Source organism: Vitis vinifera, chromosome 13 (assembly GCF_030704535.1).
Source record: "Vitis vinifera cultivar Pinot Noir 40024 chromosome 13, ASM3070453v1".
In the NCBI taxonomy this organism is placed as follows: Eukaryota; Viridiplantae; Streptophyta; class Magnoliopsida; order Vitales; family Vitaceae; genus Vitis; species Vitis vinifera.
This window is the reverse complement of record NC_081817.1, coordinates 7,316,561-7,370,791: the sequence shown is the minus strand read 5'-3', so window position 1 is coordinate 7,370,791 and position 54,231 is coordinate 7,316,561. Positions and strand designations below refer to the sequence as shown.

At 33.6% G+C, this 54,231-nt stretch overlaps 3 protein-coding genes across 7 annotated transcripts in view; 1 reads left to right on the top strand and 2 right to left on the bottom strand.

Annotated features, from left to right (window-relative positions):
- Positions 1–9,616: 9,616 nt before the first annotated feature.
- Positions 9,617–30,717, bottom strand: LOC100249596 (uncharacterized). The gene is made up of 6 exons (XM_002270836.5): positions 30,214–30,717; positions 29,937–30,127; positions 29,519–29,564; positions 16,053–16,135; positions 15,836–15,952; positions 9,617–9,801 (listed from the first exon to the last, which is right to left on the bottom strand). The coding sequence occupies exons 1-6, from the start codon at positions 30,422–30,424 to the stop codon at positions 9,730–9,732; spliced, it is 720 nt and encodes a 239-aa protein (XP_002270872.1). The 5' UTR covers positions 30,425–30,717; the 3' UTR covers positions 9,617–9,729.
- Positions 30,718–30,759: 42 nt separating this feature from the next.
- Positions 30,760–31,666, bottom strand: LOC100263369 (histone H2B.3). Its single transcript, XM_002264106.5, has one exon. It carries the CDS (start codon positions 31,295–31,297, stop codon positions 30,860–30,862), a length of 438 nt encoding a protein of 145 aa, XP_002264142.1. The 5' UTR covers positions 31,298–31,666; the 3' UTR covers positions 30,760–30,859.
- A 12,450-nt stretch (positions 31,667–44,116) lies between these two features.
- LOC100258231 (protein BTR1) overlaps positions 44,117–54,231 on the top strand; it is a 20,813-nt gene continuing 10,698 nt past the window's right edge. For 3 of the 5 annotated variants that reach the window (XM_059741481.1, XM_002264295.5, XM_010660022.3), the window contains exons 1-4: positions 44,117–44,311; positions 44,515–44,605; positions 52,031–52,269; positions 52,855–52,961. In XM_059741481.1, the coding sequence (XP_059597464.1) occupies positions 44,524–44,605; positions 52,031–52,269; positions 52,855–52,961 (428 nt within the window). In that variant the 5' untranslated portion in view covers positions 44,117–44,311; positions 44,515–44,523. Of the gene's footprint in view, positions 44,606–52,030; positions 52,270–52,854; positions 52,962–54,231 lie in introns of all 5 variants that reach the window. The other 2 variants (XM_010660024.3, XM_010660023.3) reach the window with 1 other exon arrangement.

The window sequence follows — 54,231 nt, the reverse complement described above, 5'->3', positions numbered from 1 at the left end:
CTGTCGGCCAAAGAAGATAATGCAGTAAGATTGGGTGGATATAATCAAATTAAAATTATTGTAGTGATTGTGAAATATGCATGGAATTTATTTTATATACACTAATAATTATTTTTAAATTACCTTTTAATATTAAAATTCAGTGATTTAGGAACAGTTTTTTGGACACTTTTTCATCTTCGAAACAAAAAAATATAGAAAACACATATGATAATTTATGTTTTCTTTTCTTAAAAAAAAAAAATATGTGCTTTCAATTTCAATAAAAAAAATATGATACTTTCAAATAACATCTTTTAATTATTTTATTTTATTTTTTTATAACTATTTTAATAAATAATTATATAAATGTGAAAATGATTAAAAATAAAAAGATATAAAAATTATTTTTAAAATATATTTAAATATATTAAAAATAGATTAAAAATATTTTAAGTTTTGAAATAGACTTTTGTTCTACAAAATTCAAAGAACGGTTTTTCAAAAAAAATTCAGAATTATTTTTTAAAATATTTACCAAACATATCCTTATTTTTATATTATTGATTATTTTGGATTTTTCATGTTTTAATTTTTTTTTAAAAATATTTTTGATATAGTACACTATATTCTTAATTTTTGGTTTTTTTTTTTTTTTACGGTTAGGGGATTAATTTTTGGACCCAAAATTAGAAATGGAAAAATAAAATAATGGGGAAGTATATGATATCTAAATTATGGAAATTATAAAATTAGGTAGATGTGACACTATATGAACATTAATATAAGATATGTATTGGACACTTAACCTTAGTGAGTGGGTGACGAAGTATTGCTTTAAATATGTGACAGTGCCGTATGCGTCAAGGAAACCAATATTGACACAAATCTACAAACTGTTTATTTAATTCTCTTTTTTTTTTTAAATTACTACCTTCATATTAATTTAATTTTGATTATTAATTTTTTAAATGAAGTTTGATAATATTTTCAAAAACAATTTATTGTTTTCAAAAATAAATTTATTCTAAATAAGAGTTATATTTGATTAATGAAGAAAGATAATGTAAAGGATTTGGATTTAGTTTGAGTTATCTCAAATGAGATAGCATCTCCCAACGGAATATTATTTTAAATTTTGATAAATACATTTATTAATATAAAAATACTCTAAATATTACATAGAATTACATCTCATGTCATGTCATGGAAATACAAGAAATATTTCCACAAAACATTTTACTTAAGAAATAATGGGTGGTTGGTTTAGGAATTTTTTCAAAAATTGTTTGGAAAATATAGTTTTCAAAATCAATTTTATGATATTTTTTAAAATAAAAGTCTTTCAATTTCTTTGTTGGGTTTAGCGTGTTTTATTTTTAATCGTTATTTGTACTTGTCTTATTATTTTTTAGAATAATTTTTAAAAGATAAATGAAAATAACTAAATTTTATTTTGTAAAACTGTTTTCTATTTTATGATTATCAAACATATTCTCGTGTTTTTTTTTTCTAAAAAATAAAAACTATTTTTTGAAACCGTTGACCCAATATCTTTAGAAACAATATTAGTCTAAGATTGGATTAAAATAAGATTTCCCAAATACAAAATATTATTGACTTTTATATAAAATTAGATATCACTTCATTGAGAATGTGAGAGTAAAGTATGGAAAATCTTGTGACACGGAATAAGGAGGGAAATAAGGAGGTTGTCTTACTCTCACGCAATGTATGGGGAGGGAGGAGGGGGTTGGGGTGCCTTTTTCCATAGTGATGTTGAATATTTGAGAAACAAATCTCCATGTTGGAGGGTTGAGGAGAGTGGAGTGACCACCATTTTTGGTCCTTCCTTTTCACCTTCCACCTCTTTCTACTTTATGTTTTCTCTTCCCACCTTAGAGTTCATTTTCTAGTGTTTATAAAAAAGCAATTTGAGTTTAAAAAATGTTTTTAAAGAAATTTAAGAAATATTTTTAAAATTTTAAAAGCCATTTATAGTGTTAAAAAAACTATTTTTAACATTTTTCAAAAAAACATTTGATAGATGATTATTTTAAAAAACACTTTCACTCAAAATATTTCAAATAGAAACACTATCAAATGTATTTTCGATTTTCAATTTTCAGGCTTCACTTCAATGATATTGTCAAAAACTTACCAGATGGCATTAATGAAAATTTTTAATTCTTAATTTCTAATTAACTATATTATAAATTAATTCTAAGTTACTATATGACAACATATCATGCTATGTTAACCTTTCCTTTTCCACCAAGGAACATGAGTGAAGAGTGAAGATATGAATTGAGTAAAATGCTTTAATCTCCCTTTTGTTTTTCCTTGTTTGAAGTTGAGAAGAGAGGGAAACTCTGAAACAGTCACCCATGATTGAAACTCCCTTTGTGAATTGTTGTGTGAGGAGAACTAGATTCTTTAAACTTGCTTTTTCTCTCAAAGTCAAGAAAGTTTTAAACTTTAATAATTGAATGTTTTAAAATTTAAACCATCACTCATTGGTTTAACTCAATTGTCAGTAAAAGTTTCTCAACTTACCCTTCCCTCTTATGCCCAAAAGTTAAACAAATTCATCTTTTCTCTCTTTAAATATACCTTATTTGAAAGAGAAACCAGATACCTATTACATTTCTCCGTCTAAAATACTGAACTCAATCACTATTATAATTAGTGTTGAATCCAATTAGTGATAGTGTTAGAAATATTATAAATACTTCTTAAAATCGTTGTCAAACACACTTTTACTTTGTGATAAAATTTGTAAAAAAATCAGTTATTCAATATGACATCAAAGCAGATTTGATAGGAAGTTATATGTTTGAACGAATGTTCAACTTACGTTTAACCCCAGAAACAAAAAGATTGGAAATGAAAAAGGGTATTAAAAAGCATGATATGCGATATAGGTTCAAATTTTATAAGTTCAAGCTCTTAGGAAATACGATCATACAATAATGTACAATATACATACAACTTGATAAATAATCATATCTCAAATTTTGTAAGCAATGATAAAACTAGAAACCAATATTGAAATTAGTTTCCTAAGTAACTGAAATCATTTTCATTCTAACTCTCTTCGAACCAATAAACTTTCAATAATAATAATAATAATATATTTAATTTATGTGTTAACATCAAAGCGTGCTCAAAATCATATTCATTTAACTCTATTCAAACTAAGAAACTTTTTAACAAAAACAACCTTTGTGACCCATAATGGTATATAATTTAAGAATCATAAGCCTTTTAAGGCTAAAACCAACTACCTTTTGTTAACTTTTAGGAGATAAATATGAACATATAGTAAGATAATGGCATAAATAAATATAAGTATTGATATATAAGGAAGAAAAATTACTCAATTCATGTGATTTTGGTGGTCCATGAAAAAGGTCGTTAATAAAGACTAGCTTCCTTCTTTTATAAATGGTATGACCAAGCTTTACAATTTATTTAGTGGAAAAAAATACTAAATTAAAAAAAAATTCAACTTTCAAGTTTGGATGATACCAACCTTTTCTTTTTTGACTAACATGGAGAGAGCCCCCTACCAATTACATCTTTCTTTCCTTTTTTTAATCGTGGCCCAAAAAGTTGTATACCCTATGATAATAGCTACCATAATGTGTACACATGTAGACTTATAGAATGAATAATTACCCCAATTAAAATATGTTCACCTTCATTATTCACCATAATATGTCCTACTTGTATGAATTTTGTAATTGAAAATTTTGATTTTCCTTTGTTGTGGAAATATTTAAAAGGAAAAGGTAATATTAATATACTTTGATGCACATATCTTGCCCATGAAATTTGCAGTGTTAGGTAAGAATTAGTTTGAGTGAAATTTCCCATCACCCTCCAAATAAAAAAGTCAGACAAAGAAAAGCATGAAAACAATAGTGAAAATCAAAGGCAATTCCCCCCATAGAAAAATTTTCCCTTCTAGCAAGTGCTACTTGACTAAAATGAGAAAATAATAATAATAATTTAAATTTTTTTAAATAAATTTTAAATTCTTTTTAGAAAGAGCGAAAAAATTAAAGTAACTAAAAAATAAATTTAAAGTTAATAAATTATTTTATATGTTTTGTGAAATTATTTTGATTTTTTCATCTTTTATGTATAAATTAAATAATTTAAAAATATATAAATTTTTAATTATATTTAAAAATCTTTTTTGAATTGAATTGATGATGACTTAGCTTTCATATAAGGTAAAAAAGACTTCAAGAAGAAGTAATATTGTCCATACTTGTTAAACAAGCCTACATTAAATTTTTTTTTAGGAAAAAAAAAACAAACATATATTAGACTTTTATAAAATTTAATTTGTTATTGAATTTAAAAATGGGTATAAATTCCAAAAAAAATCAAATCAATAATCTTGAGCAAATAATTCTTAGCTTGAAGTCGAATATATATATACTATGCTTTTTATAAAAGAAATATTTATAAAAGTTAAAGGAAAATGAGAAAATTAAAGAAACACAAGTTGGCAAAGGGCGACAAATGGAAATTGTCGCATTCCAAAAAATGTGGCTGCATGCACACGTGTCGTCCATCGTAAACCAGAGGAATGTTCCTAGTGGAGACCACGTGTCACTGTACTAGCGTGGCGACACACGGCGATGCTTCCTCTATGGGTTTTATTTCATTCTTTTAATTTTTTTTATTTCTATCTTATTTTATTTTTGGAACTTGGGTGTATATTAATTATTATGGAACATGAACACCTACCACATTTAAACAATGTGCCCCTATCTTATATAAGATGGATAGAGATGGTTTTGTCACTTCATTTTCCATTCTTCACCTTTTCTCATCCTTTACTTATTACAAAAATATATTTAGCTTTTCTTTTAAATAAATAAATAATCTACAAATATATATATATATATATATATATATATATATATATATATATATATATATATATATATATATATATTTGTAGAATCCCTGTACTAGAGATGAATTCACGGTTCAAAGGTTAAATATATAATAATTTAAGGTGTAATGACTTTCACATAATCGTGTAAATATTGTTTAATGTGAAACATCACAAACGGTTCCTTATATAAACACAACTTCCTCATTGTATTTTATGGGATTGTGAAATCAAATAGACAAACATCTCTTATAAAACCAAACAAAGTCTCACATCAAGTCAGAGATCAATTCTGATATCATTTGTAACGATTTACATATAACCATATAGATATCATCTTCTATTAACCCAAAGAGGCTTTCATAGCTTTAAAATTTGTGTGCATGGTTAAAAGTAGTTCATACTTATATAGTGTGAAAAACTTTATCTCTTATTCGATATGAGATATCACATAAAGTACTTAAAATTTTTTTTTTATAATAATAAATATTTAGATAAATAAATAAAATAATAATATATAGACTAATAATTCTAATGATGCTAAATAAGAAGACAACACTTACAACATTGAATTCATAACAACATCGAGTTGATATCAATCGTAACTCAACATCTTTATGCATAATGTGTATAAAAAATCATATCGTCTTTTACAAAAAATTTATAGTTGTTTGTCAAATAGATTTTTCCATTTTTAAACCAATAATGAAATTACTAGCCACGACATAAATCCACTGTATATATAAGAGGGAAAAAAAAAAACAAACCCTGAAAAGAAGAAGAAGAAGAAGAAGAAGAAGAAGAAGAAGAAGGGGAAGGAGGATGGATGCATTAATAGAAGAGTGTCCACAAGCATATAGACAAATAGAATGGGAAATTGGGATAGAAAAAAGAGTGAAGTGAAGTTAGGTTAGGTGTCTCATCAAATCATTCTCAAGGGTTTCAGCAAAACTCCATCTCCAAGAAGCCATCAAATTATTTCTTCCATCTCCCACTGTGCCCTTGGACTCATATGCCTCTCTGGTCTGCAATGGGGGGCTGCCTCCGTATCTTTCGTATTGCATACTAGCTGTATTTTTTTCTTTTTTCTTTTTTTGGGTTTATTTCAAAAGATAGTGATTAATCCACATTATATGGGGAATCCTAAGTTGTTGATTTCGGTAGAAAGAAGAAACAAAAAAGGAAAAAAACACAAGGTGTATAGAGTCAGCTGGGCCCACATGAATGGATTGGTTTCAACTTTCATATAGTCGGTGTCGAGTTGTAGCGAATGGAATCATAAGTAATAATATTTGTGGGAATAATCTTCTTAATTAAATTACCTTTTCAAAATTTTTTCTCAGTCTTTCTTCTTTTATTTTAAGTGATTCTTTTATGGGTTATTTGACTAAAAAGTGTGTTTGTCCTGTAGAAAGTTTTTCTAATTTTTTTAATGCTTAAAAATTTTTCTATTAAAAATATTATAAACACATCTTATAATCACTATCAAATGTATTTTAAGAGCCCATTTAATAGTGATTTTAGGAAACATTTTTAAAACCCGTTTGGAAATGATTTTAATAAGTGTTTTTAATTTTTTTAACACTTAAAATTTTTTATCATTTAAATATTAAATAGACTAAAAACGTTTTTTAGAATCACCACCAAACGCAACTTTAGAATGTATTTGACAATAATTTTAAAAAGTGTTTCTAACATATTTAATATTTGAAAGATAAAAAATTTTTAGTGTTAAAAAGACTAAAAACACTTCCTAAAATCACTATCAAACTATAACTCTTTGAGTGTATCTGGTAGTAATTTTAGAAAGTGTTTTTAACATTTATAATAATTGAAAGATAAAAATTTTGAATGTTAGAAATACTAAAAATATTTCCTAGAATCACTATAAAATGGACTCTTAATATTTCTAATACTTAAATTTTTTTATCATTCAAGTGTTAGAAATGTTAGAAACGTTTTCTAGAATCACTCTCAAACTCACTTTAAAAAGTTATTAAAACCCAATTTTGAAAATCCAACTCTCTATTTTTTTCTAGCCTTATTTTGACAAAAATATCCTAATTTTTTTATTGTAAAAATAATATTTTCTTTTAAAATATATATGTAAATACTTAAAACGGTCAATGATATTTATGTCAAAAATGGATTACTCTTCAAACAAAAATATAAAAGATATTAATTTCATAAATGTGAGAATTATTTCATCCATTTTAACCAATTAATTATTCTTTTATTTATTGTGGGAGTTGTAAGCCAGGAGTAATATCATTTTTATTGTTAAATTATGAGTCTATCCAAAAAAGTTCCCAAAATATTATACTCTGTTTGCTTCGAAAGAAAATCAAGAGAAAAAACAACAAAAAGAAAATAAAGAAAAAAAATTAAAAAATAAAAGTAATGAAAAATAGAGAAATAGATTTAAAGTTTATACATATTTTGCCAAACTCATTTAACTTAATTTATGTTTTATATATAAATACTAAATAATTTTAAAATATATAAGTTGCTAAACCAAACATAGCACTAGAAAGTAGTACAACTTTTAGAGAGGATTTGATAAAATTTAATGTTTATTATTTAATCATTTAAGTTGATTTTAAGTTAAATTATACTTAAATTGTTAACATAAAACTTATTACTTAATTCTTACTTTTAAGTATTAAAGTTATTTAATAAAATTAACTTAAAATTTATTTTAAATCTATAAATTAATACATTTATTCTCATAAATTATAATTTTGACAAAAAAAGTCGAATAACACTGGAAAGTCGTAGAATAGCAAAGGACATCATGAAAGTAAATAGAACAAATAAGGTAAAATAAGAAAATAAAGATATGGATTTAAAAATAAGTTAATTATTTTTATTTATTACTTAAAGATGTTTTCGACTTTAAATCATACCACTAAGTTATTTTATCAAACATATTTAATTTACTTAATGACTTAAATTAAATTATTAAATTATTTTAAGTTATTAAGTTGATTTACCAAACATCCACTAAATTAAATTATATTTATTTTTTTTTATTTTTTCATAATACAATCAAACACAAGAAAATTATTTTTTTTTAATATTATTTTTTCTTTTCTTACCACTTAGTTGAAACCCAACGCATGATTACAATTGGCAGCTTTTAAATGTGAATATTAGACTTTCTAATGCAATTTGTCCATGTTTTGAAAAAAACTGAAAAAGGCATATCTTTCAAATCTTAAGTCTTACACTTTCCAAGAAAAGAAAAGAAAAGAAAAGAAAAGAAAAATCCTCGTGTTGCAAAAAGATATTTTTAATTCAAAACACAATAATAATACCTACTTCATTTACAAAAATGACAAAAAAAATTCTAAAAATATTAAATTAAAAAGGAGTAACCATGCAATGTGAATTTCGTTTCTAGAAAAGTGAATGATGGTTGGATTAGAATAAGTTAAGATTGGACAATAGATGATAATGGAATGAGAGGTTGAGTAGGAGAATAGCAGAATAGGGTCTAATGTCACATAATAAGGAACAATAATGTATAAAAAGAAAAAATATCAGACTCAGAAACCCACATGCAAAAGGGGCACTCTGCTCTTTGTTCTAATCCGGATGTCATCTTCTTCCCTTTCCCCATGGCTTTTATTATGTTCCATCCCCAAATTATCCTTATTTTCTACGTGGGGGTCGTCCTTATCACATTATTTTGGTTTTGACGAGCATCTTTCTTCATTTTTAATATTTGATATGTAAAGCCAAACTCCAAAAGTAGATCATGAAGCCTGATCAACATGTGTTCCTAAGGCTAAGGTAGCACCATCCTAAAATAATAATTCCACATCATGGTCTAGTGGATGGAGTGGGGTACCCTTGTTATTTACCCATTTGCTTGTTCTGTTTTTTTAGTAAGAGTTTTCAAAGGGTTGAATTGCAAAAATATTTGAAGTTAGAGGTTGGAATGCTTCAAGAAGGATTTTTCATTTTTGTATGAAATGGAAATGGGCAGTGTTTGGAGGTTTCAGTGGGCTTCTCCAATGGCAGGGCTATGGGGCCCGGGGGGGTGCTATAAACCAAACAGCTTTTCAAGGAAAAGAAAAGAGATTTGAAGAGGTTTGAGTGCGATTCTAATTATCTTCATTGGATTGGGTCATTTTGGAGGGGCTTAACTTGTCTTGCTCTATTATGTTTTGGCATTTACTCATTGAAAAAGGGGAACATCCATAAGATTTGCTTAGATATCCATGGCCTACATAATGGATGAGACCACTGCCTCACAGCCTCACACCATTTTCCACTTAAAATTTCACCCCTTTACCTAATCTGCTTTGTGTTTTGGTGGGGGGTTTGTGAACAACCTAGATTTGTTTCTTGACCCATATAATTATGTTATAATTTGATACCCCTTTAAGAAATTATTGGCATGTTGTACAGCCTAACTACATATGTCCTATAGCAGGACCAAACTGCACCCTGGCATCATCAATCCTTTGGCCAGGGCTGGACCGGACTTGGACCTAAATCATTTAATTACAGGCCCTCCCCTTCAACCCCTTTAGATCTGAACTCAGTTCCTGGGCAATTTTGGTTTGATTTCAGGGGATGATCCAAGAAAAACAAGAATTTCAAGGATAGAGCATAGGAATTCAATTTGGAGAAAGTTTGGATGACTCAACAAAAATTAAAGCAACAAAATGGAGATACAAGTTTTCTCACTGAATGAAGAAGCCAGGAAGCAAATGATAAATACATAATTGGATTGGCATTAAGGTACTGTTTTATGGTACATGATTAAGGTGAAGTTAACAAAAAGAAAAAGAGTACAGCAGTAACTAGTGGTTTTCCTTGCAACATTAAATCTCACCTGTTCCAAGAGGTTGCCTTGAGGCGTCCCCTGAAGCCCAAGATTGATAGTCCTTTACCAGCTGCACAACCATGAAAGTGAATATCAAGGAACTATTCATGTATTGTAAATAGAAATAAGGAATTTCGATCTTTGATAATTTTGTCATCATCTAATTGTTCTTGAATGGGTCCATTCAGTGATGTTTAATATCACAATATGATAAAAGAATCGATTGAAAGAGATCGCCCAATTCCAAAAAGCAACTAGGAGGCTGTGTATATGTGGATGTGATGTGAGAGGGAGAGGAGCTCACAAAATCACGAGAGAAAGCAACCCCGCTAAAGGAAAAACAATTATTAATAAGAAGGCCAAAGAGCAACGGAAACTTTCTGTTCTAGAAATTCTGGAAACTTGCATACCAATACCTTAATCAAATTCCTAATCGAAACAAACTTTTAAAGCCTTTCTTAATCTACTTATAGATACTGTAAACAAGTAAACATGAAACTACCAAATTCAAGACATATCGTGGGTTGATTAGAGAAGTGGGAACAGCATGGCCAGTATTAAAAATCTGCAACCTTAAAATTCATGTGGTGTGTTAGGAGGAAAAAAACTTGAGAACCACTAAGCAAAACCACTGCTGTTTGAGTTGAGGAAAACTTCAACCATCAAGTTCAAAGTTGCCACTTCCTTGAAATATTTATTGGGTACTCATCTCTTGGTTCCTCAAGGGCATGCTCCATCAAATGGTGGAAGCAAGCTTAACCATCAATAACTCAGTAGAGAGAGAAAAAGAAATGTCAATAGAATAAATTCCAAATGCCTTATGATCCTCAACCAATCAATATAACTACCAAGAATAAACACTAAAGCCTGGTGCCAATACCCAGCATCGTGATCGAGACAAATCCCCATAAATCTATCAGGTGCTTTCTTTCAAACTATTTACACTTAAAGCTTCAGTAGTCATTTCCTATGACTCTCCATGCACTGAAGTCTCATAAGCATTTGACAAGAGAATTTTATTTGTCAATCTCAAATTTGCAACAAAACTTGTGTTGCTTTAATGCTTGTAGCACTGGCATAACCATTTCCAATTTCAAAGAAAGCTCATCCCCAATTTCTGTTAACAAAATAGAAATCTGGGGTAGCAAAGCTTATCCCAATGTTGGTCAACAATATAGAAATCTGGGGTAGCAAATAAGGAAAGCAAGTCAGAAATTTAACTCTACTTGATGCTTGGCAGCTCAGTCAACTTCGGAAAGCTAATACTACCAACAAGTGAATTGCACTGAACCTGTCAAGTACCATATCCTACTTGGATCCAAAAACTTTAATATTCATATGCAGCATCTATAAGAACATCTATTATTCATATGCTAAAAATAGAAGTAGGTTAAGGTTTTAGTCCCACAATAACTAGATGCCTCTTGACTCACTATAGATGGGTATACATTTTTCTGTTTTAAGATGTAAGAACAGTTGAAAAATGAGTCCTGTGTCTGTCCCTTTGTTTCAGCATGTAATCTCATAAATGAGTTATATTAATATACCACATTACCAAACGCATGATGCATGGTCATTCCAGAATAGATTACTTCAAATTCAGGATTATATTAATCTGCAGAATACATATTGCTAGTATTTTACTTGAGCATTTTGTTAACACGCATCCCTCTCTGTTTGGTTGTTATGGGTCTTTCCTCACTCAATTAAGGGGCAGCTTTTGTTCAGTTGGCGTGGATGTTCTTTGAAGGGTTACAGAAAAAGGTTGCAAAGGATCGTGCCTCTTTACCTCATGTGGTCCATTTAGAAAGCATTTAACAGAAGATATTTTGAGTTGGAGGAGATGGTAAAGTCAAACTTTGTTTATGCTTATTGATTTTATTGGTTTTTTAGGTAGGGATTAAGAAGTGGTAGTAGCTTTGTTGCCTATGGCACTCTATATTTTTCGTGTCCATGGATGACACCCTGACTTTTGTTAGGCACTCTATAGTATAATTTTTCTTTACCTATCAAAAAGTATATAATATTTTGGATGAGTGTTTAAGCATATATGCCCCTCCCCTCTTTTAGGATTAATTCAAGGCATCTCAAGAAGGGTTGCAAATCCTCCCTTGACCCTACCCTCTTTCCCATAATAACTTCTGCTTCATTTATCAGAGAGTCAATATTTTTCTATTCGCGGATGGAAGAGACTAAAAGGGGCCTAAAAAGGTAGCAAACCTCATGTACACCGGAAATATACACACAGAACCAGAAAGTACAAGGAACCATAGAGGCTGAGCCCAAGCCCAGCCATGAAATTCAAGAACAATTAGCAAGCCCAAGGGAATTCTAGAAGCTCCTCCTTGTTGAGAACTCCACTCTGCTCTCTCCAAATGCACTAAAATAAGCATAGGGTTGCCATCAACCACACTTTCCTTTATCTCTAGCCAATCCCCCTCCTATTCCAACCCAACAGAAGATCCTTTATCAGAGTGTGGGAATAAAGACAAAACCCCAAACAAAGCCAACAAAAGAATCCATAGAAGAAAGTAAATATTAGTGTTGCCACATGCCTTCCCATTCTCAAATTAAACAAGTGAACTCTGCAGCCCAATGACCATCCATCCACTAGTGAGGAATAATGCCACACTCACAACAGAAAAAAGTAATAATATTCTAGGCTGTTTAGAATTTCAATTTGAACATGAACCATCCAATACCACACCAGCCACTGAGTAACTGTTCTCCTAACCATAATTCTGGCCATTTTTACTTCAGGCATGCCAGTCTTTTGAATATGGATTGTGTATCCTTCACTCTTGTTCTTAGTTGTTAGAACTTCCCATTGGCTGCACAACCAATCTGTTTCTTTTTCTTTTTTTTTAATATGCAAGAAAGAAATATATCAAAAAGCATCTAGCAAAAACGAGGATGCAACTGATGTATAAAGAGGTATACACAAGCAACAAGAGAAAACAAGAAAAGAATATATATATATATACACACATAATACCAAGGATTGAAATTTCGGATTTTATCGGCGATATTTCGTTGATATATCGGATATCAGATGGCCCCGATTTTGAGTACCAATTATTGAACGGGAGGAATTTCAAGAAAATAGCATCGAAATATCGACAATATATCGGTTTGGAACAGATAAATTGGTGATTAAATCGGCCGTAAAGTGACGCACGCAGCAGTGGGGAGAAATGGAAAAAATCGGCGATATATCAGCAATTTTTCGGGCTTTTTTTTTTAAATTTGAAAATTCATCCGACGGTCAAATTTGAATTTTTGACGATCCAATGGCCTAGATTTCACCCATGTTTTTATATTATCATTTTATTTTATATTATCCTTTTATTTCTAACACTTTTCATATTTATCTCATTAATCCTATTTTTAAAAATTATTATCACTTCACTCTTAAATTTTTTTTATATTTATCCTTTCAATTTTATTTAATTTTAAATGTTTTTATTTTAATATATCAAAAATATAATTTTACCCAAAAAAATTGCTATAATATAAAAAATTAAAGAAAGTTCTAATATTTTATAAATTAAAATTAATTTGATAAGATAAATTATTAATAATTTTAATTATTTCAATAAATTAATGTTAATAGAAAAAGTTGTTACCACATATTTTTAATAAAATTTTAGAAATTAAATCTCAAATAATAATTTAATTTTTCATTTAAAATGTAATAAATATTTTAAAATAAATATTGTCTTCAACAAGATGGGCTCCCTTCATCTAACAATATGATGGAACCACATTGATCTTCATTTTGGTACTAAGGACTATTGCAATGTCATATGTATTATATTTATGTATAAATTGTTTTTATTCAATAAAATCAAATATTTCTTAACTCAATTCTAACTTTATACACTTCCAAAATTCATATTTATTATTCTTAAAATCCAAGTATCGAATTTATAGATATATCTCTGTCTACCGATGTTTTTCTTCTTGATCATATCTATGTCAATTACACTTACAAAATAACTTTAAAATGTGTATTCCTACTTATTTTATCATTTTTTGGAGTTTTTCCAATCATTCCTATAAATTTTGAATAATTTTCGCTCCACCGATATTTCTCTGATATTTCTAATATATCCGTAAAATCAAAGTACCGATATATTCATGATTACCGATATTTTCATCCTTGCATAATACAGGGATGACAGACCCCAACCGAAGCTATCAGCAAAATCTACAAGAGAGCTACAGTCCAACCCTAAGAGGGCTCTAGCCCATTCCATAAGTGAATTCAAAAACATCTCCTTTGATCTCTAATAGTACAGCTCTTGATTAAAACCTTTGTCATTCCACTCTTTCCATAAGCAACAAAACAAGCAAAAAGTCATCAACCTCCACAACCTCCTCTGCCACTCATTGAAACTCTCATGCCAACTCACAAATACAATTTGGCTGCCCCAAGATGAATCTACTAAAGCCCAAAAACAAACACACACAAGCAATATATATATATATATATATATATATATAGATAGATAGATATACAAGCTCTGAAAGGAGCAATTGATCTCCAAGCCTCCTCTGTAAGGACCATTGACAGACAAAAACAAAAACCTAAGCTCTTAGAGAAGCAATTGATCCCCAAACCTCTTTCGCGAAGACAATTGACACACGCAAAAAAAAAAATAGAACAAAATAAACCAAGCTCTTATAGGAGCAATCAATCCCCAAATCTCCTTTGAAAGAAAGACAGTATACACACACACAAAAACACGAAAAACAATTAAAAAAAAGGCTCTTTGAGGTGCAGTTCATCCCCAAACCTCCTTTGCATGAGAGGCAATAGAGCTTGCCCTCTAGTCAAGGAACCTAGAAACAAACCCTCCTTTATGCCCCTCGAAACTAATATACCTGCCCCCTCTTCTCGGAGCTTCATGGATTGAACACACCTCATAAATTACCCAAACCATCTAATTCACAATCTTGAAAGAACCTCATAAAACAAGGATCCAAATGACCTTAGCCTTCCCCTCACTGCCCATAAATTTGCCCCTCTTGCATTTTAGGCGTCAACAAGGTTATAAAGAGAAGGAAAAGCCTCTTTCAAAGAACCCTCCCCACCCATCTATCCACCCAAAACTCGGTTCTAAGCCTATTCCTAACCAAAACCAAGGTTCTTCACCCAAAATCCTCCCTGCCCTCCCTTGCTTTCTTTGTGCTGCACCCTCATCCAACTCCCTGAACTTACCCCAAATGACCAACCTCCATAAGTTATCTGTCTCAGTTGCATCTCCAAAACCACTAGCCAAGCAAGGCTTTACTTAAAGCAGAAAGACTTTAACGAACAAGGTATTTGATCTTCTTCATTTAGTGTTCATCATACCCATCCAAAAAGTCTTCCATAATATGCTGCACTAGATGCAAACAGATTTACTAACAATATCCTAATGGACTCAAAACAAACTTTATCAGCACAATGATTCAGTACTGCAGATGAGCTAATTCTTGGTCTTAGTATAATGGGTTGCTTACTGAATAATCCAGATTAAAATGCACGATACAGCCTTATTCAAACTGTTAGTGGTCAGGTTGCATATCCTAGACCATATCATCTCTAAATCAAAGGCCTTTCATCTTTATTCTTGCATCATTGGCCCAAATACTTTTTGGATTTGCACTAGTCACTGAGTTCCTTCAACTTTAACCAGACTACTCCAACCGAACAGTATCAGATGAAAGCAAGGAACCTTAGGGGAAGAACAAGGCCAGAGGAGAAAGGGGAAAAACAGAAACAGAGAAGAATAGTCAATTCGATATGAATTGAAGCTCCTATAGTTTACCATTATTCTTATATTACTAGGCAAAATATCAAAAGTAAATATTTAAAATTTTGCAGATATCCCCATCTAAAAAGGAAGGTTCCCCTAAAAAAATCATTTATTCTTTAATACTCCAGAATAATTATCTTATCATAAGGCAATGTGGGACTCGCACATGAATCCAAATTTTTAAAAGATAATGACAGAACCCGGATAGAAAATAAGTATGCACAAGCTACAGAACAGAATTTTTAGCAGGTTTCCTACTAGATTTTGTTCAAATAAAGTTCAATAGAAAGCTTCACAAACCTGCGCCATAAAACGAGGAAGCATAATCCTTAGTATTTGTTCAAGGACTTGGGCCCCAGTTGATTCTATTGCTTCGACAGGAATCGCTCGAAATGGAAAAGGAATATCAATAATAACCTGACTTCCAGGTAACATTAGCAAAACAATCTGAAATATTTACAACCATTTACCAAATGATATGCCACAATTAAAATACAAATCAATTTGCCACCACTACCTCAATGACAGTGTCTGAAGTGAGTTGCTGCACCAACGAGTTGCTCTGATTGCTGTCGCATGATATTTTATTCACCATAGAAGCTGCATTCCCATACCAAATCAAAGTCAAAGCACTCCTGAAAAAAAGCATTGCATAACAAAATTAAGAGAAACAAAAACCTGATGAATGGTTTACTCATCCTGAAAAGTAACATATTTTTAATTTTTGCATGATTCAGAAACAATCCAATGCAACCGATAGCACATAATGGGTTCAACTGCTTTATGATCATCACAGTTATGAAGATGATGGCATATAAATTTTTTTTTTTTTTAACCTAGCCAACTATACACAGCACAGTAAGAACACTCGGTGAAACTCAAAGCCCACTATCCCTTCAAATAAAGAACAAGACGTCATGCGCAATTGAATTCTAGATCACTTCATAAGGGTTTCAATGAAGGCCTCCTTTAGATGTTGATCAAAAAGCTCGTCCTCGTTAGAAACATGGTCATTGCTCTCTCTCCAAATGCACTGAAACAAGCAAGGTGAAGCCACTTGCCCAGCCTTCCTTCTCTTACCCATACCCCAAATTTTCCAACCCAAAAGAAGCTTTCTGCCTGTCTCTGGGAAAGCCCCCAGCAGTCCAAAGAATAAAAGTCAGAGCTCCCATGCTTTATTGCTTTATAAAAATACCATCTATTTAGACTGTCTGCAATTGGCATCTCAAGCACAACTGGGATTCTTGGATCATCATATGGACCTGTGACCAGTATAGGAACTTCATTGTCCATACAGCAACAGTTGTTTGTGCTTCTGAGAAGGTCCTTGAAGAGAGCCGATAGTTTAAAGTTAAAACGATTAATGGCTTCAAATCGTCTTGCAACGGCTAAATTTGATTTAACAGTAGCAGTGGCTGAGAGAATGGTAAGGTCGGTGAAGGTTTTCGTGGAGAGAAAGACCTTCTCGGTTAGGTGGGAAGGCGAGCAAGGAGGAACTTGGTGTTCGATCACAGAGCACAGTAGAGGCTCTGCTTTCGTCTTAGGTTTTGAAAAGGAAGTAGTCGGGTGGATGATCGAACATTTGACGAAAGCCATAGAAATGAAGAGTCACCTAGGTTTCAACAGAAAGTTCAGGGGAAAACGTTGTGCCCACTTGATGGAAGTTGGCTTCAACGACCATGGAAGGTTCATAAGGATCTCGGAGTTTGCTACCAAAAGAAAATATTCTTATTTGATTATTCTAGAGGGCGAGGAGGGCAGAGGATGGGAGAATATTAAAAGAGAGTTGTCTTCAATGTTGGTGGTCCCCTCGTCGAATGCAGTTGAAAAAGGAAGACAATACAGAGGAGAAAGTTTCTCACAAAGTCACATGGGTCCCCTACATCGATCTTTCGCGAAAGTGGTCAGTGGTGGAGGACTAAGAGGAGGCGGCCTTATTTCTGTTGGGAGGTGGGTGCGAGCAGTGGTGTGTGAATGCATTGAGGATAGTGTTAATTGGGTTGAGGTTGGCCGAGTGGTGGCAAGAAAATTAGGGAAGAAAGGCGTAGTCACGATTGTACCCTTCTCAGGTGGAAAATGAGTTTTTTTCTTCGAAACGATAGAGGAAGCTCTCTTTCTCCAAGACTTGAGGAACTTACGGGTTGAGGGAAGGATTTCAGTACAGATGAGAAGATGGTCGCCGAAGGAAAATGCGGAAATAGAGGGGAAGTTCAGAGGAGGCTGGATCGAATTACGGGGGTTGCCATTTCATCTATGGTCTGAGGTACATCTGAAGAAAATAGTGGAGCAATGGGGGACGGTGACTGAAATTGATTGGCGAACGTTAAAATTGTTCGATCTTAGCAAAGCGAGGGTAAGAATCGCAATGAAAGACAGGTCAGTCCTCCCAGCTTTACTCGAGGTGACAGATGGGGATTGGGTGTTTACAGTTGCCGTCGTAGTGGTCGGAGAAGAAGACTTTCGGAGAGGTAGCGTAAAGGGTGAGTCGACTCGGGAGGCCTTTGCATCTAACACGAGGACAGGTGGAGGAAGGCGGGTGGAGAAAATCAAATCAATGGCTAGGGAAAGATGCCGTGTCGGGGAGGATAATAGAACGAGGAAGGGGGGAGAAAGGGGTATGGCTATGGTTTTTGCAAAGAGGACACGTAGCAAGGGAGAGCAGGTACAGTCGTTGCCCAATTCGAATTCAAATAAAACGAATGATGGGCCCGTTGAGAAGAAGGAAATAGGAGGAGAAAGAGCCGGAGAGGACGAGGCCTCCGCTGTTGAGGACTATCGGGCCTATGAGAGGAAGGCCCAGCCTCTATCTAAGATTGGCTCAACATTTGAAAAAGCGGACTGCAAATCTAAAGGCCCGTAGGGAATGAGCCTTAGCCCAAGAGGAAAAGACCCAATTGAGACGGAGGCGTCGTCAGGAACCGGAAATGATTCGCCCGCAACGGGAAAGGGGAAAATAGCTTCTGGATATTGCCTTGAGGCTCAGACCAGTAGTCCCGTGAAGAAGAAAACAACTATTGATTCAAAGAAGTTGTGGTCTATCATTCTCCCTCCAAGCTCTGAGCGCCGACAAGGTCTTCGGTGTCACAGCGAGACTCTTTTAAGCGAGAAGGACAAGGTAGACATCGATGAGAACCCAAAAGTTGAGGCTTTAGGGGCCGATTATTTGGCGGAAAGAGGATCTAGTGCGAGTCCTCTCTTCTCTCACCGTTATCCAAGGATCCGGAAGAATTGCTTTGGGGAAGGGGCTTCGACGTCAAAAAACGAAGTGGCCCTGCACAATTTCTACTCCGATGTATATAAGGAAGGATTTTTGGGCCGAGTAGGGTCCGATCCTTGTGGCTCAGCAATCATGGTGTTGCCTTCTACACCAAAAATCAGAGGTAAAGGGCCAAGATTTATGGGAAATTATGGATTGTTGGTCGTGGAAAATCTAGAGGTAACCCCATCTTCAACTTTTCAGTCTCTCTCGTCTTATTTTCCCCCTTCTTGTGGTTTCACTTCTTCCTTCTTAAGTCCTGCTGCCCCCATTCTTCCCAGTTCAGACATTCAGTCTTTGAATCCTTTGGAAAACCGTGAGAACTCCGAATTTTTTTTCAAAAAAGATGACGATAGTACTGTGGGTCAAATTAGTGTTGGCTTCCCTAACCTCATTTTGGAGATGAACCAGACTGCTTATCCTAACCAGTTGACCGAGAGTGTTAACCCATTGATGCCTAAAACAAATCCACCTTCCAACCAGGCTATAGTTAGTCAGGGTGTTTTTGCGGGTTCCCCATCGGGTGAGTTCCAAATAGAAGGAATATCCCCTAAGAAAATGGCAAAAGTGCGTGATGTCTTAAAGTCTCTGGATATAAAAGTATACTCCAGGAGGAAGAACAGATGTTCCAAAGGTTTGTGAGATGAGTTGGAACTGGTTTGGAGGATTAGGGTCCGTGTGTTTAATCCATGAAGATAATCAGTTGGAATACCAGGGGGTTGGGTTCAAGGAAAAAGAGAAGGGTGGTTAAAGACTTTCTGAGATTGGAAAAACCGGATGTAGTGATGATTCAGGAAACAAAAAAGGCAGAGTGTGACAGAAGGTTTGTGGGTAGTGTGTGGACAACCAAAAATAAGGAATGGGCAGCCCTTCCTGCGTGCGGGGCTTCGGGTGGGATTTTGGTCATTTGGGACCTAAAAAATTGCACAGTGAGGAGGTGGTATTAGGTTCCTTTTCGGTCTCAGTCAAGTTCGCAGTGGATGGAAGCAAACAGTTTTGGTTATCAGCCGTCTATGGCCCAAATAGCACAGCACTTAGGAAGGATTTTTGGGTGGAGCTTTCAGACATTTTTGGACTCTCTTCCCCATGTTGGTGTGTGGGCGGAGATTTCAATGTCATAAGGAGATGTTCAGAAAAATTGGGTGGTGCTAGTTTGACCCCAAGCATGAAGGACTTGGACGACTTTATAAGAGAAAACGAATTGATAGATCCTCCTTTAAGGAGAGCATCATTCACTTGGTCAAACATGCAAGAGCATCCCGTATGCAAGAGATTAGACCGTTTTCTCTACTCAAATGAGTGGGAACAATTATTCCCTCAAAGTCTTCAAGAAGTTCTTCCTAGATGGACATCGGATCATTGGCCGATAGTCTTGGAAACCAATCCGTTCAAGTGGGACCCAACACCGTTTAGGTTTGAGAATATGTGGTTGCAACATCCTAGTTTTAAGGAGAGCTTTAAAAGTTGGTGGAGGGAGTTTCAAGGAGATGGGTGGGAAGGTCACAAGTTCATGAGGAAATTACAATTCCTTAGGGCCAATTTGAAAGAGTGGAATAAGACTTCTTTTGGAGACGTAATTGAAAGGAAAAAAAGCATTTTGTTAGATTAGCTAACTTTGACTCCATGGAACAAGAAGGGGGTCTCTCCCCTGAACTTTTAATCCAAAGAGCCTTAAGGAAAGGGGAGTTAGAGGAGGTGATCTTGAGAGAAGAAATTCATTGGAGACAAAAAGCTAGGGTGAAATGGGTTAAGGAAGGGGATTGTAATTCAAAATTTTTCCATAAAGTGGCTAATGGCAAGAGAAATAGGAAATTTATCAAGGTGTTGGAGAATGAAAGAGGTCTGGTGTTGGATAATTCAGAGAGCATCAAAGAGGAGATCTTAAGGTATTTTGAAAAGCTCTACACTAGTCCTTCTGGAGAGTCTTGGAGAGTTGAAGGCTTAGATTGGTCCCCTATATCTAGAGAGAGTGCATCTAAGTTGGAATCCCTTTTTACTAAAGAAGAGATTTCTAAGGCCATTTTTTAGATGGATAGGAATAAAGCACCGGGGCTTGATGGCTTTACCATTGCAGTGTTTCAAGATTGTTGGGATGTGATTAAGGAGGATTTAGTGAGAGTGTTCGATGAGTTTCACAAGAGTGGGATCATTAATCAAAGCACTAATGCGTCCTTCATAGTTCTGTTACCCAAAAAAAGCATGGCAAAGAAGATATCAGACTATAGACCCATTAGCTTGATCACAAGTCTTTACAAGATTATAGCCAAAGTGTTAGCAGGGCGTCTAAGAGGGATACTTCATGAAACTATCCATTCCACTCAAGGAGCTTTTGTTCAAGGGAGACAAATTTTGGACGCAGTTCTCATAGCCAATGAGATAGTGGATGAGAAAAAACGATCAGGGGAGGAAGGAGTTGTCTTCAAAATTGACTTTGAAAAGGCTTATGACCATGTGAGTCGGGATTTTTTGGACCATGTGATGGAGAAAAAGAGGTTCAATCCTAGATGGAGGAAATGGATGAGAGGTTGTTTGTCCTCGGTGTCTTTTGCAGTCCTAGTGAATGGAAACACTAAAGGGTGGGTTAAGGCATCTAGAGGTTTAAGACAAAGAGACCCTTTATCCCCCTTTTTGTTCACTATAGTAGCAAATGTATTGAGCATGATGTTATTGAGAGCAGAGGAAAGAAATGCCTTAAAGGGTTTCAGGGTGGGTAGGAACAGAATAAGGGTGTCCCATTTACAATTTGCAGATGACACAATTTTCTTTTCTAGTACTCGAGAAGAGGACTTGCTAACTCTCAAGAGTGTTTTGCTAGTGTTTGGGCATATTTCTGGGCTGAAGGTTAACCTTGACAAAAGTAATATTTATGGCATTAACCTTGGTCAGAATCATCTTCATAGGTTGGCCGAGTTGCTTGATTGCAAGGCTTCTGGGTGGCCCATACTCTACCTGGGTCTTCCTTTGGGTGGGAACCCCAAGTCTGGTGGCTTCTGGGATCCTATGATTGAGAGGATCTCGAGCAGATTAGATGGGTGGCAAAAGGCGTATTTATCTTTTGGAGGCAGGATAATTCTCATTCAATCTTGTCTCACTCATATGCCTTGTTACTTCCTTTCCTTGTTTAAGATTCCCGCCTCCATGGCAGCAAAAATTGAAAGGTTGCAAAGGGATTTTTTATGGTCTGGGGTTGGGGAAGGCAAAAGAGATCATCTAGTTAGCTGGGATGTAGTGTGTAATCCGAAGATGAAAGGGGGATTGGGTTTCGGAAGGATTTCCTTACAGAATTCCGCTCTCTTAGGGAAATGGTTGTGAAGGTATCCTAGAGAGGGTTCAGCGTGGCATCAGGTCATTTTAAGCATTTATGGATCACACTCTAATGGTTGGGATGCCAACACTGTTGTTAGATGGTCACATCGTTGTCCTTGGAAGGCTATTGCACAAGTCTTCCAAGATTTTTCCAAGTTTACTCGGTTCATGGTAGGAGATGGGGAAAGAATTCGGTTCTGGGAAGACTTGTGGTGGGGGGATCAACCTCTGGGGGTCCGTTATCCAAGACTACTTAGAGTAGTCACGAATAAAAACATTCCTATTTCTTCAATTCTCGAATCCACTCGCCCCTTCTCTTGGAACTTTAACTTCTGCCGTAACATTTCCGATTCCGAGATAGAAGATTTAGAAAGTCTCTTGCGGTCTCTTGATCATCTACATTTATCACCTTCGGTTCCAGATAAGAGATCTTGGTCTTTATCTCCTTCAGGACTTTTCACAGTCAAATATTTCTTTCTTGCCTTATCCCAATTTTCTGGTTTGCCTTCAATTTTCCCTACCAAGTTAGTCTGGAATTCTCAAGTCCCTTTCAAAACCAAGTCCTTTGTCTGGTTAGTGGCTCACAAGAAGGTAAATACTAACGACATGCTACAGTTGAGAAGACCCTACAAAGCACTTAGTCCCGACATTTGCATGTTGTGCATGAAGCATGGAGAAACAGTAGATCATCTTTTTCTTCATTGCTCTCTGACGATGGGGTTGTGGTACAAATTATTTCAGTTAACAAAGACATATTCGGTCCCTCCCAGGAGCATCTTTGACATGCTATCTACCAATTTTAATGGTTTTGGATCTTCTAAGAGAAGGATTGTTTTATGGCAAGCTGCGTGCATCGCTTTAATATGGGTGGTGTGACGGGAAAGAAATGCAAGGATTTTTTAGGATAAAACAAGGAATTTAGAGAACCTTTGGGACATGATTCATTTCCTTGCTTCTCTTTGGGCTTTTTGTTCTAAGGTTTTTAAGGGGATTCCCCTTAATGTGATACACCTTGATTGGTTAGCGGTGTGTAACTCCAATGGGTTGGCCTAACCTAAAGCAGTTGTTTGTTTCTACTTTGTATTTTCTCGCATTTGTTTCCTTGTAGTTTTGTTTTTCTTTGGTGGGAGGATTCCTCATCCTTCTCTTGTACTTCTTTTTTATCAATATATTCCTTTGTCGTTTCCTATCAAAATAAAAATAAAAAATACCATCTATTTAGCCATCCCCTCATGAGTTGATCTACAATTAGAACCTTCTCCTATGTCACCTCCCAATCAGAAAAAACAAGTCCTCAAGTGGACACCATGGCACACATCCCCCAAATCTTTGGCAGGGAAATTCTTTGGGTCCATAAAATTCACCTAATTATAGAAAAACTTCACCCAAAAACTCCCTAACCCAGCCCCAGAAGAGGCTATCCTTCCCTACTCCACACAACCTCACAACATGAATGCAACCCATAAACCAGAGCCTCAATCTCCCAATGAAAAGCCTCTTTGGAAGAGCATTTACTAACCAACCCATTCAGCCAAAACTTGGTTCTCCTCCAATTACTTACAAAAATAGGAATTCTAAGGCTGAATTCATTCCGCCCTACTCTAATATCCTTCCACAACCTCACTCCAAAACCACCCCTAGCTCCTTTGCACACCACCCACCATCCAAATCTCCAAACTTTTCAAATGATCCTTTTCCAAATACTTTCCTCGAATGATGGTGTAGAAACATGTCCATTTCTACACAAGAAAAAAAAAAGAAAAAAAAGAAAAGGAGTAATGACATGCCCCCAACTCTTTTCAGTAAAGTGACAGCAGCTTCCCTCACACCTGATGCACAACGGGCTGGTGACTGCAGTGAGTTATGCAGTAATTAAAGATTAAAAGCAACTAGTGAACATAAGATTTAAGCCATAGAAAAGGCATAACATAATCCTAGAAGAAAAGAACCCCCATTATGTCTATGATTAGGCCTTTAACTGAACCAACTTCCACTGAAACATTACCTGATATTAAGTAGTTTCCAGGCCAACTATAAATTTTACATTGAAACTACTGAAACCCATTTTCAAGGGCATTGAGATGTGTCTTTGTGGGGCGTTCACCTACACAAAAGAGCTCCAAATGCTATCACCCTCCTTTTAGAAAGTTTTATGTATCTATGGATGTAACCTTTGCAGGAAAAGAAAATTATTTCTCATGTTCTTATCTTCAAGAGGAGACATTACCTTCGGAAGATAAAGATCCCTCGTCCCAATGGTTTCACCTTCCTGCATTGCCTAGGAATTCTGCCCCTTCAAATCCTGATCCAACCCTTCATCACTCACAATTCTTTTTTTTTTTTTTTTTTGATAGGTAAATGAGAAGATATATTAAAGAGCGCTAGCAAAAAGGCGCATTAAAGTATATAACACCCACCAAAAGGCTAGTAAGAGAGAAAGGGAAATACCAACCACCCTAAAGCCAACCAAACCACAACATTCTAGAACAAATGGACTCTCCCTAGTGGGAAAGACCAGCACTAAAAACACAACCCACACCCAAACAACCCCTAAGGCCTAGCAAGAAACAAAGAACGCATCATAGACCTCCTAGAGCCTAAAACCAACAACTTAGCAGAAATTGAAGAAAGCAATCTCAACAAGAAGCAACTTAGACCCCATTGCCCCTCTCCCTTCCCCTGGCTGAGAGAGGAAAGCAATTGTAATTGACTAAGCATTTAAGTTTTTGAATCTCCCTCTCCAAATGAGTAGCAGAAAGCAATTTCTTCTTTCCCCCTACAACTTCAACTTCACAAACTTCTCTTGACTCTATTTTCCTAAGAAGGGAATTGATTTCCTTCTCAAACCACACCATTAGGAGTCCCAAAAAGTTGTTGAGTGTAACAAACTTTTCGAGGAGGCTAACAGAGCCAAGCTTCCCCCCCTCTAAAACCTTACAAGTCTCTAGAGCTTTACTAGCCTCCATCTTTTCTGCCATAACCTCCAAATCCTTATCCAAGGAATCCTTCATTGCACTTCATGTGAGATCCACCAACCTTCCATCTTGAAGTGGCAAATTTGGTGGTCGGATCCTTGAACCCAGTGACTCTAAGGAAGGCCCCACTACTGCATCATCACATACCGTGCCAAGAAAAGGAGACCCGACCAGAGAAAGAGAAATGAAGGAAGAATTTTGTCCATAATATTTCGAATGAGCTCGAATTAAACCCATCTTTAAAAACAATGAACTAGATCCCTCTGCTAACACTAGTCCAGAAACTATTGCTATAAAACCATTGGTTTACTCGAGGAGAAGAGCAGCCGCCATTGAAACTATGCATAATCAAAAGTTTGAAACAAGACCAGATAATAACTCTATCTCTCCTAGCACTTCAAATGTTGACAATGATTTTAATTTACCCATTGCCATTAGGAAAGGTACAAGACAATGCACTCAACATCCATTGTCATTATTTGTGTCATTTGACAACTTCTCCCAGTCTCACAAAAGTTCTCACTCATTTATACACAACCATTTCACAAAACCCTAATAGGGCACTTAACAATGAGAAATGGAGACAAGCCATGAGGGTTGAGATAGAGACCTTGAAGAAAAATAGAACACGGGAAATGGTAGAGCTGCTTAAGGGGAAGAAACCAGTTGGGTGTAAATGGGTATATTTGGTCAAGTACAAAGTTGACGGGTCCTTATAGAGATCAAAGTCTGGTTTGGTAGCTAAAGACTACACACAAATCTATAATGTTGATTACCAAGAAACCTTGGCTCTCATAGCTAAGAAGAATACCATGAGGGTGTTATTATCATTGGCAACTAATTTCGATTGGAGCTTACATAAATTTGATGTAAAATATGCATTTTTGAATGGGAACTTAGAAGAAGAGATCTGTATGGAAGTTCCTCTAGGCTTTCGCAAAAGTCATGGTAGAACCAAGGTGTGCAAATTAAAGAAAGCCTTATGACTTGAAACAATCTCCAAGAGCATGGGTTGAGAGATTTTCTGAAATAATGTTAGCAATGAAATACAAACAACGTCATAATGATCACACTTTGTTCATGAAGCATTCAACTTCAAGGGGAGTGACAACTTTGTTGAGGTATGTGTATGATATCCCTAGTACTGATAATGATCCTAGAGAAAAGGAGACTCTTCAACAGTGTTTAGTTAGAGAATTTGATATTAAAGAGCTTGGTAAATTGAAATATTTCCTATGAATTGAAGTGGCTCATTCCAAGGAAGATATCTTTGTTTCACATCAGAAATACGTGATTAATCTTCTCAAAGAAACTGGGAAAATTAGATGTAAGCTAGTGGACACCCCCATAGAACCAAACCACAAATTAGAAGCCTTGGAGGATGGGATTGTAAATCATGGCATGTACCAACGACTAGTAGGCAAACTCATTTACCAAGCACATATTAGACCAGGCATTCCATATGTTGTGAGCATTGTTAGTCAATTTATGCACAATCTCAAACACTCTCATCTTCAAGTTGTCTATTAGATCTATTAGATCATACACTACCTTAAAGAAACTTCTAGTAAAGGGTTATTGTTCAAATGATGTACAAAGTTGCGCTTGGAAGCCTACACAAATATAGATCATGTTGGATTAGTTTCAGATAGAAGATTAACCTTAGCTTCCAATCGCTTGGTGAAGTAAAAAACTAGTAATCACAAAATCAAGTGCTTGGGCAAAGTTCCATGCAATGACTAATGGAATTTGTGAATTGTTATGGCTTAAGATCATTTTAGATAATCTTGAAATCAAGTAGACATGCCCTATGAGACTTTATTGTGATAATAAGTCTATAATCAGCATAACTCATAATTCGATACAACATGACCAAATAAAGCATGTGGAGGTAGGTCGACATTTATAAAGGAGAAGCTTGATAGTGGTCTTATTTATACTCCATATATTGGGACAGATGACCAACTTGCAAATGTTCTAACTAAAAGGTTGGCTAATACCACATTTTAAGGAATTATAGGCAAACTAAGAATGAAGAATCTCTATTCACTAGCTTGAGGGGGAGTGTTGAAAGTTTGGGTCCTATAAGTTAGTATTTTTCTCCTTTTAGGACTCTTCTTGTACAGTTGTAAATTAGTGATCTAGAATATTTAAATTAAGTTGAATTATCCTTTCCTATAATAAGCAAGGCTATATATATATTCATGTATCACTTCATTTCCATGAATAAGAATAATTCAGAATTCCACAATTTTCTCAATTACTGATCATCTGTTCCTAAACAAATAAAGAAAAGTTATCTACTACTCTAATGGCAAATGAAGGGATGTTCATCGAGGATACTTCATGGCAACAACATTGATGTCACCTCGACCAACCAACAAAGAGGTCAAAAAGAACTGTGTTCCAAGTTCAAAGTTCATAGAACAATAAAAGGATACAAGAAATGAAATATAATAAGATTAAACAAATTGCAAACTACACACAGCATAAGGTGGAAAAAAAATTTGTTTTTTCTTTTGGAAATTCTTACAATTATCTAAGATCAAATAGTGATTTCTACTCCTCAGGTTTGCCAACCAATTCACCATCTGAACAACAGTTTTTTGGGAGTTTTGATGTTTGGTGAGACAGAATTGGACAAAGAAAAAGTGCTCAACCAGAACAAAGGCCAACAAAGACCTAACTTTGTTTGTAATCTCTTTTCCTGGGCTAAATCTTCTATAGTTGTAGGCCCCTTAACTTTGTTTAACTTTGTGGACTGGTTGGGTTCTTGTTGAGGGCCAGTTAGTCTTGTTTTTTGTTGTTTTTTTAGGTGACGCTTGTATACTCCATGTATGCTCTGGGTCACCTTTCAAACACTCTTTATCTAATATATCTTTGTGCGTTTACCTATCAAAAAAAAAAAAAAGGGCCAACAAAGACCTAAATTACATAGATAACAAATCCTCCCCTTCTTGCACTCAATCGCTACCATCTTGCACTCAATCAAAAGGAACCCTGAATTAAAGATATAAGGGACGCGGCTTTTGTTCAATACAAAAAGATTCATCAACTTCAGATGAGAGTTTGGAATTGAACGATAACCCTAGCTAGCGACTACGTGAGACTACACTAATATCTCAAAGCAGAGATAATTATAAGAAACCACTGGGAGGCTGCATGACAAATTTATGTCAAGATCTCTAGGCCCCTTTTTTTTAGATATATAAAATTATACATAATGCACCAAAAATGGGATGCAACCCATGTACAAGGGATGTATAATAGAGACAAAAGAAAAAAAAAATAAAAAGCCTCTTCACTCCTTGAGCACTACCAAAAACATCAATAAAATCTATTAAAAAGAAGCTTCTATCTCCTATGGATCTTCCAGCCCATTCAAAAAAAGAATTTATAAAAACATTTTTCAGCTGTAATTCTGATCAATCCAAGCCATCAAAGATCCTTTTATTCTGTTCCTTCCAAAACACCAAAATAAACAAAGTGGTGCTGTAAGCCATATTTTACTTTTTCCCTTCATCACCATCCCCCTGCCAACTTCTCAAAGTATACTTTCCCAGGAAGCATCAAGTAACACAAAAGTTACAGTGAAGACCATAAAATCCATGTCATTATACAATGGATAAGTAGTTGAAAATTCTTCTTTCTGTCTATACAAACAACTTCAATAGGCTAAAATCCTTCCCTTTTGCATAAACACACTACGTCCCAAACAAAGAAACCAACTTTTTTTTGGTGTTGGGGTGGATCAGTGTTGAGGATAATTTATCTAAACAGAACTGTAAAATCAACAAAGCCAACCCTCCAACAGCTAAGGGCGGAAAAATGTTGCTTAATGTTAATGACTGCAGCAACCTTATTTATTTCCAATGTTGTATTAGATTAACTTTAGCATATGTGTAGACTCATCTTGATCTCCACCAATAAATTCCCAATAATATATTTTAACTGCTGTCTCTCGCTCAAGTTAACTGGCCCCCATATCTCACTCTTCTCCACAAGATGAATCAGCATATCTAATACCTGCATCCTTCACCTCCAGCCTTTTAAAGAAGATCAGTCAAACTACAGACAATGTCTATGTTTCTTTAACGTAGCTTTGAAAGGTATATTCTCAATAATAATGAAAAACATCTGGCAAAGTTTGATATAACCACATTAGATGATGCCAGACAAGGTCTTGATAAAGTTCAAAGTAGAAAAACATAGGTTACAGGGATATGTCCAATACAATCAACTTCAAATATCATGTAGTACACACCAAAGCATAAGCACAACATGCAACCATCATTGACCAGTTTCAGTCAAGTTATCAAGCATTCAAATGCTATAATCATGCAGAGTTCTAGAACATGGAGAAACCAAAATCAATCTTTTAAATTCTTCTCCAATATAAACATTCCATGTTATGCAAATAACAAAAATCAAATGCAAATTCCTTACCATGAAACTTCTCATTCTGTGCAACCACAACTGGCGAGCCCTCAAGCTGCATCAACAATCACCAAACCAACAAACAAACATCAGAACAGAATCATGTATTTGACTTCCCCAACAACCATTATTCATTCCTATATTCTCACGAATAAAAAATAGAAACTTAACCTTGTCTCTGATTGCTAAGAAAGAGGAGAAAATAAATTTTTTTAGTCTCATGGTTCACTTCTAATTTTGTCGCTGGCTCCAAGGAGTGAATATCTTTTAATTTACATTAGCCCCATTTGAGAGGCCCCAAACAATTAAAAACCCACTATCCGAAATTTTAAATCTTCTCCTTTCTTCTTGTTTTTTTTTTTTTTTTCTCAGTAACCAACAGAGCATAAAACCAAGAAACAAAGAATAGAGAGCACAGACCACATACTTTACAAGACAAGAGCCTAATGCAGCAACCATTGGGCTGCTCCTCCACTTTAACCATCAAAACAGGGCAAACCTCAAAAGCAAAGAACCTAAACCTATACACATAACACCGAAACGTGTTATCATCCACACGTTCAATCCTCTCAGCATCCAACACAGAGTACTGGCTCGCAGGCAAACTCATGTACTCAACTGCAACCAACCAAAACAAGTAAATCCACGATTGAGAATTCAAAAATGAACCATACATAATACAATCCATGCAACTCAAACATTACCTAGAGGCCGTTCAAGTTGTTTAACCGAAACCGACTCCCTGCGCCGAGCAACGAATCGAGCTTTTGGGGCTAAATCTGCTGAAATGCGAAATGAGGGTTTGGAGGACTCATTGTAACTGAACAGAATATGTTTAACGTTAAGAGAACTCCTAGGGTTTTGCCGGTGAAAACAAATAGACCTCAGATTTGTTAAAGGAAAGGTCAGTGCCATGTAGTCCGTGTTCAAGAGCAATGAGTGTGGAGTGTATGGTACTGTAACAAGTGTTAGAGTCGAAGAAGAAGATGGGTTTGGTAGGTCAAGGATAAGAGGGTGTAGGACAGGTTTTGACGAAGCCCAGGCGCAAGTTAGAGGCGTGGGGTTGGGTCTTTTTAATCTGATACGAGACTTGTGATTGTAGGGACGGACCTCCCGGTTAAATTCACTGACAAGCGCAAAGCGTAGCCTAGAATCCCGTGCGGTACATAGGCTAAAATGCACCGCGGGATAAACACTTATCACCGGGCAGTAAAACTAAACTCAAATTCAAAAGAACATAAACAAAAGCATTGGAAGATATTGAAACTTCATTCATTAGCGCGGATTAAATCATCATCAAAATACAAGAAATTGGATCTGAAGCCCTAAAACCTTTACATCATAGAAACCCTAAGAGCTAGTAAACTTGGTGACCGCCTTGGTCCCCTCAGAAACAGCGTGCTTCGCAAGCTCACCGGGCAGAACAAGCCTCACAGCGGTCTGAATCTCCCTGGAGGTGATGGTCGGCTTCTTGTTGTACCTCGCGAGCCTGGAGGCCTCCTGAGCGAGTTTCTCAAAGATGTCATTGATGAAGCTGTTCATGATGCCCATAGCCTTGCTGGAAATCCCGATGTCAGGATGAACCTGCTTCAACACCTTGAAGATGTAGATCTTATAGGTCTCCACATTTTTCCTCGTCCTCTTCTTCTTCTTATCAGTAGAAGACGCGTCCTTTGGTAGCTTCTTCTCAGCCCTTGGCTTCTTCTCCGCCGGAGCCTTCTCGGCCTTCTTCTCCTCGCCACCGGCTGGCTTCTTCTCCGCGGGCTTCTTCTCTGCCTTGGGCGCCATCGAAACGAGGTTTATGAGAGCGAATGCAAAGATGGAGAATCTAGCTGTGATGAATTTGAAAGCGATGAAGTATGAAGGAGGAAGTGCTTGTTTATATAGGAGTTGTGGGGTGGATTCTGATTGGCTGGCTTGAGTCGGTGAGGATCGTAGCTATGAACCGTCGATCTGGGGAAGATGAGAGCGAACGGTGAAGATCGCTTCAAGGAAAGCGCTTTCTCATTTTTGGCATGAGATTTGAAATATTGGAATTGTTGCGCGTCGTTTTCGTTTTCGAGTTTGGCGGGTTCTTAAAAAAGTCGGCCGCCAGCGCTAGCGTGCGCCGAGGGTGATGAATGCTCGAACCATGTAGGGGTTCGGTAGGTTCTCGATTAGCTGCACAACAAAGGTTAGGGCTCCAGTCGCGACTTAGAAGAAAATGTCACGAGTTTTTTAGTATAAGGTTCTTCATTTCAATCACTTGTATAGTTGATATGATTTATAACAATTTGGTGTGACAATCCATCCGTCCTTCGACTACCATAAAATTATGATCGAATTTGAGATTAGCTCAACATTATGTTGCTCCTCCTAAGATCCGACTTTATATTAAATGAAATAAAATTAATTTAATTTATTTTTTATTTTTAAGCCGCATATAAAATAAAAAATATAAATTATCTCCTCGTATAAAAAAAAGTGAATAAAAAAATTCAACTTACCTATTTATAAATTATATTTATTCTAATATAATTGGAATTTTTAATTTTTTTAAATAGTAGGACATATCAAGTATAGAAACTTAGAGCCTAGATAGAACTAGTTTCATGACTCAAAACACAATGGTAATTTTTTTAATAATTTGTTCTAAAAATATATCTTTTTTATAATATATTTTAATTGTTTTTTTAAAACTACTTTAAAAATTATTAGTATAAATTTAGAGAATGATTGAAAATAAAACATTATAAATAAATAAAAATTTAAGGAATATTTGGAAACAAAAAAAAATGTGCAAATATTCTAATTTCTCAATTGCACTTTAAAAAAAAATGGAATTAGAGAATGGTTGGAAAACTATTTTCAACAATTATTTTTTTTTAGGGATGTTTTTGTTATAATTTTTATAGGTGAATGAAAATTAAGATACATCTTTTCTTAATAGACACAACTTGTTATAAAGGATGTGTTTTGTATTTAAAAAACACACCATCTTTCAAATGATGTATTTGGTGTCTTAAGATACAACCTTTCAAAGGATGGGTCTAATGGTTTAAAGACACGTTTCTTCTAAAGGTTACCATCAAATCTATAAATAGGAACTCTCCCTTATGGTATTTTCATTCTTTCATTCTTTCTCTCCACTCTTTCTTTTTTCTTGTCTTTCAAGTCCTCCTTAGTTTCAAGTCTGATCATTTCTCTTTTCTACCAAATATTTGGTATACAAGAGAGTACAAATCACCAAATGATTTGTTTGTTTCTTGTGATTTAAAGTGTTACTATTATAAGATAGTGATTGTTGTATCCTGGGAGATGATTGTCAATAAACCTTAAGCACCGAAGCGGAACAAATTCTTCTTAACGACATAGAGTCAAACTCTAGCCTTGATCAATCTTATTTGTGGGTTTTACTTATCTACTTCATTTTATTTGTATATTTATTATACACACTTATAATTCATATATTTTCAATAATTTTGACTACAATCTTAAGATGAATTTTACTTGTATTTCTAATTTTATTACAATAGATTTTTTAATGAAGATGGCTTCTGCATCTTCTATTATACCTTCTACTACTACACATGGTGAAAAACTTGAAAAATCCACTAGGACGAACTTCAAGAAGTGGCAACAAAAAATGTCATTCTACCTTACAACTATGAATCTTGCTCAAGTCCTATATGATGATGTTCCTATGTCAAAAAAAGGTGAAACTGATAAACAAGTGCAAGCAGTTGTGGAAGTTTAGAATCATTATGACTTCTTGTGCAATAATTACATACTCAATAGTTTGGACAATACATTATACAATGTGTATAGTCCAATAAAAACCGTTAAAGAACTTTGAGTCCTTAGAGTAAAAATACAGGACAGAGGATGCTAGCTTGAAGAAATTTGAAGTCTGACAGATTTCTAGAATTTAAAATGATAGGCTCCAAGGCAGTTATGAGTCAAGTCTAAGAATTACAAATCATTATGCATAAGATAAATGCAAAAAAATATGTCATAAATATTTGAAAGTGTGGGGGTGTTTAGCTAAAGTAGTTATTCCTAACCATAAAAAGGTTAAAATAGGGCCTAAAATAGTTGATTATGTTTTAATTGGTTATGTCAATAATAGCAGTGCATATATGATTGGATATGTATTCACAATAGTAGGAGGAGTTGTATCATGGAAATATGTATTGCTAGGTCCATAATGGAATTTGAATTTGAATTTATAACTTTAGATAAAGCAGGAAAAAAAAGCAAAATGGCTTTGCAATTTTCTGGAGGACATACCATGTAGGAAAAAACTTGTGCCTACAATAAGCATACATTGTGATAATCAATCGACTATTGGAAAAGCACACAATAGCATGTATAATGGTAAGTCTCAACATATGCATCAAAGAAACAAGACAATAAGACAATCACTTTCAAATGGAGTAATTTCCATTTATTACATCAAATCAAAGGACAACCCTACAGATTGACTTACTAAAGGTTTGCTAAAAGATTAAGTTAACTACTTAATACTTATCAAGGGGAATGGAATTAGAGCCTATTACTAAAAAGTCTTCATAATGATAACCCAACCTAACTGACTAGAGATCCTAAGATCTAGGTCAAAGGGACAACTAAGTTATGAATGACTAAGAGACACACTAAACAGATAATCTTTTTTACTTATTCCTATGATAAAATAGTGTTTTCTACAGTGTGAACTAAGTTAAGTGTCGCTTTTAATGAATCTTATAACTTGGAAAAAAAAGTGGAGTATGGCATAATACTCTTAATAGGAATCACTTATGTGAGTTTGAAATGGGGTCATTTCTATGTTGAAACCAAAGTTTGGTTAATCTCGATTTTGATGATAACAAAATAAGGTTTGAAATTAATAATTATATTTCAAGTGTAATTAGGCAATAAGATTTCCAAAGTGATGATCACAAAGAAAAAATCAAGTTAAAGGGAAATCAATAAGAAGAAAAATACCTCAAAGAGAAGTGTTTACAAGACTTAAGCTTCATAGGATCACTTTGTAAGGTTGTCGGTGCACTAGGTTTTTCATATATTACTTTATTAATTTATATAGCAAAATCACCTAAAAGTAATTTTTTTTAAAATCATTTAAAATTTGATGATTTTATGTTTTCAACTAAAACCTTGTGTCAAATGTTTTTCAAATTTGTTTAAAATGTTTTAAGTTACAAAGGATGGTTGTTGAGTAAAAAACAACTTAACCGATTGAATCGGATGAAGAACCAATCAACCTGTTCAGCTTAACTAGTCGAAATGTGCAAAAACCTTCTATCTCTTTCAAAATGCTTGTTCAACCGATCGAGGTCTGGTTAAGGGGCAATCAATGTCCAACGATCACCTGCCAAACATTAAATGCTATAGGCTAATTAATCGATAGACCCTTAGATCGATCGATCGAACCCCCAACGACTAGTTTAGTCTTTTTCATCTATAAAAAGGCGTCAATCTTCATTGTTTCAAGAGTTTAACCTTCCAAAATATTTATTAAATATATTTGAGTCTTAGAAAAATGTCTTTGAGTGCACCATTGTTCTAAAACTTGCATATCTTTAGTACACCATTCAATCTTTATATGCAATTGTTTTTATATTGTTTTATTATATATTTGCATATAATTATCTATTGCATTCACATAATTTAAATTTACAAAAATAGACCATCACCCTATTTGCCCCCCTCTAGGGTGATTACCTTATATTGAATTAGCCTAATTTTTATAACACTATGATAAATTTTAAGGCTAAAATTCCGTCTAGCACTCATGAAATCAGGATCTATTCAAGGCCAAAATGAACACAACCATGAGAATCAATGGTGATTCAGAAAGGAATTGTGTGGATATTACTATCTTGATTTACATCAACAGTTGAACAGTTCAAAACATCACATTCACTGATTAGCTAGTAAATCCGATAATATTTCACTAAGAAATCTTCAAAGTCACAAGCTACCTATCCTTATGCAATTACTTTCCAAGTTGTACTCCCTTGATTGATTAGCTTGTCATTTGCATTTTTTAAGATAATTTCATTCATGTGGGGGATTGTTGGAATTTTTATAGGTGAGTGAAAATTAGGACACATATTTTCTTAATAGACATAACTTGTTTTAAAGGACGTGTCTTGTATTTAAAAGATATCCTCTTCCAAATGATGTGTTTAGTATCTTAAGACACAACTCTTCAAAGGATGTGTCTAGTGGTTTAAAGATGTATCTCTTCTAAACATCCCCATCAAATCCATAAATAGGGACCTTTCCCATGACATTTTCATTCATTCATCATTTATCTCCACTCTTTCTCTTTTATTGTCTTTCAAGTCATCTTTTGCTTCAAGTCTGAGCATTTTTTTTCTACCAAATATTTGGTATACAAAAGTGGTCACCAAATGATTTGTTGTTTCTTGTGATTTGAAATGCTACTATCATAAAAAAAGTGATTATTGTATCCTGAGAGACGATTGTCAATAAATCATAAGCACCTGAGTGAGACAAATTTGTCTTAAGGGCATAGAGTTAAACTCTAGCCTCAATCAATCTTATTTGTGAGTTTTACTTTTTTACTTCAATTTATTTGTATATTTATTATTGTCCATATGACTAAAAATATATGGATAATAAGTGTGTATATTATACACACTTATTATCATACACACTTATTATCCATATATTTTTAGTCATATGCACAACAATTTTTTTTTTAAATGTTCCAAAATAAACTCTTAAGGCCTATTTGGGAATAGTTTTGAAAATAGTTTTTAAAAACAAAATTACATTTAAGATTTGAGGGCGCGTCTGATTGGTGTTTTTGAAAAATGTTTTTTATTCTTGATAATAATAAACACAAGAAAAAAAAATGTTTAGGAAGTAGGTGTAGTATTGTTCTCATAGTGCTCCATGTTTTCAAAGTATCTCCTTTTATAAAACCAAAAAAAGGTTGTTTACCTTGTTTTGTATACGGTTCCGAGAAATTTAAAAAATTATACTTTAAAAACAACAACAAGACACTATGAAAATACACAAAATTATTGAAAAACTTCTAGCATGTTTTTCTCTTTCTTTATATCTAACTTTTTCTTGATTAATTTTAATTATATTTTTCCTTAATAAAATCAAACATGAAAAAATTATTTTTAAAATTTTAATTTTTTAAAATCTTCTTACTGCTTTCCTGAAACCAAAAATAGGCATACAAAATTGGGCGAGATAACCCCATCCATCTATGAACAATGAAGGTGACAACCCCAAATCCGATTGACAGAATTGGGCCTAAAGCCCAAGCAAGAAAAGCTAATACAATGGGCTTGAGAACTTGCAACTGAGAATGTATCGAGGGCAGCCCAAACTGAAGAATCAAGAGCCACATGTCAATGTCAAAGCATTCGTTTCTGAAACACCGAGTTGCACGCTTGCACCTTGTATGTTTCCCTCACAGCAACTTGCATTATCTTCATCAATGAAACAGCTGTTCAAGAAGGAATAAAAAAACAGGTATGAAGTTGGTGAACCATCACCACTTGCTACACAGGTGACCGGTGACCGGTGACCAGGTCAAACCTATGCATCATTTCATTGAAGAAACACATGGTTTGAACACCCCACTTCCATTCAGCCTTTGTTTATTACTTTTTGGGTTTGTAAATGGGGTATGGCAAACGATTTCTAACCATAGATTTTGTGTTTGCTTGGCACGTGGGAATAAGAAGGAAGATGCCTCACGTTATCGTAGAGAAGAGAGAAGACAACTTTTGAGTGACACTGACATTTAAAATGTGTTTGACATTAGAAAACACTTGAATTATAAAAAGTATTTTAGAAAAAAAAAAGTCCCAAAAAATTTTAAAAATTAAAAAAACACTTTTAGAGAAACATTTGAACAGTGATTAAAAAAAAAAGTACTTTTACAATAAACGTCTCCGTTTAAAACACTTTATTATCAAAAGTTGTCTTTGAATATGATTTAAGAGTTCCTTTTTCACAATATTTTTAGAAAGTGCTTTTAATATAAAAACTTTTTTTTAAAAAAAAAAAAAAAAGATATTTTGAAAATTTTGAAAATCGCTTTTAAATAATTGAAAAATCTTTTAATAGTATTTTTTTTAAAATTATTAATGGATAATTCTCCTAAAAATATTTTTAAAGAAAATATTTTTTTAATTACTTTAAATGGAAATATTAACACACTCAAAAAGTCATTCTAGTTAAAGTGTTTTAAATTAAAATATTTTCTTTAAAAATATTTTTTTCAAAAAATTATTTATTAAATGTTTCTATTTTTTATTTTTTTAAATATTAAATTTTATCAAATGTTTGGACAAACAAGTATATATATATATAATTTTAAAAAACATGAAAAATGGTTTTGAATAAAATGACACGTTTTAAAAAAAATTTTAAAAATCATTTATTATATCTTTAGGAAAAAAAACGTTTGATTGATGATTTTTTTTAAATATTTCAAATAAAAACACTCTAAACTTTTTTCCTTTTTTTTGGCAGGAATATCAATTTTATATTAGTTTATTTGCATACAAACCCCCACGTGGAAGAGGTGGTCACCACGTATGCTAAATTTTGTGGATTGACACCTTCCACGCATCAACTCTTTGATTTTAATTTATACCCAAGTCGACTTCATCCTCAACATCTTTATTTATATATATATATATATATATATTATAGTGGCGTGTCAGTCAACTAATAATTAATAAAATAATACAAAGGATTAATACGATTCTTTCATTCAAAATAACTATTTATAAAATAGCTTATAATTTTATACAAAATATTTAAATTATGTTTGCTTCTAGAAAAATTTTTAGAAAAAATATGAAAGAAATAAAATTAAAATAAATTTAAAATTAATAAACTATTTTTATGTAATTCTTTAAACTCATTTTACTTATTTTCTTTAGTATTTTTTTTTTTCAGTGAAATCAAAACATGAGAAAACCATTTTTCTCAAGTTATATTTAGTTTTCAAAAAATATTAAACAAAGATAATAAAAAAATGTCAAAAAATATGATTTTCTAATTTTGGTTATACCAATGAAAATACTAAAGAAAATAAAATATAATTAAAATTAATTAAAATAAGTTAAATGAGTTTGAAATAACATATAAAATAATTTATTGACTTTAACTTTATTTTTTTATTTTTCTTCCATCTTTCTTCTCTATTTTTTTGCCCTTACATTTTCTTTCAAATTTTCAAGGAACCAAATATAGTGTTAGTATTTTTATTTTTTTTCATTCCTTGATACTTTTCGAAATCATATGTAGTCTTACTAATTTATTCATATTTGAATGCGATTTCAGATAATAGTCATCATTTATAATTAGGTGTTAATGTAATTGCATCTCCCCATTAATTGGGTCTAAATTACGAGTCAAGATGCAAGGAAAGATTAATTAATGATTGACTTTATTATATTTGCTCTATCAATCGGAATTCATACAATATGTCGATATAACAAGATATTAGATAAAGTGTGACATCATTCAAAATTTATAACCCTATATTGATTATGGTTAGAATAATTTATATTAGAATTGTCTAAAACATTTAGTGGGTATTTAGTAAATCAACTTAATAACTTAATTTAAGTTATTAAGTAAATTAAATATGTTTGGTAAAATGACTTAATGATATAACTTAAAGTAAATAATAACTTTAAGTGATAAGTCAAAATAATTAACTTATCCTTAAGTTATATTTTCATTTTATATTTTTATCATCATTTATCCTAATTACCTCTATAATTTCCCTTACTACTCCATCAACTCTACCGTTACTTAACTTCATTTACCATAGTTATAATTTATGAAGATAAATATATCAATTTGATGATTTATAATAAATTTTATGTTAATTTTATCAAATAACCTTAATACTTAAAGTAAAAATTAAATAATAAATTTTAAATTAACAACTTAAATATAATTTAATTTAAAATCAACTTAAGTAGTTAAGTTATAAGTATTAAGTTTTATCAAACACCCTATATAACTAATGCAATAAAATCTTCATAAACTAAATAATTATTTTTAATAAAAAAACATTTATTAAGTATATTATTTAATAAATACAAAATTAAATAGAATTTCAAAAATTAAATAACTTTTTACTTGTATCAAAAGACATATGAATTGCAAAAATCATGACATGTCATTTATTGCAAATAATATCTAGAAAAAGTACAATATAATTAGTGATAATTAAAAAGATGGCAAAGACTACTTATCAATATTTACTTTGCATATCAAGAATGATTAATGTATCAAAACAACTAATGAGATATTACTGCTTGACATGTAGGAGACTGGGGGGTGATGACATTTACTTATTTTAATTTAATTTTATAATTAATTTGAAATCAATTATAAAATAACTCATTTATAACTCAAAAATTATTGAAATCAAGAAAGATGCAATTCGTTTTATCTTTTATAAACTACAAGTAATTTTTATATCAATGTTTGGCTTTTGAAAAATTTGAAAAAAACTACGAATGAACGAAAATAGAGAAAAAAAATAGACATAAAGTTAGTAAATCATTTTTATATTATTTTTTAAACTCATTTCACTTAATTTTTTATATATAAATATTAAATAATTTAAAATTGCATAGTTTTTAACTATTTTAATTATATTTTATTATATATTTTTATAATAAAATAAATACATGAGAAAATTATTTTTTAAAATATTTTTTCTTAATAGTTTCTCAAAGCTAAAGAATGAGTGGGTTAGCTAAAAATCCTTTTATTTATAAAAAAAAATAATAATAATTTTTTTTTAAAAAAAAACCAAAATTGTACGTAGCTGGTCTGATTTTCGTGGGATTGAATTATTGATGATTCTTAAATCCAACTGAAAATTTTGACTTTTTTCTCAAATTAATGCAATAAAATTTTGACATATGAACTTGATTTGATTTAATTCATTTGATTTGTTGGTGTTCTATCAATTTCTCTTTTTTGCCCATTAAATTTTGTAGGGAAAATAAAAATAAAAATATTTTAAAAAATATAACTATCTTTTTACATTTTTAATCTAAAAGGATTAATATATATTTTATTTTATATAGAGAGACTGGTTACTGAAAATTTCATTTATAACCTTTTAATAGACAAAAAAAAATGTAATTATAAAATATCTTATAAAGAAAAAATAATTAATGAACCTATAGTTATTATCATTCAATCCCTGATATGAAACTAATTATTATCTTATTGGCCTTGTCAAAGGACTTCAGTTTTTTAAAATATTTTCTCTCTAATTTCTAATGTCACTTTGAATTATTGTCAACTATAATTGATAAATTATGTATTGAAAATATTCCTTTCTATTTTTTTTTTTTTTCGATTTGCATTTTAATGTATTTTTAATTTGTTTGGTGATTTTTTTTGTTTGTTATTTGATAATATTGATAATGTTGTTTTAGTTATTGATAGAAATTTACATGGATAAATTGGATTTTTTTTTAAAAAAAAATTCTTCAAAAACTAATAGGATTTATAGCTTATTTTATACTTTTAGGCATTATTACAATTAGGGATGATAATTACCGGCCCAACCCTTGATGGGAAAGGTTTGAAATAAAGACAAATTAGTTGGATAAGCGTATGATAGATACTTTGTCCCATCCCGTCCAAGTTAAATATACTTTTAAATACAAATTTATTTTAATTGATTTTTTTTCAACTTTTTAAACATGAATAAAATATTAATTTTCATAAAAATAAATTACAAATATTTATAATAAATTTTTATTTATAAATTGTATTTATTTGTAATAAATTTTAAATAAAAAAATTGAAAAATGTTGAAAATTTTTAAATGGAATGGACCAATATGGGAATTTTATATACTCATCCCACCTTGTCTTTTATGTGGGGATAAGAATAAATATAAATAAACACGATACAGGACGGGGTTGGAATGAGAGCGACCCATTTCAAACTTACCCGTTGTCAACCTTAATTACAATATAACCAACTTTAATAAAAACGAAATAGGAAAATTATAAGGAGAATAAAATATAAAATTTCAATTTCAACAACCTTATTAACATTTTAGACAAAGAATAAATTTAAAATAATTTTTGTATATTTATTTTATTTTATTTTTTTATTACAATTGAACAAGAAAAATATTGAACCATTCTGTTATTTAAATAGTTTTGAAATTGAAAAGATATAAATTATTGCTTTTAAAATTATGAAAATGTTAAGATAATATTATTTTAGTCATTGTGAAAAAATAATGATAACTAATTTTCTTATATAAAATATGTTTGACCTTTTAATATTGAAAAATAAAAAATTAATCATAATTTTGGGAAAAAAAAAATTATCATGTTATACTCTATTCCGATCCCCTTGTTCATCCATGTATATTCTTTTCTTTTTTAAAAATAAAAATAAAAATTCCCACCTTAGTTTAGCCACATTTAGTGCTTGCTATCATATTGAATTTCTTGATGGGTTTTGGTCCAATTTGGGACCATCACATGGTAACAAAAAGAAGAGAGTTGGAATAAAAGTATGGTATGTGAGGGATTTAATCAACTTTATTACTATGTTTTTATGTTTTAACTATGAATGATGATAGTTCTTTTTTACTCCCTTTTAGAAATAGGGTTAATGTGGTTTAATCATAAGGTCATAAGTGGAGGAATATCCATTTATTTGTTCATGTCGTTCAAATCAACGAATCATTCTCCTTCTATTATTAGGTTTTTATGAAACCTATGTTGGGCTTCATCATTTTGATTGGGTTATTATTTTTTTAATATTGTTTGTCCATACAAATTTTCTATTCTAATCAACCTATAATATTGGACATCCTAGTTAGCACTAAACTCTTCATGGCATTTTAGTGTAGCTGATTAATGAATGCCATATTGGCATAATGGTTTGTGTGAACTACTAAGGAAACAATTGATTATCGGGTTGACATTGTTCTATATTAGTGAGCCAACATTTTAGACCTACAACATTTTGAGATTGCCATATAATAGAAGAGCATTGTTTCAAAGCAAAATTGTTCAAATACAACAATTTTTTATATTCCAAAACATTGTTTTGGATCATATTGCAACCATGGTTCCAAAAGAAGAACTAAAATTGCTTCAAAATAGCAAGCGAACGTTCTAGAGGAGTATCGTTACACAACTACAACATGAACATTATTCCAATAATGCATATTTTGAAGTTGTAATATTCCAGATGAATATTGAAAGCGAGCTTTCTTATTTTGCAACAATACAACATCAGAAGTGTTTCATTATTTTGAAGTTGTAATATTGCAACGACATTATTCTAGAGCTACATTAATCATTATATTGAAGTTATAATATCCCACGGGAACATTGTTCTAGAGTATAATTGTTCTAGTGCAACAATTATTTTGAAGCAGGGGTAACCATACAACAACATTTTAGTGCAATAATGATTATTATAGAGAGACTAAGAATAAGTTAACACATTCATTTATCTAATTTAACCTTATAATTGTATTACTTTTTGTAATTGTTAGAATTTACATTTTGGGGATACATTTGACCGTGTTTTAGTCATATTAGAAAGTACGCTAAATTTGAAATCATTTTTTAAAGTAAGAAAAAAATTGGTGTTTGTTTTTTGATTGAATAGAAAAAATAAAATATTTTGTTTTTTTTTATTCAACTAAAACTAACTTATTAACATCGTCCAATATAATTAAAGTGAACTTGTTAGGAATATATTCATTTTAGTTATGTTAGACGATGTCAACAGATTACTTTTAGTTGAATAAAAAAAGTAAAATATTTTTACTTTTTCTATTCAGTCATAAAACAAATATCACCTTAATATTCTCAAAGTATCCCAATTTGTGCACACTTTTATTTTACAAAGTTAAATTTGATCATGTTCTCGCTACCAAAAAGAATATTATTATTTGAAGAGACTCTTCCATGATTGTTTAAATTGGATATCAGAACATGAGGTTCTCTTCGGCACATGCAAGGATTATCGAGGTCAACATATTATGTGTGCTATTTTATATTGAAAGGTAGGAAATTTTTTATACCAACGGCAGGAGATGAGAGATCTAAAATATATCATTTAACAATAAATTAAATAATTATATTTTTAATCATTCAAAATTTTGAAATGGCCGTCTAAATAACATCCCTATTTGGTCATTTAAAGCTGTAGAACAAGACGAAGTTTGTTAAAAGTATATATAATACCGTGCCAATTTTCATAAATCAAACATGACTGATGAGGGCGACAAAAGAAAATTTGCCATGCATGTGGTAGGCCAACCTGTTGTGTGTCAATATGGTCCATTCCGTTGGATCTTTCTTTTTCGGAAAATAGAATGACTTTTTCTTTTCTGAAAAAGAAAATAATTTTCATGGGACTCTTATTTATTGATATTTAATTTTGTTTATTAATAACTCATAATAATGATTTGAATTGGGCTGACAAATGCGACTAAGGACAGCAGTACACGAGATACTAGACATAATCATGATTTAAGAAATAATAAATTAAAATTGAAATGAAAAATAATATAAAAGGAGAGAATTGTTGGCCAAGAGGGGGTGAGGCAAAAAAAGGAGAGGAGAGGGATGGGGTGGGGTGGGGCTGGGCTCACCATCATGAATTATCAAATAATCGGAGGATAAGTTACGTGTTGAAGAAAGAGGAAATAAATACAAAGAGGCGGTTTTCACGGCTAAACTCAGACTCAGGAAGCACATAGCGATAGATAAAAAGAGAGCACGGCATCTGCACCAGGTCAGCACATGCTTCTCCCTCCATAATTCCCTTCGAAGCACCATTCCATTTCTGATTTCTCACACCACCCACCACCGCTGCCACCGCCGCCGCCTCCTCCTCCTCCCCTCCCATCTGTTTGCCGTTTCTAAACTCCGATAATGCTCTGATTCTCCCTATCTCTTCTCTTTCTTTACATTCCTTTCTCTCTTTACACCAAGCAGATAAGCTTTATGGAGTCGCCCGAATCTGCCTACGTCTCATCGCCCGAGGTCCCGCCCAAGCGATCCTCGCCTCCCAGATCCCCCACTTCAGGTGATCAATCTCAGCTCCTTATCCCTTTTACTCACTCTTTTTTCAGTTTCCATCTCTTGGACGTCTTTGGTGTCTGATCTGTTTTCTCTAGCTTGAATTTTTGGGCTGGTCTGTTTGGTTGGGGGAAAATGTAGGCGAGGATGCGAAAACGTTGAATCTTGTTGTTGCTTGTGGTTGATTTTGCTCTTGTGAGGTTTGTAGTTGTGTTTTTTGTTTTGTTCTTTTCCGCTTCTTTCCCGGGAACCAAGCGGAGGGGAATGAGTAATGAATAATGGCTCATCTATTCCTTTGTCGTGCTCATTTTTGGAAGATTGTATTGCGATATGGAGGGCTGCAATGTCAATTGTTTTTCCTCGGTTTGAAGCCCTAACCCTAGCCTAGGCCTCTCTTTGGTTGCTGAAAAAAAATAAAGGGAAGCAAATTCGTTACCCTGTTGCTCCACCTAAAAAAAGAGGAGGAGGAAGAAGAAGAGTATTTTAATTCAAGCAAGCCAAGTAGTGGTGTGAGGCTGGATTCGAGGGAGGTATCGTGTTCAAATTTAGGTTTTATGATGGTTATATACATCTCTATATGTCGAGATGTTATCAGTAACTGAAGGCATCCCTAGAGTTTGACCTCCTTTTTTTTTTCACCTGTAAATGGTGCTAGTTTTGAGCGTACGCTTGCTAGTTGTTGAATGTTGCTATTAACTTGATCATGTCAGTTTGTGCGATTTGTCGTGGACTAAATGACATTGAATTTTGTGAGCGTCAATTTATATTCACTGGTTGGCACATCAAGCAGCAATCTCTATTTAATGTTTTCCAGAAACCATTATCTGGATTCTCTTGTACATCCTTTTTATCAATATATTCCGTTTCCTATCAAAAAAAAGAAAAAAAAAAGAAAAGAAACCAATATCTGGATTTAGGAGGAGGGAATAAGCATTTTTAAGGTATATTCATTTTCTTAATCTTTCTGTGGTTCCATTTGGATCCTGAAAAGGGAAGGAAAAAACTTTGAAAAGTGCTTAAGATTGGATTCATGGAAGCTGTGAGAACTAAACAAAGGGTACTGCAAAATTTGGGGAAATGAAAGGATTCTGCGAGACTTTGTCTATATTTCTGATTAAATCTTCTTGTTCCCAGGTGTTACATAGGAATGAATTACTGTTCTTTTCCTCAAGAGTTCCAAGTGAAAGCTGAGAGCTGTTTTCATTATCTTTCTTTAATTCCTGAACAAGATCGGTTTTATGTATATGATTTTGATATATATGAGATCATGGTTTCATATATTAAATATTTCCCAAGTAAATATTGATACATCTGTTATTTTGTTCCAACGATGTGATGAAGATTGGATATGAGAAAGATACCATTAGTTGTAGTCTCCTACTATTTAATATTGTATTAAATTTAAGGAAAAGAAAAAGGGAATGCTTCATTTTTTTGACTGAGAAAAGTAAATAGAAAATATTCAGTCTCTTTCTTATTCTTAAATAATTTCTCTCCTTCTAAGGCCTTTTGTTTTATTTAGGTATTCTTTTTGGAAGAAAATTGACATTGCCTTGAAAATTTTTATTGCATTGGGAGTTGAAGCTGAGAATATTTTTGTGCTTAAGCAATTTAGGCTGCCATTTGTTTTGGAACTCAGAGCATGTTATGTCCAGCACATTATGATGGTTTGTGTATTAGAACCATATAGTGCCTCTGGTTAGTTATGTTCAATTAAAGTGTGTAAAGATATTTTAATAGTTTTTTTGTATGAATAGAAGCCAGATGCAAAGTTGAAGTCTTAGCATACTGTTGGAGATATGTGATGCATGAGTTGTTGAGAGTTCTATAACAAAAAATCATTCATTTATGGTCTGGTCTGTTTGGAACGGTCTTTCCTATTATTTTAATAACAAGGAAACATCATAGAGATGACAATTTGGAGAGAATATTGGAATGCCTTTCATCTTGATATATGGTAAATATTGGTTTTAGGTTTTTAGATGGAACTAAGCGGAGGAGTTGAAACCTTTGGTCAACCCAAGATTTACAGGTGAGCATATATGTTTTGGGAAATTGTCAATCTGGTCCTTATCCAGTAACACTCTAAAAATAGAGGGGTAAAAAATAAGAAGCAAAGACCAAGCAGAGTCGCCAATCAGATAAACCACTCGATTTAGGGAATGGGAGAACACCTTGAACACCGAAAAGTCTGAGGTAAAAAAAGACCTTGATCTTTTGGGCCTTACTCTATTCCTTGCAGAATAGTGGCCTTTGGGGACTCCAATTTTGTTGAGTGTAGTGAAATTCTCTGAGCTATTATTTTTATATTTCATTAATAGGTTGGGCTGATCAAAGGCTTTTGTTGGAAGGCTAACCTTGATAAAAAGTACTTTGTTTAGCTTGCCAATTTACTTTTTTTCTTTTTTGTGATCTTGAAGAAGGTGAGTGCTAGACTTGAAAAGGTCTAAAGAGATTTCCTTTGGGGGCGAGAGGCCTTAGAGGGAAAGCCTTATCTAGTGAACTGGTCAATTGTTTTCATGGATAAGAGAAGTGAGGGTCTGGGTATTAGAAATCTGTTTGCTTTAAACAAGGCTCTTCTCGGTAAGTGGGGTTAGAGATTTGAGATTGATAGGGAATCTCTTTGCAAACGAGTCATTGTTGGGAAGTATGGGGAGGAAAAGAGGGGTTGGTGCTCTAGAGGAGTGGGGGAAGGTTGTTGAGTGAGTGTGTGGAATGCTATTAGGAGTGGGTGGGAAGTTTTCAAGGCGGGTAGTGTGTATAGGGTGAAATTTTGGAAGAATAAATGATGTGATGACACTTCTTTGAAGGAGTTATTCCCAAAGCTCTTTTTTATAGCCTCTTTTAAGGATGTATGGGTTGTTTAGGTGTGGGAGGGGAAGGGGGGGTGTGGAGTTGGAATCCTAGGTTTTTGAGATGGTTTCATGATTGGGAGTTAGAGGAGGTGGAAGTCTTCGTTTGGAGGTTGTATGAGCTGTCCATTTGGAGGGACATAGAAGATAAATTGGTATGGTTGAACTCGAAGAGGGGCATTTTTTTAGTTAAGTCTTTCTACTCCCCTTTTTCAAAAGGAAGGGTAGAGGGTTTCCTTTTGGCTTCATTTGGAATTCTTAGGTTCCATCAAGGATTAGTTTTTTAGCATAGGAAGCAATGTGGGGCAGGATTCTTACTTTGGACTAGCTCAAGAAGACGGGTTGGGGGATTTTAAATAGATGCTTTATGTCAAAAAGAGAAGAAGAAACAGGTTGACCACATCCTCCTCCATTGCTCGAAAGCAGTTGTTTTATGGCAGCTGATCTAATGCCCTTTGCGGTGTCTAGTGGGTGATGCACTCTTTGTTAGGAGGGTGCCCTTTTGAGCTGATATGGGTCTTTTGTCAGAAAAAAGAGGAAAAAAAAAGGCTTGGAAAACTACTATTTTATGCTTATTCTGGACTTTTTGTAGGGGGGTAAATAGGATAGCATTCCAGAATATTGAGGGAGGCGACTGAGCTAGTAAATAGTCTTTCATGTACTCTTTGTTAGATTGGGTAAGGGTGTCAATAGGAGACTACTCATTGTTCATGTTGGAGCTGGTGGAGTGGTAGGCTCTAAGTAAGGGATGGTTGCTGTTTTTGTGCCCCTCGCCTTGTTTTTTGGCCTCTCTGGGTCTCTGTCTACATCATTTATACTTTTTTGAGCCTCCTAAAGTGCTATCAATACAATTGTCTTTTTTACCTATCAAAAAATAAAAAATAAAAAGTCAAAGGCTTTTGTTTGGGCTATCACTGGTCTTTGTTTGGTTGAATACTTCCTTTGGACCAAGATCATATCCATTTTAAAGTGTTTTTGTATTTATAGTCTTTGCCTATAAAAAAAAATATGGTATACTTGCCATTATATGGTTCAAGGGGCCTATTGTTGTGAAATGATCAACCAAGGGAAGAAAATTTCCTAACTACAGAATTCTGGAAATGTGACTCAGTGACTGTTTGATCATGCTGTAAATGATGAAATTGCTGGCAGAAATGATATATAAGCTATTGTGTGATGCGTAAAGTGAGATTAATCTATTGAAATGCTATCTTTTTGATTTGTTGAAAGCCTTTTGTCATCTTGACTGTTCTCTTTGCTTTTCCTCCCCTTAATTTCCTATTCTTGTTTCACTAAAGGATTTAATTCTAATCCCTGACTTGGCATTATTGGATCTAATATGTTTCTTTGAAGAGAGAGAGAGAGAGTGTATGTATTCCTAATAGGCAAAAAGAATATATGAATATATGTCAGAGTATATAATATATTTTTTCTGATAGGCGAATAGAATGTATGAATATACGTTGGGAGTGGGTCCTTGGAAAGATAGGGAACTGCACTAGCTTGCTTGTGTTATTAATTATGATGGTCAAGGTGTTTGGGTTGTGTTGGTCAGGGCACTGGCAGTGTTAATGGTTGCTTTATTGCCATTAATTAATGAAGCTCAAGATTGTGTTGTGGAATGTTAGGGTTTGATGATCCAGGCAATGAAAAGTTGTTAACTCTCTTGCGATCTCCTTGCAGATTTGATCATCATTCAAGGATCAAAAATTGATTATATGCTTTTTTTTGACAGGCAGTAAAAGCTCCTAACCAATTTAATAAGCATATAATCTGTAAAAAATAGATTATATACTTATTAAATTGGTTAGAAGCTTTGGTGTCTACCAAGTTTCAGAGTTGGGTGCTGTTAATCCATAGTGTTGAACTTGGGGTTGGTGGTGTTTTGGGATAATAGGGTGCTGAAGTTTTTTGGTACGGAAGAGGGTTCCTTTTTCTTTTCTTACTGTTTTAAGTTGTGAAGATGGTTTTCTTGGTGTTTTTCTAGGAGTGTAGGGACAGTGTTGAGTGGGAAGAGGTGGGCTTTCTAGAAGGAGTTAGGTGCCAGTGGAGGCTCATGGTATGGTTCATGTTGCATAGGTGAGGACTTCGCTGATGGTTTGTTCACTTGGTGCAATGTTGAAGATGGGTAGTCTGTGCCTTGGTTGGAACATTTTCTGCTTTGTGGATTAGGAGAAGCATTTCTCAAATGTGTTGCAGGGTATTTTTTTCAGGGCCTGTCTGATCATTCCATATTATCCTTGATGTGGCATTTTGAGGTGGGGTAATTCCCCCTTTAGGTTTGATGATATGTGACAAGGACATTGGTTTGAGGATTTGATAAGAAACAGGTGGAAGAGCCACGAGTTTACAGGTACTTCAAGTTTTATTTCACCTAGAAGGGGGAAGATCCCAGAGGAAGATCTGAAAAGATGGAATCAATAAAGCGACTAGGAATTTTGTAGTTCATAATGCTTGTGTTTTCGAGTGAATTATATATTGGGATAACAAGGTGAGGGACAAGGCTTTGTCTGAAGATGAAGTAGCATTACAGGTTTTGCTTTGGTGGTAGTTGTCTTGTAGTGGTGGAAGAGGTGTGTCTTGGAAGTAAAAACTGAGAGCTTTGAATGGGAATGCATACTTTGTTTTTTATTTTTTTGCACATCATTCAACTCAAAAGGTGGGATTGTTTTGTAAGCATCCAAACCTGTTTTGAACATGTGTAAATTTTCGTTTTGAGTCAATACTGTCCTTGCTGCCAATCATTTGCAGAAAATGGAGTCTTACAACACTGTTTGCCAGTGCTATCTATGCTAAATTACATTTCTCAAAAGCTGCAAAACATGTAATTAAATTTTAATTTAATTCCTTTGTACATCAGAGATTTCATTTAGATTGCAAGTATGCAAAGGAATGGAATTGAGACCTTGTATGGTCCTTATTCTGTTATTCTCTTTTTTTCTTGGATTCCTTTGAAAGATGTATTTCCTTCTTTATTTAGTCTTACTTTGCCTGGGGGCAGGATGGAGAGGTTGTTTGTCATTGGAATTCTTGTTTTCTGAGGTTGTTTCATGATATGGAGATGGTGGGTCATTGCTTGAGTGAACCTATTTGGTGAGCTTGCAGGGGGTTGCATGAAGTTAGGCTTGTGTGTGGGGGAGTGAAGAATGGTTGCTTCTCACTTTTATCATTCTATGCTTCCTTATCCCAAGTGCTCTTCTCTGGGTGTGTGTTTTTTTTTCCTAAATTTGGGAAACTATATGGGAAAAATTCTTAACCACAGAGCAATTCATCAGAAGGGGGGACCTTTGGTTACAAATGTTGTCTAAGCAAGGAATTTGCAAACCATATTCTCATCCATTGTGAAATAACCTGGTTGCTATGTTATCTCTTGTGCTCTTTGCTTGGGACTTAGTGTGCTTCCTCTCAAGTTGGTGTTAGCACCCCACCTATGAGAGGACACAACATGAGCATGTCTGGTGGCAACTTGTCCTCACATGGCCTAAGGCATGTTATCGATGGTATGCTTAAACTTAAACATGGTGTTGTGGCTTGGAAAACATATTTGTGGTAGAGGTTGCAGCTTCCAAAGATGTGCATTGGTGGAAATTGGGGTAAGGCAGCCTTGAAGGATCAAAGCAAGCTAAGTGGCATGGGTTGCATCAACGGTGTGCGCGGTTAGCAGTGGACGGTGTTGCAAGCGTGCATAAGAATGCCAACAGACGTTCCATGACTCATGGGCACAATGTGTGACAATGGTAGCGTGTGATGGCACATTCATGTTGGCTTGAAAGGACAAGTGATAGGTCTTGGCGCTTGGATAGGTTCCCTAAGTATCTGGAGGCCTAAGAAGAATTTTTCAACTGATGGGGTACTTTTTCCAGATTTTCTATAATTAAATAAAATCAATTAAACCTGTGGAAGCATCCTTGATGTTTTATCCTAAGAGATTGAGAATGGCTCAAAATGCTCTTTATGGAGGAGGTGATAATCTCACTTGAGGTAACCTAAGGGTGTGGGCCATGGCATGAGATGGGCACATCTGAAGCACACCAAAATTGTCCATGGACAAGTGCAAAGTACCATTAGGGGTTGCATGCTGCGTGATGGCTTAGATAAGGCATTGGACTGGGGACAAAGCCATGACCAAAGCATGACACATATCAGATGTGGGCTGTGTGGCTGAGACAAGGTGGGATATTGGCAACTTCGTTCATGGGTTCACCCTTCGGCGCTTTATATACTTCCTCTTTGTTTAGGTTGCCCACTTTTTACCAGATACCTTTGGATTTATTTTACCATTTGTCTATTAAAAAAAATCAAATTTACCCACTTTGTCAAACTTAAATTCTTGTGCTGGTAGTAGTCTAGACAGTGTTGTACTTATGATCTTGTGGGTTCTTCTTCTACTTCTTCTTTGTGTGTGTGTGTGTGTGTGTTTAAATTCTTTTATTTTGGATGGGCTACTTACTTTGATCTCATGGATGTTATCACATGGCCTAAGGCATGTTATCAATGGCATGCATTAAGATGAACATGTAGGCTTGCTTACTTCCCTTCACTAATCAATTTGTCTTCTTTTTTATGCTTTCTACTGTCAGATTTTATGGAGAAGTCTACATACATTAGATTTCTTGTATCAAATGCTGCAGCTGGTTCTGTAATTGGAAAGGGTGGTTCAACTATTAATGATTTTCAGTCACAGTCTGGAGCAAGGATTCAGTTGTCACGCAACCATGAATTTTTTCCTGGAACTTCTGACAGGATCATTATGATATCTGGAGCAACAAATGAAATAATTAAAGCAATGGAACTTATTCTGGCTAAATTATTGAGTGAGGTGATCTTCATGATTCTGCTTTTACTCAGTTAAAATTTATCATTAATTTGCCTATTGAAAAGGAAAAAGAATTGATTAGTTGTATTCTGGTCTTGAGGCTTGGCTCAACTGGCAAGAGGTTGGGGAGGTTGAGATTTGGTTCTATGTAACAGAAACCAAGGAAAAAAAAGGAATCAATGAAAAAAGAAAAAAACCAATCTAGAAAGAAATGATGCATCTTTTAGGGGATGGGGAGGTTAGGTTTGGTTCCATGTGGTGACACTTTCATGGAAAAAACCTATAAAAGTCAGTGGTGGAGCCAGGATTTCAGTTCAGTGGGGGAAACTTTTAAAACAATATGTAAAGTTTGCCAATTACAACATATGTGGGCTTTAGCCCATTGGCCAGCTATGACACTTTTCTGGGGGGTAAACACTAGGTCTGGGGTTCGATTCCCGTTGTGAGAAGTGGAAATTTTTATTTTTTATTTTTTACATTTTCGGGGGGGGGGGGGGGGGGTGCCTTGCCTGGATCCGCCCCTGATAAAAATGATGTATCTTTTATCCTATATACTTCTGAACATTAATAATTTTTTTCTTTTTATAGATGCATACAGAAGATGGTGACGAAGCAGACCCAAGATCAAAAGTAAGATTAATTGTTCCAAATAGCTCTTGTGGTGGCATAATTGGGAAAGGAGGATCTACCATAAAGTATGACCATTTCTCCTTTGTCTTTCTGTTCATGAAATCTTTTTAAGTTTATATGAATTATACTGATAGAATAAACATCTGATATCTTCAAATTTTCTTTCCTATGAAATTTTGAAGCATTTGTATTTGTCATGAATCATGATTCTTTTGTGTATGTATTTGTAGGTGTTATATTCATGTATTTTACTTTGTTGAGTGAATAGGCAACTTCTCTATATGGAACTTTCCTGTTTTCTTTTTCTTTTTAATTGTAATAACCTAAAATGTGCTCTTCTTTAGGGATTGACTGATGTTAGACTTGACTGCTTCTTGAAATAGTGCAGTTTTTTTAGGAGATACTAAATTTGTTTGCTAAGAGGCAGTAGAAATTTAAATTCATATTCTGCTGTCATATTCTCTTTGATTCAGTGAGAAAATACAGTAGAATTTTTTAGTTTTAGACTTCTCATTTTAGAATTCAGTTTATATAGAAGGTGTTCAAAAAATTATCTTACAGTTTGCTAGGGAGGTACAACTATTTCATATTCACTGATTCATAAAGTGAAACAGGAGTGAACATGAATTAAGAAGGGGATGCTTAGGGAATGACCATGTTCCAAAGGTTGTAGGGTTTATAGCAATTGTTTGATTACTTGGATTGGGCATGATTGGGTGTGAAGGTTTGCTGGGAGGAGAAAAAGAATAAAAGTAAAGCTAACCCTTGGTTCAGTTGGCTTTTTGATCCATTTGAGTGGTTTCTTCTATGAGTGGGATTGAGCTAGCCCCATTGAAGCTGATTGGTTGATCTTTGCCATTTGGTTAACCCCTGATGGCTTTTATAGCTGATTTTATAAGTAAAGACTGTTGCTTTGATGGTTATAGGATCAATGTCTAGAGTGGCATGTTAATGTGTTTGAAGACTTTGCTAATGCTATTCAGTTTTGGAGTGGCAGTGGGGTAAGTTTTTATGAAACATGTGCCCTTTCCTGTCTTTGTAGTTAGTTTATGGCCTTGGTTAACACTTGTTGTACAAGAATAAATGAAGTATGGGTTCCAACCTGATTGGAACTTTAAATTACTAGATACACCGCTTGGATGGTAGGCTTATGTAGGAGGTTTATTAACCAAATATCTATTTAGTTTGTACTTGTGTTTTTGATGAAGGTTTTTGTTTTCTTTTGTTTATTTCTAGCTGATGTACTTGAGTAGGTTTGTATGCACGGATTAGTTTGTCATGGTAAACCATTTTCTTTGTTATCAAGTTAAAATGTCATAGTTGGTCTTTCTTGAA

What these genes read in the sequence shown, in the direction of transcription:
- LOC100249596 (XM_002270836.5), bottom strand. Translation starts at nt 30,424, where the DNA reads ATGGCACTGACCTTTCCTTTAACAAATCTGAGGTCTATTTGTTTTCAC. An exon ending in ACAACTTGAACGGCCTCTAG is followed by an intron (nt 30,128 to 30,213) that starts GTAATGTTTGAG and finishes GGTTGGTTGCAG; the next exon opens with TTGAGTACATGAGTTTGCCT. An exon ending in CTTCAGACACTGTCATTGAG is followed by an intron (nt 15,953 to 16,052) that starts GTAGTGGTGGCA and finishes CCTGGAAGTCAG; the next exon opens with GTTATTATTGATATTCCTTT.
- LOC100263369 (XM_002264106.5), bottom strand. Translation starts at nt 31,297, where the DNA reads ATGGCGCCCAAGGCAGAGAAGAAGCCCGCGGAGAAGAAGCCAGCCGGT.